Source organism: Natrix helvetica, assembly GCF_964273705.1.
Source record: "Natrix helvetica genome assembly, chromosome: 6".
In the NCBI taxonomy this organism is placed as follows: domain Eukaryota; kingdom Metazoa; phylum Chordata; class Lepidosauria; order Squamata; family Natricidae; genus Natrix; species Natrix helvetica.
Window position 1 is genome coordinate 40,254,086 of NC_138553.1, and position 72,089 is coordinate 40,326,174.

The following is a 72,089-nucleotide window of genomic DNA, read 5'->3' on the forward strand; positions in this document are numbered from 1 at the left end:
TTTATGGGTCTACTTTTCAGGATTTTGCATTGATCCAGATTTGAAGAAGAAACTGTGATATGGAATATATGAGCATGCACATACTGAACCAATAGGCACTGCCTTAAATCAATTCTATCACCCTCCCCGCAAGGACCATACACGAGCCCAGAAAAAGAGAGAGCTCTTTAAGGGATCACCAGCAGGTGCAACGTTTTCCATGCATGCTGTGAAACATATTTCCCACTTTTGAATCCAAATGACTGTATAGTCCTTATAGTAAAACAAATCCTTCAAATTTTAATGACAAAGAATTCAGAACTCAAGAGCTCAGGAAATAGGACATGGGGATTAGGGGAAGTTATCTGGACAGGATCCAGAAATGATATTATGGAAATATATTTCATCAGAGGGAAATGAAAACTACATACATAATGGTAATATTACTGAGAAAAAGTTAAACATATTCATCAGACTGTTTTACAGTTCACACATTGACTAATTCTTATTATAAACGTCATCAAAATCAGGACTTCTCAGAAGCTCAGTGAGATCATTGCTCCTCCAATATTCAGGGATCACAGCAAAGTTGTTAGCACTAATACTGCCATTAATTTTCCTGAAACATTTCATTGATTTTCATTTAATCTGACCCTTTGGATCAATACATTTTGAAAGAATTTATGCCTGGATTGTGTCCATTGTGATCCAACTGAAGGAATCACAATATTCTGTAACATGTATCATTGATTTATACTAATAATCATTTCACAATTTGCAAAGAACAAAAAACATAGCTCCTTTTATCATAATTGTGGTCGTATATTTATCCTTTATATAAATACATTAATCCTCAGGGTTAATGATTTTACTTTTAATGATTTTTGAAACAGATTATAAAGAGAACAATCCTTTTCTGATATTTACCCATGTAATAGGCTGTATTTCTAATATCCTGGTTATCTTCTCAACTTTCTCACCTCCTTATCTTTCCTACTACTCCCTCCTTCTGATATCTTATGATTTATCACTTGATTTTATTATCATGGTTGTATCTTATGATTTACAATCTATAACTTATCACTTTGTTGTTTGAATATACTGTACACTGAGAGCTTATGCACCAGACACAATTTTTGTGTGTGTGCAGTTATACTTGGCCAATAAAGAGTTTTGTTCTATTCTATTCTATTCCCTTGATGCATGTATGTGAAAGTATATAGCTTGTGGGGGAGGTATGGGTGCATACCATTTTTTATTTATACCATTTTTTTGGTATAAATAAAAATAATTTATTTAAAAGGGAATAAATAGTCCGATAATTATTGGTGTACAAAGAACAATTTTAAGGATGAATGAGCTTAGTTACATTGCAATAAATATTTGCTCATATATCATTATATAGAAATATCTCCTACTTTTACCAAACCTAAAGTTATTCATTTAGTGTCAGAATAACAGTTCGAGCCTTTTTGATTTTTAACATTATTATTGCTGGATTTCAAGATTCTGCAATAAATATATGGAAGAGCTGCAATTTGGGGTCGGGTGGGGTGGGTTTTTTTTTCTGGTAAAACATCCCTACTTTTTTTAAAAAAAGTATTTGCAGTTATATTATATTGATTATCATGATTATCTCTGTATAGATCACTGTCATAAGTATTTTATTAGTAGGAAATAAAAAATACACGTTTTTCCCCTAAACATTGCACAAAATTGTATGCATATTTTCAAACCTGAAAATATAAAGATTGATTGCCTTGGCACAACTCTTGTTCCTTTGTATCAAAATTCTAGATCTACCGTAGGTTTGTATTACTATGCACATAGGGGGCAATATTCACTCCATTTCTTTCTTCTGCTAATTTATTACTGGTGCGAATTACATACCTTGGAGTTTTGATTTACAACAATATTAACCCTACAAACCTCAGTCTAGACACTTGTGACATTTAATTCATCTTGTCATGATATAGCTGTGTAATGAACCTTGCACACCCACATATCCTAAGGTCTGGGTTATGTTTATCAGCCTTCTGCCGTGTAATTCATTTCATCTTTGTTGGGTTCCAACTCACAGAATGCTACAATTTGTAGTTCCAACATGCTAGGAAAAACTGATCCATGAGAATCTATGATGAACTGTGAGCCTCTATTCCACAAACTCTACCTGAAAAAGTCGAAGATGGGAGAGTAGGAAACTATAATCCCTCATAGCTAGACCAGTCCATGCAACCAGTCATAAATGCTACTGCTACTTTTATTATAAAATACTAGGAACAGAATCTTGCAAGTCTGAATGTCTCCCTCCACTTTATTTTGAAGAAAACTAAGGAGGGTCAAGTCTGAGATACTTTCTCAAATTACATTTCTGCCTCTTTTTATGTGATGGTTGTCTTGGTTGCAGCTCTTCCTCCTGCTCTTCAAGATTGTTTCTACAGTCCATTACAGAATCCAAAAACCTGGAGACTGGAAGCATGGGATTTCCTCTTCCCTGTGCTAATTCACAGGTGCATTTCAATAAGTCTGTAAATGTGGTCCCTGTCCCAGGATGATCTGCCTCAAAGAACCTCTTCAGAAAGAGAATACCTGGTTGCTGAGATACAATTCACCTATTTTTAGGGCTCAGACTGATACAGGAACAGATGGAAACACTTTTCAGAAACTCCCATTTGTCCCTCACATTTTAATTCACCAGATTCTCTCTGGAAGCGCTTATCCTAGAAGAACTGGTTGATATTTCATACTGGAAGCTAAGTTTCTGAAATTAACCAGACATTAGCCTCCCTGCATTGGACAACACAAACTCCTCCCATAGTAGCAGCACCGCCGGATTAGCCCAAATCCTTCTCCCAATCGGAAGGGAAGCCGTGCCAAAAAGAGAGAGAGCGAGAGAGAGCGCGCACCTCGGAGCTTACCTGAGCCCAGGCTCCAGGAAGCGGACGCCAGCAGCATCACGCACACCAATTGCATCTTCACCATTCTTGCCATCCACTCTCTCCCTTTTCTCTCTATACAGTGAAGTCCATATACAAAAAGGCAAAAGCTATCTGATTGAGAGAGAGTCGCGCAGAAAAAAAAAAGAGCTGCTGCCTTCAGCTGGTTTTTAAAGAACTGGACCCTAAAGGGAGCTCCGGATGTCCCCCAAGTATATAAGCAAGCGGGGAGGGGTGATGTCACGAAAGCGCAGCAGCAGCCGCTCTCTTTTAACCAAGCATCCTCCCGCCTGCTCCGTCCCCTCCTCTTCTTCGGAGCGAAACTGACGCGGTTCCCCCATTAGTTGCGCTGCGCTTCACACTTCCTGAAGCAGAAAGAAAGGGGCAAGGGACTGTGAGACAGACGGCGCCAAAAGGACAGTCTTATCAGTTGCGCCCGGTTTTAAAACCTTTGCCTCCAAATGGGAATGCGGGATTTGTTATTATCCCCCACCCCCACGCCTGCAGCCACACAACGCCGTATAGCAGGCAGTGTAGCTTGGTGATAGAAGTTGCGGTCCAGCACAATGGACGGATGTGTGGCTGGAAAAAAAGCTAGTATAAAGAATTTAATGAGAGTAAGTTAAATGTCACCTTTGTATTTGTGTGTCCGTCATAGGTCACCTGTATAAGTCACTTACTGTAGCTGTTTCTATGAGTCATATAAATCAGGAAAAGAATTTAACAAAACCATGACAAATATAGTATTTGTTTAACTAAAATAAATATTTTGCAATGTACTGTTATGTCATTCTTTCTTTACTTATTTCAACTTATGCAAGAGACCAGACCAAAATAGCATTCAGAAGAAATGCTGGGACTGCAATTCTTAAGAATTCACAGCCAGAGACCATGAGGTTCCTATACATTTGGAAACAATCAGATTAGGGAGGATAAACTTGGCACGGTGAAAATGATCTTCCTCCTCTTCCTCTTCCTCTTCCTCTTCCTCTTCCTCTTCCTCCTCCTCCTCCTCCTCCTCCTCCTCCTCCTCCTCCTCCTCCTCCTCCTCCTCCTCCTCCTCCTCCTCCTCCTCCTCCTCCTCCTCATTTTTGTCCCTAGAAACCCAACAATATTTTGCTGGTTGCTACTTACAGATATAACATATAACTTATTTTTATTTTCCAAGACTACATTCCAGTAAGCATTGACTAAAGTCATCCTAAACACTGTGTGTACCAAACACAGGATTTAATAATTCAGTTTATTTGTGGAAAGCTAGCTAAAGCTCAAGTGTATATCTTTGAAGATACAACTCCATGTCCTGGATGTATCACGTAGATGCTACAAGTGAATAATGCAGGTTGAATTCAGCTCCCACTCTGCTTTCTGAACAGAAATGTATCTTCCTCTTCATGCTGTTTAGATTCTTTGCTAATACCTTAATTGTTTTAAATCAGCTTTTAATTGTTTATACTTGATTTTAGATTGGAAGTGCCTCTGGATATTTGATGGGTTAAAAAAACTAGTTGATTCATGAAACAATAATTTGTTGAAGAGAGAAGCACACTTTACTTACAATGGTATACACATATACATTTATATACATTCATTATTCAAAACACATTTAGGTCTTCCTTTGGATATAGATTTGCCACACATGGCAATGCTGAGCAATCACACAAAGAATAGAATCAGTAGTTTTCTCTCAGAAATGGCATAACAATTGAAAGTTGGATGTTTTTGGTGCCCTAAAATGCATAAACATATAGATTGGTTTTAAGAACTGTGCTGTTTAAATTATTTGATGGGGAGAGAATATATGATGTCCCATTTTAAATATAGCCCCTGTGCACATCTTTGTACAGCATTTAATGGGATAGTCCCTCAGGCAAGGAATGAAATTTTTGTATGTTTTCAATAAGATTTAAAATTTGGTCTGCAAAACAGACAATAAAGAACTTTATATGTGTTCTTCTTAGCGAAGTAAGAAGAAATTCATAAAATCCAAACAGCTTCATTAAAAAAAGAACTTAATAGTTCATTAATAGTTGGTAGCCTGCAATGGTAACTAAACATACCTTTGGTAGACAGATACTATAATAAAGAAATGTTTCCTTACTTTTAAATAAAGTTTCTTCGTTTTCTATTTTTCTTCCATTAGGGGGCAGAATGGCAGTATGAGAAGAGTATCAGCTTCTTCACTAGAAATAGTTGTACCTACATGGGAAGCAAGAAGCAATGACTTCACTTTATGATAGATCTTTTTTTTTCTGTAACATGTACTGATGATGTTTTTCATTTCTATTTCTATATTTCTGATATACATGTTTTTAAATTCCATTCAGCTTTCATATATAAGTGATACATGAGAAACATTCATGATTTAAACTTCAGGAAAAAGATGACCAGAAAATATGATTTATTAAGATTAAATAGAATGATATTTTGTAATAGAATTTTCTTACCTCCCCACCTCAAAGAACCTGGAGACAGAACAGTGATTAAAGGTTCTTAAACTCAGTGGACTTTATCTCTGAATAGATTTGTAAGGATGGATTGTGTTGTAAAGGTATTATAGAGAATCGCATTATGTTAGAGATTATCTTCAAGAAGATCCGGCTAATCTTAAAGCAGGAAAAGAATCTGATTATCCTTTGAAGATAATATTATTTCTACAAAAGGCATAAAGAAAAGGGAGGGAATGATAGAAGATATCAAAACCACTGCAGACAACTTCTGTTGGATTAGGGATCGCAATTTATGTTCTGTGAGCTGCAAGAAGCCTTCAGGGATACTATATTGCCAAAAGGGATGGGGCCAAACCTGGCAAATGTTCCTTTGATTTTGAGTCTGGGGTTAAAGGTGGGAATGGCAGTATGGAAGCCTTGTGTTCCCATTACCATTCTTAAAACAGCTCTGAACACAATGCCCTGTAGAAAACATGGTGTTTTGTCAGGAATGAAGACAAAAGTGTCCCAGGATAATATTGCAGGATCCAATCTGGGTCAGTTACTCGTACTAGAAGTTTAGTCTTCCAAACTTTTGGACTCATGCTGGAGCCCATCCTCAGGGAACTTCTCTCTACCAGAATGGTATTTTGTCACCATGTTTTGTTGACATACTGTTGGGAATGTTTCAGAGCAGAGGTAGTATTCAGCCAGTTCTGACAGGTTCTGGAGAACTGGTAGCAGAAATTTTGAGTAGTACGGATAACCAGCAAATAGGCTGACCCTGCCTCCGCTGCCTCCCAGCTGATCTTCTTTTGTTGTCCTGAACAGGAGAACGGAGCTGGAAAGTAGGTTAGTGGGGTGGGGAGGGCATGCAGTTTTGCAGTAACCTTCCCTTGCCACACCCACCAAGCCATGCCAACAGAACCGGTAGTAAAAACATTTGAATCCCACCACTGTTTTAGAGGTACAGTTGTGGTGCTGGGAGAATACATCTCTTGACCCACAGGTTGCCATACTGTGGTCTGTTTGGTTTTTCCTCTAAAGAGGTGGGATGGCATCTTCATGTTCACATGCAAACAATCACATGCTTAGAAAGTTGCATGCATATGAGAAGTCCAATGAGAAAAAAAGATAAGATTGCAGCCATAAGGGGAGGCTCATGGTGTCACCCATCAATGGCCTATAAACTTCCTGTTCTTGTTCTTGTCAAATAAAATAGATAAGGTGATTGCTGCATAAAAGCCTCATCGAGAAATCCTATTGCTCTGATGACATGTTAAAGAGATAGTAAGGGCTAAAAGTGCCCTTGTTTGGAAGAAGAATAGCTAACAATCAAATGTAATTACAAGAAATGGTATCACACCACCTTAGCAAATATGTAACTACTTATTGCTGAAGCTTTCATGAGGTTTTCATGAGCAGCTCCAAGTAAAAGGCACTGAAATAGTCATGAGTGGTGACCAAGAACGAAGTGATTAGAAAAAGTTTTTTTTTAAAAAAATTCACACAAGATGGAGCTATATAAAAGCCCCATTTATCTAACTACAGCTGCCTGAGATTATTCATTGGTTCAGTATGATGGTTATTCATGATTTATCCCAAACAAAAAATGGAGAATACCTATTTCACTTGGTTTATGAACCCACAACCAGGGCTGTCTTAATGCATGAGTGGGCTTGATGCACACTTGCCCATGGGCCCCATGAGCATAGGGGCCCAATACTAAACTGTGTATGTTAATCCTTCAATGCACCTTGTATCATATAAATAGAGTGACACATTCATTATATTTTACTGCATTTTTAAATTAATAGGTAAAGGTAAAGGTTCCCCTTGCACATATGTGCTAGTTGTTCTTGACTCTAGGGGGTGGTGCTCATCTCCATTTCAAAGCCAAAGAGTCAGCACTGTCTAAAGACATCTCCGTGGTCATGTGGCTGGCATGATTAAATGCCAAAGGCACACAGAACACTGTTACCTTCCCACCAAAGGTGGTTCCTATTTTCCTACTTGCATTTTTACGTGCTTTCGAACTGCTAGGTTGGCAGAAGCTGGGACAAGTAACAGGAGCTCACTCTGTTATGCAGCGCTAGGGATTGGAACTGCCAAACTGCCGGCCTTTCTGATCGACAAGCTCAGTGTCTTAGCCACTGAGCCACTGCATCCCTTTTTAATTAATACCAACATGCAAATATATGTTTGATTTTCTCGAGCATTTACATTTTTATTCCTGTGAGTAGTTGTCGTAGGGGCCCAAATACACTGCTTTGCCCAGGGTCCATAATTTTGTTAAGACTGCCCTGTCTACAACCACATGCTAAGAAAAAGAATCAAATTCATAGGTGGTAAAACTAATATCACCAAAGAAGTTGCTGTGATACTATACAAGAATGATCTCAGGAATTGGGTGGAAAGCTACAGCGAGTCAAGAGAATAGTCAGACATGAGGCAGCTCAGCTTGCAAAAGGAATATGATCATGGTAAATATACCAGAAGGGACCCTCCCTAGGTTTCTTGGGCTGTAAAGGTGACAGGGGAGGAGACCTTCAAGTTAATGTAGCCTTACAGTAAAGTATAATAAAGTAGCTCATCAGTCATGCTTCCTGTCTGGACTACCTCATAAGGCTGACAGTAGTCTAGTTCCTCAGGATCAACAAGATAAAAGTCATCCCATATAATCTCAAAACGTGTAGTAGGCTCTCTTACTTCTATCAAACTTGTACACCTGGCATCCAATTCTGGGTAAATGAATGATTTGATCCTCAAAATACCAAATAAACTTCTTACAGAGCAAATTCTCTTCTGACCCATTCCCTAACTAAAAGAGTAGTTTGAAAAGACGCACCAAGCAGCAATTCCCAAATGTAATAAAAATAGGAAAATATTGCTGTTTTGATGCTCCTACTGTCATTGAGTTCCTGCTTCAGTTAAATTGGGTTTACTTATTTTTTTACCAGGATTGCTCTTTTTTCAGCTTGAATAGCTCTTCAGTAAACTAAGGATCTTCCCTGAATCAGTGCTATTTTAGTGAGGTATTGTATTCCAGGGACAGACCAAAGCCTTGGTTGAGGTGCCCACCAGGGCCTTGGATATCAAATGGAGCCATTCGATTTCTTGGGCACATTGACTAAATAGGTGATTGTCCCTGTAAAGGCTGCTGTGACTGTCAAGATCCATAGCAAACAGACAGCAATCTGAACATGAGAAGCTTAGATATTAAGTCCCACCACCCTGAGATAATATCTCATCTGTTCTGAGACAAAATCCATATTCTATCATCTTTACCAAGTAAAGCTTTTTTGTTTGTTTGTTTGTGCTTCCTGTAATATTCATTTGACCAGGTGTCAGATGGTATTTCCAGAACTGACAGAATGAATCCTTTACTTTTCAAAGAATCAGGTACCCCCTTTAAAGCATGTTAGATATTTTAAAAATTAAAGGAAGATGGAAGTTCTGAAGTGTGAGACATGTTAATTTAAGAATTAAACAAGAATGAATGACAGAATTTATTTCAACAAAATAAACCAAGCAAGGAATAACGTGGTAATTTGGTTAGATGGTTATTTTGTGAATCATTTTATTTATTATTTTACATAAGATCCTATATATAGGACACTAGTGATATTATGGATGGAAATACATGTATCAAAAGATGTAACTTACTGTGACATTTTTATATCATGTGATAATATAATTTACAGACTTATGATTATACCATTTTAAAAAGCTTTTTTCCCTCTGCTCTAATACATGTTAGGAGATTCACAGTTGAAGTTTAGACAAAATACAAATATGCAACTTTCTTCAGTCCAAATAATATTACATTATGTTCCATTCCATCCTGTATTCTGGCATAGAGACCAGGAAACTGAAATTTTTTTAGAGTTATAAGCAATTTTCCTCTTCAAGGCAACCTAACAAAACATTCCATTCCCATATTCTCCTATTGTAGGCTGGGTTGTGAGATATAATCTAAATCTACAGAGTCCATTTAATAAGGAACTTCAATGGGACTCTTGAAAGATCAATGCAAATGAATAAATTTAACACAAAATCAAGGCAATCGGTATGCTGCCTTGCAATATTTCTATTCATTTCCATCTTTGCTGTATAAAACAATCACAGAGAAAACACTATACATTAATGTTGAAATGTGATTAGTTATTTTTTTATCTAATATAAAATGGAATTATTTGCAACATCTAAAGATGCTTTACCTGAAAGCTGACCCAACTATTTAAAAATGCCCAATGTAATTTTTTGAAGAATAGGGTTATAGAGGAAAAAATAAATGATTAACAGTACAAGTCCAAACAGCAAATAAGCACCACTGAAACCAATGAATGCATTTCCAAGTAAACATGCTAAAGAATAAAAATGAATCATCATTTTGAAGTTGTATATGGAGGAAAGCCAAGTCTTGGAACTATTTCTACACCCATTACTGATTCAATGTCATTTGAATACAAACAGAGCAACCTGTAAAAACAAATGTATGGCACAACTATTAAGTACAAGCAACAGTCCTGGAATCAAATATCTGTGCATCTCACAGTTATTTGGTGGGAAGTATGAAATATATGAAATACCTGGTAGAGGTGATGAAACTGGAGCACCCAAAGTACCTTTGCCTGGGGATCCAAAATACCTGGCACTGCCTACAATGAGTAAGATTTGCTTTGGCAGGACAGTTTGAAGATCAGAGTATTAATGCCATGAATTAATTTTTTAAACTCCATGCAAATCCCAAGTGAATCATCAAGTAATTGATAATACTTGTTTATAAGTTGCTGAAAATCAAGGCTTGTTCGTTCAGTAATGTTTTTATAAAATTGTGATTTATTATTTCATTACTTGCAGTCAAGAAGAGTGATTAGTCATAGAATCCACATGTCACTTCTTGAACGTTTTTGATTAGATCTATTAACTGTAATTTTTAGCATGTACAATGCTATGTTTATTTAGAAGGATGGCCCACTAGGTTCATTGAGATTTAGGTCTAGATTAGTATGTATAGAATATTTGCCTTAAAATACAATAATTGTAACTAAAATGTATCAGTATTATTGAATTTCTTGTACCCTGATTGAAATAACCAATCTTAACCAGACTTGGGAAAATTTATATCCTTCAAATACTGATTACTGTATCACATAATAGCAAATTATAAAAAACATTATAAACAGTAACCATCATAAAACTAAATCTTTCCCTTTTAATTCAGGATATACTTTTCATTAAAAAAATGTATGCATAGGTTAAAACATATGACTTTTTTGCTGGTTATAAAATAATTACTGTGGAGCTGTAGAGCACAATGTCAAGTCCTCAACAGAATCCTTGCTGTATCATCTGTGCAAAATCAAGTGGTCTTCAGGCAAAGATTTCATTTTTTATTCACCCAAACGTTAGATCTTTCAGATAAACAAAACACACTAAGTTGTACTCTTGCCAAGATTTTATTTCCAGTTAATTTTGTCTCTTCACAGAATGACTTTGATTGATTCAGTGAATATAAAATCAATTAAATCAAAGTTATAGATGGGACAAGAGAAAGAGGTAAATAAAAAATTGTCTTAAAATGGAAATTTCATAACTCTTGCTCCATTGCATACTTCATTACAACTAGTAATGGACTACATTGAGGAATATTCATATTTTCATGACCTAAAAGGAATATAATAACAGGAAGAGGTAGATAAAACCAAAAGTCCACTTTTAGTAGACAACTTATACAAAATGTATTGGCTAGCCACGATATATGCAAATACATACATGCATTTCCAACATGGAATTTCCCTTCCAAATTTAACTGAAAAGTTTAAGTGAAAGGGTAATATATTTTTAACATCCAGACCAGTGGAGAAATTTAATATTTTTTTACTACCGGTTCTGTGGGTGTGGCTTGGTGAGCATGGCAGGGGAAGGATACTGCAAAGTCTCCATTCCCACCCAACTCCAAGGGAAAGATATTGCAAAATCTACATTCCCACCTCACTCTTGGGCCAGCCAGAAGTGATATTTGCTGGTTCTCTGAACTACTCAAAATTTCTGCTACCGGTTCTCCAGAAGCTGTCAGAACCTGCTGAATTTCACCCCTGATCCAGACTGCAAATGCCATAGATCTATATATTTTTGACAAGGATTTAAACATTCTATGATCACAATTATTGACACAGTGAGCAGGCATCGTGGGATATATCCTGTTTTGTGACTACCATCCTATATGTGAAAGTGAAATCCTACTGAACTCACCTTACAAAATTCAATAAACCTAATATGCTGGGTTAAATAATCTGGTTAGAAATTACAGCTTTTAGCCTCTTGCCATTAGCCAGGATGGTTTAGGCTCTGTTCCCTTCTTGTTAGAGGTGAAATAAAAAGCATCTTCAATAATGAACCCATTCTAATAGAGTTTCCATGGTACCAATGTTTTAGGCAAAAGGCACAATTTCTTCCATTCCTCCCATGATTTATGGGAATGTGCTCTGATTATGATTGTTGGCTATTAAATGCATATAACTATATTTTTATCTTAATTGTATTATGGTTTTAATTTTGTAAACCACCTGGAATAAAACTTCATGTCCAGAAAATATTACATCTTTAAGGTCAGTCATAATTGTTAGTTAGGACAGCTAACACCTGGCCTTAAACATTGCTCTATACCTTTAAAAATTTAATGAAAGCAGTATGTTCAGCTGGTTCTAGATATACACCTGGTGAACATTTTCCTGAAATATGCCTATTAGAAGTACATAAATACCATTTAAGTGAGGAAATGACATGTGCAGCCAGTTAATAAACAAGTGGAATGCTTCTGTTTCACCCAAACTCAATGATGACTGAATTACATTTTGCTTTGAATTATTGCTGCTGTTTCATGCAGTACCATTCTAAATATTCATTTAAAAATAGAATATAATAGAATTCCCTTACTGGCCATGTGTGATTGGATATACAATGAATTTGTCTTTGGTGCACTGGTCTCTGTGTACATAAGGAAAAATAAAATAGAATACATTCATCAAGAATCATAAGATACAAAACTTAGTGATAGTCATAGGTTACTAATAAGCAATCAGATTATACTAGGAAACAAATAAAACAATATACATTTTAAAGATACAAGCAACATTGTTATAATCATGAGTTAGAAGAGATAGATACTAGGAAAGAGATAGGTACTAGGAAGAAAGAGAAGAATAATAGTAATACAGTCAGTAGATAACAGTGTTGTGGGGTTTAGTTGTTTAGCAGAGTAATAGCATTTGGGAAAAAACTGTCCTTGTGTCTAGTTGTTCTGGTGTGCAATGCCCTATAGTACCGTGTATGTATGTATGTATGTATGTATGTATGTATGTATGTATGTATGTATGTATGTATGTATATGCTGGTTTTGTTGTATTCGGGTCTTTTCCCGTGTAAGATTGAGATTGTCTTTGCAATGTTTCGGCAGGATCTCACCTGCCATCTTCAAGCTTGGTCTCAAAATGGGAACGGAGCTGCCATCTTTCTGTAAATCTTGGTGGGAGGGGATGGGGTGCTGACTTTGTTTCAGTAAGTGGAGTGATTGGTTGTGTGGTTGTATCATGATTGGTAGAATGGTGCTGATTGGTGCTAGCTATATGTATATTGTTGTTTTGTATTGTAACGGCTTGGGTGGTGGGTGGTGTTCGTTTGTTGGCTAGGGCTGGTTTCCAGATGTTTGGTAGGCGGGAGGTATCATCACGTTTATTCATATTGTGGGGGTGTTTCTACGAAAATCTACGAATATATATATATATATATATATATATATATATATATATATATATATATATATATATAATACAGTTATGTATTTTACAATTTTGTATTTTACATATTGTATAATACAATATGTATATATAAAATACAGTTTTTTTCTAATCTGTTTACTTGAGTTTTTGTTCTGAGGAAGACTTGGTGTTTGTAGTGGACTGAATAGAAAAGAGTTATTTCAGAAGCATTTTGCAGCTGAACTTGTTTGAAGATGATAATGAATATGATCACTTATAAAAATAGAAATAAGGAAAAAAATAATTCTATTCATGTTTGAAAATTGGTAAGTACCATGGACAACATTCCATGTTTTAAAAGTTATCTCATAAATGAAACAGTCAATAAGCAGATATAACACAATACTTAAATGATATCAGTGATACCCAATCAGGGTTATGCAAGTTTCCTGTAGAATGGGCAGCAATATGAACACAGCGTCAGCTCTTATCAAAGAAACCAGAAAAAGATACCTCTGCTTTAAAGAAATGCTGCATTCACCACCCAACACATAGTGAAACAGCTCTTTTTTCTATCCAGATTCCATTTTTACCTCTTACAGTCAGCATTCTCTGGCCATTAATTATGCCAACTCCTAATTTTCTGTACTTGGGGTTTCTCTACCATATAATTATATATTATTTGCAAAAGGTCTCTGAGAAATCATAGGCTTAACTATCATATGCAGGGGGATGATCTGTTTCATGCACAGCGTCCATACTTGTTTCAGGACACTAGAAATGAGTTCCTGCCTCTAACAGTCTGTCTATCTAGATCGATCGATCTATCTATCATCTATCTATCTATCTATCTATCTATCTATCTATCTATCATCTATCTATCTATCTATCTATCTATCTATCTATCTATCTATCTATCTATCTATCTATCTATCATCTATCTATCTCTTTCCTGAATCAAATAGGCAGTGACATTCTTTCAGCCATATCATTCTGTAGCCTTTTGTAGCAATTCAGGTAAGCTCTATGACTATATTATTTTTTCTCTTGCCTTTTTTTCTCTCTTTGCAACCAACAATTGAATTTTCCTTGGCTCATGCTGAACCAGAATAGCTACTTATCTCAGCTGCCCGGTTGCCCTATTACCAAAATGGACAAGTCAGACAATTTCATCCTCTGTCATGTCCCACTCATCTTAGAAGTAGCCCCTGGGCAAATCCACTTTTGAAGTACACTTTTTTCCAGTTCTATCATCTGCAATGCTTCAGTTTGTTGCAGGCAATGCCATGGGGAGGTACAGTACCTGTCAGAATGCATTACAGAAAGAATTGAGTTATTTATGTCTGCATATATCTGGATTTTGATTCTAGACTTGTATGTGTACCATCCATTACAGATTATCTTGTATCATCCGTGTACAGTTTGCTCCAATAGCTACTTATCATCAGATTGTTCTGGTTTCCCAACATCTTATGTGGACCTTGTTAATCTGAGCAATGTCTGAGCTCGCATCACTCTCCTATTTCATGTTACTGTCATATTTGACATGTACAGGTGAAGCTTATATATTATTGTATATATGGATATTACTGTATTTTTCTGAGTATAAGACACACCTTTTTCCCTCAAAAAAGAAGGTGAAAATCTGGGTGTGTCTTATACACTGAATACCGTATTTTTGCCTCCTTAAACCCCGCCCCATTTGCAAAAATGGCAATGCAGAGCCCTTAGGGGGCTTCCAGAGTGCTACTGGGAACTGGGGAGGGCAAAAGAGCGAAAAACGGGCCAGGGTTTTGCCCCCCCCAGGAGCACTATGCAAGCCTCCTGAAGGCTATGCATGCCTCTTTTTTTGATGAAAAACAAGCCATTTTTGCTCATTTGGGGGGGGGGGGTGCCCCCATGAACACTCTACAAGCATGCCCTTTTTTGACAAAAAATGGGCCCATTTTCACGAAAAAGGTCTGTAGAGTGCAAAAACTTTTTTTTTTAATTGCTTCTTCGAAATTTTGGTGTGTCTTATACTCCGGTGTGTCTTATACTCCGAAAAATATGGTGTATTAGCTGTGATGTCTGCTCTTGCTAGTGGTGATGCTGGATTCTGCCCACCTACCAGGGTATGCTGAGCCAAACACAGACCAAAACAATTCAAGATCAGGTAATAAGTTTTTTGTTTTGGTAGCAACCAATCAATCTACAGCCATCTCCTTCAAAATAAAGACAATGAACTGGATGCTGTGTTTGATCGTGCACAATGGTGTTTGTTGATCCAAAATGTAAACCCTGTACCTGCAGGAATAAAACTAGGAAGATGATGATGATATGGATATTATGTTCCCACATTCTCTTAAAAAGCAAAGAAAGCCTGGAGTAGAGAAAGACTAAGTTGGGCACACAACAATCTTGCACAATTTGAATCAGTGCTTATCTGTTGTTGGAAGAAAATACAGTAACTTTACATGTTGGTTCTAAAAAGGACAAAACTACAAGTTTACCATTACCATTCCTCTATAGTGGGTAGCATTAAATATTTTCATCTCTGTGCAAATCTTGCTGCTCTGACCATATATTGAGATAATTCTGATATAGTTTGCTCTATAGCATGGATTTTTAAAATCAGATAAATGGGAGATCCATTGACAACTATATTGTTGATTTCATTTTGAATTCCTCTTGATAATTTTCAATATGTCTCATTTACCTGTATTTGCTATTTCTCTTCTATTGCTTTCCAACTGCAGTACACCAACCTCAAGTCAGCCTAAGTGTAACCCAGACATTTTCTGCTTGTTGGTGAACAGACCACTCTCCCCCTCTTGAGCAAGAAAAAGGGAAAAGCTACAATCCTTCCAGTTTTCTGTTTGGATGTGTTGAGTTGTTAGAAAAAGAAGAATATTTCATTGTAAAAAAGGCCAGACAAGTATTTATTAAATTGGGATATCAGGAGAATGACTTGAGCATAGCTAATGATCACCCTGCCAACAAAAGTGTGTATAGTCAAGGCTATGGTTTTCCCAGTTGCAATGTATGGCTTTGAAAGTTGGACCATAAGAAAGGCTAAGCACCAAAGAATTGAGGCCTTTGAACTATGGTGCTGGAGAAGACTCCTGCGAGACCCTTGAACTGCAAGGCAATCAAACTGGTCAGTCCTAGAGGAGATCAACCCTGACTGCTCTTTAGAAGGCCAGATCCTGAAAATGAAACTCAAATACTTTGGCAACCTAATGAGAAAGAAGGACTCACTGGAGAAGAGCCTAATGCTGGGAAAGATTGAGGGCAAAAGAAGAATAGGACAACAGAGAATGAGATAGCTGGATGGAGTCACTGAAAGAGTCGGCATGAGCTTAAATGGACTCCAGAGGATGGTAGAGGACAGGAAGGCCTGAAGGAACATTGTCCATGGGGTTGCGATGGGTAGGACACGACTTCCCACTTAACAACAACAAATGATACTTTGAACCTTTATATTATTATTTATTTTTGTAATAAGAGAAAGTGTCATATTGAAAAACTGCCTGTTGAAACAATCTGACCATAATATTTAAAGTCAGACAAAGAAAAAGGAAGGTTGGGTGGAGAAGAGGGGAGTTAATGTGTATTGGAAAAATTCCCAGCTGTGGAATGAAGTTTCTCTGCCAAGAAACACTGGCAAACATTTCAGGTGGTTAGGAAATATTTGTCACTATTGAATAGTGAGGAAATTCCCCATGATTGAACTCAGCTCCAGCTTAGCTGTATGAATAGAAAACTTTCTGTGGGTATATAAATTTGGACCACCTGATCAGTTGCCAAGTTTATAGGATTTACTGCTGCTTTTTCTCCTTGCTCTTTTTTCTCAGTTTCATTACCCAGCTCTGCTCTTTCTTCATATAGCTGCAGCTCGAGTACTTTAGTGACATGACATTAATTTGAAATAAGTTAACTTGAAGTATGCAGGGTATTTCTGGTACTAATAGGTGATCCATGGAGTAGATGTTAACATCATCCCATGCAGATTAATGGGGTTGCTTTAAAAACAAACAAACAAAGAAACAAAAACTTATGATCAAATGGCTTAGGAGACAACATCTACATTTCAACTGCCAAGTGCCTATTTTCTTTTTGCTTTAAGTGATCTTTTTATTTATATTAAATTAATTTCAGCAGAAAAGATAAAATGGGATTATTCTACATATTCAGCGCATTAGAAAATAAAGATATTCTTTTGTTTCCTTCTATTTTTCTCTTGCCCTGATTTTTTTAAAAAAAAAACCTTTTAAGATTTTCATTGTTAAAAATATCCTGCCAATTTTCCCCTGGGAGGTTTTCCATGACTGTGCTACTAAAATAAAGAAAATCCTAAACTGACCATTATAAGAACATCATCAGAGGAATTAGGATACCAAGCTCCTGATGATTCAAATAAGAATTATACTTAGCAAATGGAACCATTTTCATAAGAAGCAAAATAGTTAACTGAAAAGGGGGAAAATATAAACTTTTTAAATTCTCAGTTCTCTCAGTTCAGGAAAATCACTGCATCCCTCAGAAGAAAATGGAAGGAAGCCCCACACAACTCTTCTCTTCTCTCCAGTGGCACTGCAAACTGTCTATTCAGCTGGGGTTCTAGATTTCCCATCCTGCTGCCAATTCATCCAGAAATTATGTGGCATAAGGAGAACTGAGAGATCTGTTTGCATTCTTCTCTGTAACTGGCATGCCAAAACAGTAGTATGGTTGGTGATGGGATTCCTGGAATGGGAAGCAGCAGCAAGAGCAAAAGGAGCATTCTAGGGTAGAAACTGTGGTGGCACAGTGGTTAAGAAGTGTCTAATTGCCGGAAATAATTGAGAATTAAGTAGTGGTAGCACAGTGGTTAGAATGCAGTATTGCAGGCTAACTCTGCTTACTGCCAAGAGTTTGATCCTGACCAGTTCAAGGTTGATTCAGCCTTCCATCCTTCCAAGATCGGTAAAATGGGGACCTACATTGTTGGGGGCAAGATGCTGACTTGTAAGGTACCTAGAGAGTCTTATAAAGCACTACGAAGTAGTACAGTATATAAGTCTAAATGCCATTGGTATCCTACATGCCGGAAGTCTTAGAAATTCTGCTTCAAAGCATTGGATGTACCCTGTTTCCCTGAAAATAAGACCTCCCAGGATAAGAAGCCCAATTGGACTTTTGAGTGTATGCACTAAAATAAGCCCTCCCCCAAAAATAAACCCTCCCTGAAAATATTGCAATACAGCAACAGCCATGAGGTGACCACGCTCACCACCTCCTGTACCTTAAAAATAAGACCTCCCTGAAAATAAGGCCAAGTGCTTATTTCGGGGGTCAAAAGAAAATAAGACCCTGTCTTATTTGGGGGGGGGAAACACGATACTCAATGTACTCAAGTTATTTGACAGATAATAAATTTAAAAGTTCATATTTCAAGCTTGTGGATAGCATAATAATTTATAATGAGGCAGAAGGATTACAAGTTGAAATCCATGTACCCAAACTGGAAAATATATCAACATTTTAAAAAGAAGAAAAAAATTATCTTGAGTACTACAGGAAGATAGTATGGTATCACCAAGGAGCCTGGATATGCTCCCACTTTAAGTATACCCCATTGGTGGAACAGAATGTAAAGACTCCTACTGAGTTATGCTCTCATGGCATTCTGCCAATGGAATGGGCCCTAAAAGCAGCTTTGCACTCTAATCATATGGGTAAATAAACACAGGAAGGGTAAATAACTTGTAATTCATTGAGTCATGTATATAATTAACTTTCAAAGTCAAGACTTCTTCTACACCTTTCCCAGAGGGTCTACCTGATCTGTAACCTCTTAAACAACATGCATGTGTTCCCATTCATATTTCCTGCATTAAGTATAATGTCCATGATCCTACTATGTCCATTGAGTCCTGAAGTGTATCTCTTAATTAGTGAGTATGCAAAGCACCACAGATGTTTTCCAAATTGAAAGATTTATATTGCTACAAGATGTGCTCTTTCCTTCTGTCTCACAAAGTGCTAAAATATTTTAGTCGCCATCTTGGAAGTGAACATTTGGGTCCTTCATTCCATTGCTCTCCTGATTCCAGGAATCCAAATTATAGCACCCAAGATAGGAGACGGTCTAGCTTGTGTGTAAGCAGATCCAATGAAGCCTCTAGCTGTCTAGGTAAAAGTTCCTACTGTCAAGCTGTTCTTAACTGTTACAGAATTTAACATTCACTTGGAATTGACTTTCCAGTTAGATTAATTATTTGGCATCAAATATTCAAAGTATATATAACAGTGTTCTGTGCACCTTCGGCATTTAGTCATGCCGGCCACATGACCATGGAGATGTCTTCGGACAGTGCCCTCTAGAGTTAGGAATGAGTAACACATATGTGCGAGGGGAACCTTTACTTTTTTTGTTCAAAGCAAGAGTCAGGTCTTGAAATTACTCTGTGTAGTTTCCTTTCCCCTGAGTTGTTTGGAGGGTCCTATCCTATCATACCTCATCATATGTCTTTTCTTACCATGAATGTTCCAAGATCCTTCAGTGTCTCTTTATAGAATTCAACTTCTAGGTCCCTAATTACCTTGTTACTTTTCAGTACTTTAGGTGAGCAAATCAGACAAAAATGGAACAACTGCTTCCAATGACTCAAGAATTGTTTCTTCTGTTATTACCTAAAATTTCATTTGCTTTTTAAAAAATCTGTATCACACTGTTGTTTCACTTTGCATTAACTATTACCCCAAACAATTTTTTACAGTATCATTACCATGTTGGATATCCCTCATTCTCTATCTATGCGTTTGAACAATAGATGGGAAAAAATTGCCTGCTGATTTTTTATTTCATTGATCAGCATCATGTAAATTGTAGCACACAAAATAACTTCCCAACCATATGTATTTATTATGCCATAACAACTTATGTGAATACCTTAGAACCAATTTGGTACAGTGGTTAAGCCACCAGGCTAGAAACTAAGAGACTCTGACTTCTAGTCCTACTAAGGTCCAAAGCCAGCTAGGTGACCTTAGGCCGGTCTTTCTTTCAGCCTAGGAAAAAGCAGGCAATGGCAAACCACTTTGCCAAAAAACTAAGGCACCAGGAAGTCACTAGGAGTCAACAATGACATGAAGGATGTGTGCATCTATCATCCATCCATCCATCCATCCATCCATCCATTTATCTATTTATCATCCATAATCTCTCTCTCTCTCTTTCTCTCTTTCTCTCTCTCTCTCTCTCTCCCCAATCTAATCCTGTGAAAGCAAGATCAAAATTACCCAACCCAAGAAAATAAATTATGAATAATCATACAATAATTTAACATGCTAACAGTCTTCTAGATGTTATTTGCAAAATTATGGTCCATGAAACTGTCAGGAAGGCCCAGCCACTTTTTCCTGCTGTACAGAACAGTCCCTGGGGGGAAAAATTCTATTGACATGAGCAGTGGAAAATCTGTGATCTCATATCCTCTAGTTGGTTAGTGGGAAAAATATGATATTACATAAAAATCCAAATCACTAGAGCAAGGAATGATATTTCTCTGGTCACTATCCTAACTTCTCATAGTCCCCTCAGTCATTCTTCTAGAAGCATAGCCAGCTGCACAAACAGGCTGAAGAACAATTTTCATCTGTGAGCTGTCAGACTCCTGAATGTGAAATAACATCAGAACTAAGTAGTACGATGGACTTTCAGGTCCGTTCACATTGGTGTAATGGGACTGAGTGTTTGTTAATATGATTTATTGGGTTAGGGATATTTTTTTCCTTCTTTTTTGTCTTCACTCTGAGTTGTATTGTGTTGGGGGGTGCACTGAGGGAGCTCAACCAATCTCATTGTACATATGTTGTGCACTGAGAATAAATAATAATAATAATTATAAATTTGGTTTAATGGGAAAGTATACTCTGCAATATTACTTGGCTTTGGAATAAAATTCATTCATAATTTTGCTAATTTGAGGACAAGCAGGTTTTTCTCTCTCTGTTAGGACCTCTTTGATTGGTCTAGCATGCTGTGATATGCCATGAATTACTTCCCCATCATTCTTTTTTTTAAAATATACCACAATGACTGTGTTCACACGCATACTAAGTCATAAACCAGAGTTTATACATCAGTGATTTGCTTTACCCAAACAAACCTCAGTAAAACAAGTCACTGTGGTGTGTGAACTTAAACCATATTGCACACCAGCAACAGACTACAGGAGTCATGTCTGAGTCTGATGACATTTCACCCCTTTTCCCCTTCCCCGTCTATTTTCCCTTTTCCCTCTTTTTCTGATGGAGAATTCGGTGAAGCTCAAAAGTTTGCTAATCAGGTTGGATTTTCAATAAGTTCATCTGGACAAGAGGAACGCCACCTGAACTATGAGAGGCAAGGTCATCCTTGGCTCAGAAGGGATACACCCTAGGGTCTGTCTTCTGGTTAAGTTTTCCATGACCTTGCTGTACATCCGCAGGGAAGTTCTTTTCTGCCCACTGCAAGTCTTGAGTCTTTGCCAAGCTATGGGTGTTTTCATTAGTGAAGTCAGAAAGAGCATCTAATTAAAGTCCCCCTACCCACCCACTTCTTCCCTCCCCCTCCCTTTGTTCTTGCTTTCATTCCCTTCTCCCTGTCCTAAATGCCTCCTTCCAGCTCGCAGCTGGGCAGGGCTCCAAAAGAGCAGCAGCAACAACAAGAGGCAGGAGTTCAAAGTTAGCAACGGATTGCGCAACTTCTACGCCGGGTGACTATTAACAAGCTGGATCGGCGGCTGCGGCTGCGGCAGCAGAAAACGCGCAGGGAGACGGCTCATCCACTGCCCCCAGCCTAGTCCCCGAGTTTGATGTTCTCCTGCTGCTTTTGGGAATCACCATGTCTCCCTTTGGAAGGAATCTCTTAAAGACCCGCCACAAAAATAGGTAAGGCGAGAACTGAAACTCAGCTCCGGGTCCGAGCGCGCGGGTTTGTTTTCGTCGGAGGATCTGCTCGTTTCTTTTTCAGCCAAGTGTCAGCTTGACCAGTTTTATCCCAAATGTCCGCGTATTCCATAGGTTAACATACGTTTTTGGAAACAGATGCCCCTGAAATGGTTGTTCCGCTCCCCACTTTACCTCTGTTCCGCCATTGCCTGGTAGAAGTGAGTTTCTCCCAAAGGAATTTCAAAACTTTCCAAAGTTTCTCTCCTCCTACGCTAGCGCTTTTCAAAAGGGAAATAAAGCCGGGAGAAAAAAAAAAAAGCAGAGTATGAATCGGTCTATGTATCTAGCAGCACAATCGCCTTATTAACCTAGTCTGCGAACTGAGCCTTGGAAGAGATGGTTACTTCTAAAATGTCGTCTTGGATGAATGGATGATTGCCGAATATCCCAGGTTGGAACGAAAGTTCACAACAAACGTCAAAGAATCGCTTGTTGTTTTAAAATAGGGAGGGGAGGGGAATGGGGTGACTGTTGGTCCCGCTGCAAACGGCGAAGACTCGCAACATTAGGATTTTTTTTTAAAAAAAAACACTTGCAGGCTACCTAAACTTTTCCCAAAGTTTTCCTGAGCGCTCCCGGGAGGATGAGTCGTTTTCCAAAGAGCAGTTAAAGTTTAAGATGTCTAGGCTGTATGACATTGGGATGATACATGGCAAAGGAGCACCGATACTAGTGCCCTCATATTTCAGGGAGCTTCTCTTAGTTTTTTCTCGCCCATCTTCCACTGTCCCATCGTGCTTCTTTCTACCCGTCTCCCCACACACAACACCCCCCCTCAAAATTGCATATTGTGGAATTTTATAATTATTTTTAACTGCTGGTATGCTTTATATCTTGAAGTGTGTTGGAAGGAATACCATCCTGTGCAATTGAGAGTGATTCAACCCTAACACTGGCAAAAGGGGAGGGTGAGGTTAATTTGGAGATCTCTGTGTTATCTTAGTTCCTCTTCTGGTTTTTGTAATCCCAATTAGAGCATCTTTTCTGTTTTGATTCTGTTGAAAAGTATCCTTCATAATGAAAACTTTCCTGTTTTCCTTAGTTAATGTTTTCTGATCTTTCTCAGTACTTGTGTGTACCTGCCTGTATCTTCAGCATTGTGCTGGCATTCATAAATGGTAAGATGATATTGCTAGATATGTATATTCCAATGATACCAAGAGCTGTAGACCAAACAATATTTTGAGACATGTTTTCTGCTTTATTTTGAACCTTATACTGTCAATAATAATTGATTTAGGTTATAATTATGTCAAAAAAAATTACACAAGCATGAATCCACATAACTGCTGTGCACACTGGAAGTTACTTCTGAGTAGTAATTACAGCAGGGTCCAAAGACTTATACTTGGCTAGAATTATTTTGGGTTATTTGAAATGTGACTGGGACTAACCCTAACCCTGGTTTTTCCTGGGAAAGGAATTGTTATTAAAGCCCATTGAATCCGGCCTGGGTTTAATTTATTCTCCTTGATCATTTTTACTCCTTTAAACCAGCACAGTAATGAAGGGCATGAAGTAGGCAGAAAGATCCTTCAGTGAGCCACCATATTGTAATAAATTTGGCAAGAGTCTGCTCCTGCTACAACTCCATTTGTGGCCATTCAAGAGCTGCCAAGAGAGATGGAAAATTGGTTATTTTAAAGCTGGAATGGTAATCAGATCATCATTATCGTACTTTTGCTGCATCGTAACTTAATTTGGCTCTGAGTAGGATTTACCAATTCATTGTTGTTGGAATGTAGAGTATCACCCTGAAATGAAGCTTTTGGATTTCCTGATGCAGGGTAGTTCTAGGGCTTCAACACAAGTGATGCCCTGACAGTGCTACATCTGGAACATTACAGATGGTTTTTTTGGAAACTGAGAATCCTATGTTTCTAAGAGGGGGGGAGCTCAGCAAACTTTCATGAATTCAGAATAACATTTGTGAAACTGTCTTAAACATAAATTTGAAATGCTATATCAATGATTGATATATCAATGTATCAATTTTTTAAAAAGTATCTAGGAAGAAATGCATTAGCCAAATCATTATCTATGATTCTTGTTTACAAATCATCCTGCTGCGACAGGTTGGTGTATAGATTCCTTTTTTCCAGATGCCTCCAGTGAAGTCAAAGCATCTGTACTTTCTAATTGACTTAAACACATGTCTGAGATCATGTCAACATAAGCAGAAGCCTCCTAGATCAGTTCAGAGAGTTGTCTGCATCCATTCTGGGGGTTTCAGTACTCAATAGCTAAATGTTTCTGCGCAACATAGAAAGGGGGCACCTTTTCCTGGTCATATATTGAGCAGTGGGATTTATTGGATTATCATGAATATTAAATGCAATTATCAAGGATTATATAAACAGTTGTGATATTAAAATTGCTGAGCTCTAGTGTCATGGCATGCTCAATTACAGAATCACTTTTATTTTTTGGTGACATGTTTTAGAATTTGCATTATATAAGTATGGCTAGACTGTTATGTTTCTTTTATGGTAATAACCGGCAGCTGAGGACATATGAGGAATGAAAACTAAACACTGATCAAGGCGTTTTTATTTTTATTTTAAATTGAGTGATTTTAGCAGTGGAGATCAGTCTGGTTCTAAAACAATTGTGGATTTTCACATTTTGACTACACAATTTATGGGATACCTTAGCATTCTTTAGATAGTTTGTGAAGATATGAAGGCATGAATAGAGATGGGGTTTTTTGCAAAAGTTTTTTTTATTTTATTTTCATACAAGTAACCACATGTATACCATTACATCTTAACCAGCACTATTTTTTATTATCCAATATTATGTCAGTTCTTCTTACCATCAACCCATAACAACTACCATTTGCTCTTCTGCTTTCCATTGTTGAAAGAAATGTCCTTCTGGGTTCGGCTCCAAGTGGGGAAAAAGACACTGGAGACACGGAGGCTGCTTGGAAAGATGGTTTTAATGGTGGACAGGACCACATGGCTTGAGTCCTGAACAGAAAAGGTGATCACATGCTTCAATGTTGGTGGAGAAGAAGAGAAGAGGGGCTTGCTAGGCTTTTTATAACCTGTTCAGTCCCACCTCTCTGTTTCCTGTTCCTGTGTTAGAAATGTATTCTGATTGGTTTTCAGACTCACATGGGCCCATGCAGGGGCAACTCTCTAGGCTGAGTCCAGGTTTGGTTGAATTCTCAGATGCCATGTGGTCAGTTGAGTAAAGGCTTATATTATCATGCCTTCATTCCCATCCCCCTGGAGCTGAAGGGGAGAACTCTTTATTATGTAAAGGGACTGGCTTGGCCTTCTTAATGGCCCATTGACAAACTGGGTGGAGGCAGGAAGCTACAGGGAGCTACTCTCAATTTAAAACATGTTTCTTCCTTTTCACATCCAGGGAAATATAATATTCTGCCTTTTCAATATTTCCTAGGATATTTCATTTTTCTGGGAGAGGGCTGGGTGATAACTTCCTACAACATATACCATATTATGCCCTTTCTACTGCCATCCTGCCTCCTCTCCCTCTCTCCTCCTCTCCACCTCCTTTCTTCCCTCCACCACCCCTCTCTTCTCTACTTCCCCTTCCACTCCTTCTCTCTCCTACTCTTTTCCTCCCTTCTGCTTCCCTCTTTCCTAGCCCCTCTCTTCCTCCTTTCCTCTCTCTCTCTTCCACTCTCTCCATTTAACATAGATGGTGTATTTCAGAATCTGAGCAAAATCCATTTAATATTGATGGTATTAATAATTACATTCCAATAAACATCTTCCATATTAATAATTTTAACATATATCCTAAATGGAGATGTTTTTGGAAAGTAACATTACCACTTACTTGTTTTCTGGTAAGTGATAATGTTGCTTTCCCCAAAATCCCCAATCACGCCTTTGTATCACTATCTAAAGAATGTTAAGTTATCCCATAAATTGTGTAATCAAAATGTTGAAACAACCTATCATGATCATTATCCATTGCATCAAGCCAAATATTATGTTTTCACAGTTCACTTTCTCCAGAAGGATGCGGCATAGCCATCATGTCTTTGAAAAAGTATCCCTTATCTTGAATGTGATGCTTATTGCCTGGCTCTATGGGACGTGCAATAATTTAGAGTTATTCATAGATTATAGTCTTCTTTTTACTGGACTGATTTATTAAGAAGGTTGGATTTTTGAGAACGATGCCTTACTTGAGAGACTTGAAGTTGAAAGTTATGCTTATCTGACTCTCAATGCTACAACAGTAAAGTTTGTTTCAGATAAGGGAAGCAAATCATGTAGGAGATGAAATGTAATGCCAGCAATCAACTGTAGTTAGTTGTGTTTGTTTTCAACAGCACTTGAGGAAAAAGAGATAAGTTCAAAACAAACATGAAATATATGACTTGTCTTAGCACGAATGCCATATCACTCCCTTTATTAGCATGCTCAGCCACTGAATTCTGACATACATGTAAGTTATAGGAGGCCAGGATAAAAAGAAATAGTTAAGTTTGAACATGTACATCATGGAAACCCATGATGTACAGACATAAATCAACTTCTCATTTTCTGCTGAAATCTAAAGGAACAATCCTTCTGATGCTGCCAAATGAAGGTCTGTGCTTGCTCAATAGCCATTGAGCACTGAATGCCTGTGGTGGAAAAGAATTTTTAAAATGCTGTGGGGTGGGATCCAGAATGGATCTCAGAATGGAGCATGACTGACTGACTAGATCCCTGAATTAGAACACTCCACTGGGTGGGAGTGGGGGTGGGGAGAATGAGTCTGCTTCTTGCTTATTAATATGCATATCCAAGTATTAGAGCTGGACTGAGAGATGACAGGAAAATTTCTCTGAGTAGAGAGGTAGAGCAGACAGAGAATTTTGATCTCTTCTCTTACACATTGTTTTTAATATAAAAATGGCACTCAAAGAAAAGAGCAATTTTAAAAATGTTTTCCCATTAGCTAAATCTTAGTATGACTGGATTCCTGAGGATGAGACTGGCAAGTATTCTTTGTAATATCTGGAAGTGAACTAATTTAACCTTCAGGAAGATATTTTGCTGCATAGCTTTAATTATCTATTATTTGAAGAAGATAGGAAATGATTTCATTCCAGTAGAGAAAATTATATGCACTTGTGGAGAAGCTTACATAATCCAGAGAAAGAGTAAGAATCATCTTAATGATTCATGAATAAAATACTTCTATATAAATGAATCAAACTGTGAAACAGCATTTATTTTCTTATACCTGTGGTACCAAAAATAGGCCTTAAATGAAAATGTTTACACCTTTTACAGGCAACATAATCAGAGATAAATACTTAATAATAATTTTAAAAGGCTGATCACAAATGGAAAAGTCATTTCAAAGTTTTAAATGAGGAAGCAGTACATATGTCTTCTATAGAGAAACATGAATGTATCTCTTAAAAGTGTAAGATAAGTCAATTATGACTCTCTTATTTCAAAATGCTGTACTCTCTAAAATTGGAGATCACTGAAACCGTAGGCAGAATTTACTTGGCCTTGTTCATAAAGCAAATTAAATTTATTTGTGAATAATGTAACCCAAACAAATGTATTTCCATAAAAAAGAGGCAATAGCACATTTTTGAGGATACTTATAGAACAAAGATCCAAAAAGTGTTTTTGTTTTTGTTATTAACTCTTTAAAGATTATGTGTTATGGAAACTACACAGATCAAGAAATTTTTATTTTTAAATGTTATGTGTTAGAACGGCCTGTGAACAGTTAAACTACTGTAGATTTTTTAAAAGAGTGATAAATTGACTGGAACACTATGTTACGAATGCAATCAGTAAAACAAGATAAATTTTATTGAATAACACATTCTTTGTTTTTCATCAAAGGGAAGTCCTAACATGGATTTTTATATCAGTACAATATACAGTATGATTAAATTGTAGAAATCAGTGTAAATGCCTTAAATTGTCACAATGACCTGGAAAAATATTGCTTGTATAATGGCCAAAATGTGAGTTCAATTTTTGACTAGAAGGTCACTGATGAATTACTTATAAGTTTCCATTTCCTTTATGAAATATTCAGGAACGTTTGTCCATTAAGCATAATTAATAGGAATTGCAAGAACTTCTATTTGGTTTTTTTATGAAATTAAGGTGACCAACCGTCCTCCTTTAGGGAGGACAGTCCTTCTTTTGTAAGTTCTGTCCTCCCTTGAAAAGTGTCCTCCTACATGTCCTCCTTTTTGATATTTGAAGGCTAATCTGTTCCACGTTATGTGACGTATTTTATTAAACAGTTTTTAATGTTTTTTTTACTTCATCGCAAGTATATTGAACAGATATTGAATCTTGTGTTGAATTTTTATCTAAAGAAATGCTAGACATTAAAATAGACGACAATTGTCTCTGAAGAAATTAGAAGACTGAATGTATATTTAAATTCTGAAAATTTAATACAATGGGAAAATCAACATGTTGAAATTGATAAAAGATGGGTGGATATTTTCAGCCATTTCAAAAATGAACATATTCCATGTGAACATTTATTTATACTTGTTCAATTTACGTTGTGCTGCCCTGGAACTAATGCAGCAGTTGAAAGAGTTTTTTTCAATTGCCAATGATTTTTCGACAAGTGAGAAATTGAGATTGAATGTTGATACTCTAGCTGCAGCACTTGCCGTAAAATTCAATATGAAGGATATTTCTTGTTCAGATATTTCCAATATATTGTTAGAAGATGATACATTGACAAAAAATATTAATTCAATGGAAAAGTACTCATTTAAATAATAATTAACAGGCATGTAAGCATAATTACAATATAAAATGTTGCAAATGTTTTTATTATGCATATATCATATTTTAGTGTATTATTTCTTTTATTTATGATATATTTTTTCCAATTTATTTGTCCTCCTTTTCATTGTAAAAAAGTTGGTCACCTTAGCATTTTGGACAATAGAACGTGTTTTGTCCTCCTTTTCATTGTAAAAAAGTTGGTCACCTTAATGAAATGGATTGAAATTTAGTGCAGCTACTAAATAATATAATAGTATGTTAAGTGGTATCACATCACAAAATGAACAGATTTTTTTCATCTAACTGTTGTAATTTAATTATGATTAATATGAACTCCAGATCCAGTTTTGAGTGCACATCTAAATAAATTAGATTATGGTGTAGCTGGAACTAAGTTAAAAGAAGATATATTTCTCAAATGTTTGGGTTCGTAAATCCTATTCATAACTTCAGTATTGCATTGGATATGGGAGAAGGAGAATGAAAAACTCAGTGCCGTATTAAAAAAAAACTCATTGTAGTGAATCAGAAAAGAGAAATCTTTTATAGTGATGAACTATTCAATGGACTGCAAATGAGGTCCTCGATTTAGGACCACATAACCATTTTTGTTGGAGTTTATTTCTGTTGGTACAAAAGTACTTTATTTTGACAGTCAACAAGTAATACTTAAATATATATATATATATATTGTGCATTGCTTTTAAATAGTCAAGTGTACTGGTTTTGGTCCCCTTTGATGTCTGCAAGTTGCTTGATTTATGTGATTCTGCAGTATTATACTGTAGAAACAAAACAAATATCAATTTGTATATCAGCTGAAGATAGCTGTTTTGGGCAGCATTTCTAGTAATTTTATAAGGATCCCAGAAATGAACTAATATGGCAAAATAAGAGCTAATATTAATACCTGTTTTTAGATTCTGTTTAAGCTTTATTAGAAGAAATCAAATGAAAAAAAATAAGAAAATTATTAGTGTAAGATATTGCCTATTCAAATTTAAATTATTGTTAGAAGTCATTTTCAGGTTCCCATCAAAAGAAGCTATTGGGTAAACTGGTATATGCATTCTGGGGCCGTTCTCTGCAGACCCAATCTATCTGAGCTGCTTGAGAAGATTCATAAAGATACTTCAGTTAACTGTGGCATAGAACTTGTAACCACATTAATTTGAATATACTTATGCATTTAATATATATAAACTTCCCTCTTGACAAGAGGTCAGAGTTCATTACTGCTATTTTCTTCTGTGTGGTCTTAATGAACACATTGAGGTCTACTTCCTTTGTATTCTTTAGCATCTGGTAAGTGGACTGTAGGCCTTGGGAAATTTCATTCTGAATTTAAATTATTAGTCTATAAGAGCTACGAAATTTAAGATCTAGTGCATTGGATCATAATAATAAGATTGTAAATTATATATTGATGTATTGTAAGTCCTTTGTTAAAACAAACTAGACCAACTCAGAATTGGAATCCTTGTAGATGGTATGCCATAGAATGAAAACTCTACTTGAATGGGTCATCCATATAATACAAATAGCCTAAAGTTACACATTGTTGTTGTTGCTGTTAGTTGCAAAGTCATGTCCGACCCATTGTGACCCCATGGACAATGTTCCTCCAGGCCTTCCTGTCCTCTACCACCCTCTAAAGTCCATTTGAGCTCATGCTTACTGCTTCAGTGACTTCATCGAGCCACCTCATTCTCTGTGTTCCCTTCTTCTTTTGCCTTCTATTGTTTCCAGCATTAGGCTCTTCTCCAGTGGGTCCTTCCTTCTCATTAGGTGGCCAAAGTATTTGTGTTTCATCTTCAGGATCTGGCCTTTTAAAGAACAGTCAGGGTTGATCTCTTCTAGGATTGCTCAGTTTGATCACCTTGCAGTCCAAGGGACTTGCAGGAATCTTCTCCAGCACCATAGTTTAAAGGCTTCAATTCTTTGGCTCTCAGCCTTCCTTATAGTCCAACTTTCACAGCAGTACATTGCAACTGGGAAAACCATAGCCTTGACTATACGCACTTTTGTTGGCAGGGTGACGTCTCTGCTTTTTAGTATGTTTAGATTTGCCATGGCTTTCCTCCCTAGGAGCAAATGTCTTTTAATTTCTTGGCTGTAGTCCGTGTCTGCGGTGATCTTGGAGCCCAGGAAAATAAAATCTGTCACTACCTCCCTTTCTTCCCAATCCATTTGCCAGGAATTGAGAGGGCTGGATGCCATGATCTTAGTTTTCTTAATGTTGCATTTCAAGCCAACTTTTGCACTCTCCTCCTTTACCTGCATCAAGAGGCTCTTTAGTTCCTCTTCACTTTCTGCCATTAGAGTTTAATTAAACATTAAACTTCCACATTAAGAGGAGATAATAGGTATCCTTGGCTGATGGCTATAATTGATCCCAGAATTATGATTGTAAGTCATTCATTGTGGTAGTTAAGCGGGTCCCCATGTAACTGCACCCAATTTGATAATTTATTTTGTGGTGGTTGTTAAGCAAACAAAATGGTCATTCAGTGAACATAGTGGTCATTAAGGAAATCTGTCTTGTCCAATTGACTTTGTTGTTGTTGTTGGAAACTAAGTAAATGCTGAAAACTGGCAAAAATGTCAAACTGACAAAACTGGCAAAAATGGTCACATGACTGTAGGTGGCTGTAAATCAGGGGTCTCCAAACTTGGGAACTTTAAGACTTGTGGACTTCAACTCCCAGAATTCCCCAGCCAGCTGGCTGGGGAATTCTGGGAGTTGAAGTCCACAAGTCTTAAAGTTCCCAAGTTTGGACACCCCTGCTGTAAATGATCATAAAGGTGAGCCAGTTGCCAAGTACCCAATATGCATGACCATGTAGGGAGGTGTGGCCATTGAAACTTTAAAATCAGGTTGTAAGTAGCTTTGGGGGAGTGCGTCATAACCTTGGATGGTCGCTAAGAAGCCATTTGTGAGGTATGTGAAAAACGCTCCCCTGTATGTGAGTGATTCTCTGTACTACAGGGTGAATATTGAAAAACTGAATCAGTAGCAAATCAGACATCTGTGTGAATCTGTCCTAGTTTTTAAACATGGGATCACAGATTAAAAGACAGCAGCTCCTTTAGGCATTAAGTAGCTAAATATATTCAGAAAATTATTATTTACTCACATCGCAGGGGACAAAAGTTCCATGAACACGTAAGAATAATAAATACTTAAAGGTGTATTTTACAGACATTATCTTAACCATCATAATATGCAAACACTGTAATTACAAACATCATGCAAACATCAATTCCCACTGCTTCCTTATGAATTAGAGAGGCAACCATCAATTAATTTCAGGTTACCTTTTAAGGCTGTTTCATGTAGATAGGACACCAAGGATGGAATTCTGTGTTCATTGGCCATACATTAATTCACCAGGATTTATGAAATTTTTAAAGAAATAGTTGGAAACCAAAGTGTTGAACAAAGTTATGTACCAGTGGACAGCCATAGACATGGGAATTATAAATAGGAAACAAACAAGTGGGTTTATTCTATTCAGCTAGGATTCAAATTTAGATTCAGGGATTCCTGATTCACAGTTTTTTGTTGCTGGATAAACTATCTTAGATGCAGATTGCATTACCAGTCTAAGAGTCTAATTATGGTGTCAGAATAAATATTTAAGACATTACTCTTCATTCTTGAAAAAAAATATTAACTAAATTTAATTGACTGTTTCATTGAGGATAACTGATGTGGTACAGAAATACATCATGGGGAGTGGATACGTTAAGAGCTGGGTTTTAAAATAATCAAACAGGCATTTACAGCACTTGATAAATTGACTTGTACTGAAACTTTCAGAGCTTGCCAGGTAGGGCAATGGTTTCCAGCTCATATGTCAGGGGTGTCCAAACTTGGGAACTTTAAGCCAGGCTGGGGAATTCTGGGAGTTGAAGTCCACAAGCCTTAAAGTTCCCAAGTTTGGACACCCCTGTCATATGTTATAAAGGTTGGATACAGAGAGACAGACAAGAGCTGCAGTCGCGCAGTGGTTAGAATGCAGTACTGCAAGGCTACTTCTGCTGACTGCCGGCTGACGGCAATTTGGCAGTTTGAATCTCACCAGGCTCCAGGCTGACTCAGCCTTCCATCCTTCCAAGGTCGGTAAAATGAGGATCCAGATTGTTGAAGGCAATATGCTGAGTCTGTCAACTGTTTAGAGAGGGCTGTAAAGCACCGTGAACTGGTATATGAGTCTAAGTGCTTTTGCTATTGCAATTCTGTGAATATAGTTTGTTCTGGAAAAAGTTACCTCTTTAATTCAAAGAGATCCTCAGTAGATAATGGGGAGATACAAACACCTGACCACTTTTATACCTTGACAAAGAACTTTGATTTTGTTAATGCTTATAACTTTCTTCTCATGACCTTAGGAATGGGCTCTTAATGGTTACAAGTTATGTAGGAAATGACCAGGCTGAGCCTGAGGGAAGGGTCAAGGGTGTCATTAGTCTCAAGTCCCTTCATATCCACAAGAGATCTAAATTCAGCCCACCTTGAACTCCATTGACTCTTTTTATCTACCACCTATTTGCTTTTACCATTAGTAGTTCAGATTCTTGTAGAGAACATTTGCTTCCTGATTTTCCATGCTTGACATTATTATCAATAATTCTAATAATATCAAAGTATTATTATTTTGCATGTATACTGAGAGCTTATGTATGTGAAACAAATTTCTTGTGTGTCACACTTGGCCAATAAAGTATTTTATATTGATCACACATTAAAATGAGTCTATATCTCTTCTTTTGGCATTTTCTATATTTCCTAAAAGCGTACACAGGTGAACAGGGCAAGAGAAAGCAACTGCTCCTGTGTTCATTGTAGGTACCAAGAGAATAACTAGGGGGAAATGATTCAGCTTTTTCCACATCAAGCATACAAAGTATGAGAGGCGAGAATCAGAAGATTCCCAAGGAAGAGTTGGCTGCCACCTGATTTATAGACACTTTGTGGGCTTAAAAGGAGTTGCTTGGAGGAAAGGGATAGAACTACTTTTTGTTTTCATAGCCCACAACCTATTTTTCCTGAGAACTCGGGAGGGAAGGACAAGTCTGAAGAAGGTGACATACTGGAATGTATGGGTGACTTTTAGGAAATAGGAGAAGAGATGCTGATTAGGAAATAATCTGTCAAGTGGGGCAGGAGCCTGGAGTCACCTAATGGTCAGAGAAAAAAGAACTAAGAAAGGTCCTATCCTAATGGACCAAGCAGTTAAAGGTGAAGGGCAGGAAATTTTCAGTAGTGTATTCTGTTAAGTAGTTTTACAATAAAGTTAGTGTGGCTTAGTGGTGGGTTTCAAATTTTTTTAGAACCTCTTCTGTAGGTGTGGCCTGCTTTGTGGGAGTAGCATGCCGGCCATGTGACCAGGTAGGAGTGGCTTGCCAGCCATGTGACTGAATGGGAGTGGCTTGGCAGTCATGTGACTGGGTGGGTGTGGCCAACTTGTAAAATGTGGTGAAACTCACTTAACAATGCTCTTGCTTAGCAACCAAAATGTTGGCTCAGGAACTCTGGCATTGAAGCACGCAAGTCTTAAAGCTGTCAAGTTACAAGACCCTTACACCCCTAACCCTTTAGAAAAAACCCCAGGGGTATTCAAACTTGACAGCTTTAAGATTTGTGGACTTCAACTCCCAGAATTCCTCCTCTCACTCTTCATCTTGATGATGTGCGAACGGGTGGGGGGAGGGAGCTGGAACCGGTTCTAAACAGCACAGTAGATTTGTGGAACCTCTTCTATAGAAGAGGTTAGAACAGGCAGGAAACACCCCCCCCCCCTAAGTGTAGCTTTACAATGAAGTTGATTTAGCTCAACTAGTTGTGTTTTATACCAGATATAAAAGGAAAGCTGACAAAGGGAGAGGAGCTGGGTAATCCAGGATAAAAAAAGAGATGAATCTCAGCTGAAGTGGACATTGATCCAATTCTGTTCTGAACAAAAACTAGTCAGAAGGACTGCATAGGGATTTATTTTACACTGGTTTTCTCTTGCAGTTGAGTATCCCAGTTACTTTTTAGTCTTCTAGCTTTGAATTTTATATCTTTGTGATCTTGGGGACTTGATAGGTTCTTGTATCAGGTCCAATTGTTCGTGGCTCCTGGAAGAACTAAGACACCTTTGGCACTGTTGCCTTAGAGGGACTTAGGTTAAAGGGTGGAGGACTCATCCAGAGTGTTATAATTAGGTTCAGGAACTATTTTTAGATTGAGGAAAATTTAAAAGTTGATAAACTTTGTAAATGACGTTTTCCTTTCAAGAACAGTACTGAGACATTTTTGTTGCTGTGATTTTGTAACCATACCTGTATAATCCACAATTTTATGAACAATGTATAATTTCCTTAAAGCTTTTCACATATTCACTGTAATAGCTGCAACCTATTGATAGCTGTCAATGCTATTAGCTTTTTATTATTTCTACAACTTATTTCTACAATTTGCACATAGTCCAACTCCCAGAGACTCCAAATAGTTTGCAATTTAAAAAGTAAGAAAAAAATATGAAACATACAAGCTGTAAAATCAAAGGTAGGTCAAACACTCATATAATAAGCAAGATACCCATCTGACACAGGTTCAACCCCCATCCTGTCTCAAAGCCTGGGAATGTATCCAGGCTTTTAATATCTTCCTAAACATTATTGAGAGGGATCCAGTGGCTCAGTGGCTAAGACGCTGAGCTTGTCGATCAGAAAGATCGGCAGTTCGAATCCCTAGCGCCACACAACTGAGTGAGCTCCTGTTACTTGTCCCAGCTTCTGAATGACTAGCACGCATGTGCGAAGGGAATCTTTACCTTTACCTAAACATTATTAAGGTATGAGCCATAGATCTCTTTATGTTATGTTGTTTTCAAGTGTTTTTCTGACTTGCACAAAGCTTAGAAGACAAAACAGACAAATTAAACTTCAAAGTATTAATGCAGAAGAGTTGCCATATTAAATGAGGGAATTGATCAATACATGACTGAATGTCCGATATTAAGAGATCTGGGAAACATGACAAAAGGTAATACATAAATCTAATTAACAAATTCATCAAAAATGTCTGATAGAAAAATATCACTTTCTCTGTATAAGAAAGATAGGAGCATCTTTTTCCGCACAGATGGATATAAGGCGTAAGATATTATTCAGAAAGATCTTCAGTGTGAGATTGTGTCTATGTGTCTATGAGATTGTGTCTATTGTGACAGTTTTGCACTAATGGAATTTGTTGGCATAACTTGATATGCTAATATCATTCATAATTAGTGGAATATTAGAGCTGTGTTTCACCCCTTGCTATCTTTGTTCCATTTTGCTGATGTTGCCAAAGCCAAGATCTTTTCCAGTTATGTCAACCCTATGCAGTTATTCCGTGATTGTTCAAGTGAGATAAATTCAGATTTGCTTACCACAAATCAGACTAGAGTTATTTGTTGCTTTACTGGTATTTGTGTCTGCTTAATGAGATGCCAACTATATTAAGTTGAACAGCAATCCCTTAAATGCCTGTGAGCACTAAGAAGTTATTCTTTTCCCCCATAGTTATAGAGAAGGCAAGTGGAATATATGTTAAAAAGTACTTGACTGCTGTCTGATTCACACTTACTTGCACTGTCAGATGTTTCTTGTATACTTTAAAATTCATAGACAGGCTTTAAAGTTGTATATAAGAAAGAAGTTGTCAGCCTTGAACATTTTCCCACAAATCAACATGGTAGAAAGTTTTTTAAGAAGACAATTCATATAGCATTTCAAACAAGCGACATAACTCTGAAAATAAATGCACTGTTAATTGTTATGTATCATTATGTTTCTTGATGGTAAGCCACATCTCTTTTTCTCCTATGCTTATGATAATTACACATTAGGAATTTTCTACAAGGATGGGAAACAGTTTCCTGGTCAATCTTTTTTTTTTTTTTTAGGAATCACTATAAGGCTGTTGGAAGGTAATACAATTCCTCTTTGAAATCATTACTGAAATGTTAAAAATGCATCTTCCAAGTCAGTGGGATTTAATTCCAAGAAAACCTGGATGGAATACAGTAGCTACTCTGAGGTTACCTTGTTGAAAAAACTAAAAGTAGATTACAGGATAGTTGCCAAAAAAAAAAAAAAACCGCAAGAAAGAATGTAAGACTTGGGGGGAGGGGTGGAACCAAGTCAAAGTAATAAGATGCCTTGAAAAAATATCATCTACAAAGAATTGTATGTTATAGTGCCTAAAATAATTGAGTTTTCAGTAATCAGGCAAGATTTTGGAGACAGTCTCATCTCAGCAGATCCCAGTCTGGTAGTCTTAACATAATAACTGGTTAGGCCTAATTGCCTAGTGCTGTAATAGTTCAAGAGATGTAAAATAGCCATCTCCTGATGTTTAATGATTCACTGGGTGTGAAAAGAAGCTACACATGATTGCAGGTAATGATTTCAGCAGGACTGATAGTTTAGGACCCACTCTAAAAACCTGTAATGTAAATAAGTCTTCATTACAATTGTTAGAAAGTATGTGTCAATGAATATCCAAACATTTATTTGTTAGATTTTTATACCACCTTTCTTACTTTATAAGTAACTCAGGGTGGCAAACATATCTAATACTCTTTTCTCCTCCTATTTTCCTCACAACAATCCTGTGAGGTGAGTTGGACTGAGAGAAAGTGACTAGTCCAAGGTCACCCAGCTGGCTTTTGTGCCTGAGGCAGTACTAGAACAGTCTTCTGGCTTCTAGGACAGGACCTTAATTACTACACCAAACTGGCTCTCCACATTTTAAGAATACTAGCTCAAAAGGAGTTTCATAAGACAGGATTTTTGGGGTGTGTGAGTGGGGTAGAACAGTTTCTGATTCACTAATTGGTAAATCAATAAAAAGGAGCTATATCTCTAGCTCTACATTGCCATTTGATGGGTAGAATTGGGAACTGCATAAAAGGAGGTACTTATTTTCAGAAGATTGCAAACAGTCCTCAAACCAACATTTCCTATGTTTCCAGCTGCAGTATTTTTGTTAGACTACCTTCAGTTGTTCTCTTCTATGATTATGTTAATATGCTGGTTTTTATTTCATTACTTATGCACAGTATATATGTTAATCAACTCTTCCACAGAAAGTTTGTGTCATGTCTAACAATCATTTTTGTGATTAGAATCTTGAATCAAGAGTTTCTGGTGGTTAGGAATTTACGGTTTACTCCTGTTAGGGGAATTAAAACCAAAGAGCAATCATATTAAGTACTTAACAAGGTCTGCATACCTAACCATTCTGCACTGTAGGTATGTAACTAAAGAACATAATGGCATAAAAATGTAAGAGTGTAGGTGTAAGAGCTCCAGTAGCAAGAATAGACTCCTTGTGCTTTATTACAGCATAAACTAAATCTGCAACTAAATCTGATTTATGAGATGCATGGAATATTATAGATATAACAGATATATCCATTTGTAGGAAAAGTGGGAATAAAATGAAATGTAGGAGGTAGGTCACAATGAATGTATCGACAATTATATTCACAAAATAGCTGTGAGGTTTGATACCGACAGTTTTGTATTGATGAATTGATGAATACATATAGCAGTGAGTGCGGTGAGGTTTATGGCTGGTGAGGCACTGATGTCATCACAATCAGATTTACAAACATTAAAATCCTACAAATTATCTTATCTTAAGTGACTTAAGAAGTTTTTCACTTATGACCATTGCAGCATCCCCATGGTCATATGATCAAAATTCAGATGCTTGGCAACTGGTTCATATTTATGATGGTTGCAGTGTACTGGAGTCACATGATCACTTTGTGCAACCATCTGACATTTTGCAACCTTCTGACAGTAGACAAGCAAAGTCAATGGAGGAAGCCAGATTTACTTAACAACCGTGTTAGTAATTTAACACCTGCAGTGATTCACTTAACAACTGCAACACGAAAAGTCATAGAGTGGGGCAAAATTCACTTAACTGTCTTACTGTGCAAAATAAAATTTTAGGCTCAATTGTGGTCATAGGTTCAGGACTACCTGTCTCTTATTGAAACACGACAAATGATCATCATGAAGGGAGGACTGTAACATCTTTCATCATTTTGCAATTGCATAGGAAATGGCGAGAATTAATATTCTACTTCAGTTCTACTTGGAAATGAACAGCTATCAGTAATAAAGTTTAGCAGGGAATGGCATACACTATTGAAAACATATCGTCCCCTACAACCCTGGGTAGAAGTTTTGGAATGTATTTAAGGCAAGTTAAATATTAATAATTAATTTAATACTGTGGCCTGCACTGGATGTTTGCATAAGCCGTTGAATAAGGAACATTTCTAATACAGACGTATTTATGTTGACCTGCAAAAGTTGCTTCAAGTGAAGTTTTCTGCATATTTAATTTGGAATGAAGGAAGAGGAGGAGAGATGAAAGGCAAGGGGGGAGGAGGAATTCCTACTCTTTCCCCCAGTGTATCCCTCAGCAGCAGTATGCTTAAAGCCCTCAATGGCAGGTAGGGATGGGTAGAAATTAGAAAACAATGAAGAATAAACATGTTCCTCCTGGAGCTTGGCGGGGAGGGAGCAGGCATCCCTGTCTGTTACCAAAGGAACCTCAGGTGGTTAGAAGGGAATAAGCGTGGCCTTAGTTCAGGAGAAATGACTGGATTCTATTATTAGCCCACCTCGGATAATAAAAAGCGCTATTGCCATCCACGCTCCAGCAGGCAGGGGGGGCAACTTCCAACAAAACGCAGCAACCGGAGGAAAGCAGCAAGGGGAGAGGAAGCTCATCATCAAGTACTTTTATACACTTATTATCCCTTTTTAGGTTTTTACTACAGGGTTTATTTCTTCCCATTTTATCCCTTTCTAATCAGCACATTTTTTTACATTTTTGCCAAAAAGTCCATATGGACTTTCTACTCTTTTATGGAAGTATTTATTGTTTTATCCCTGACATTAGAGACACTTGTATGCACATCCGTTAATTATGTTGTGCCTGACAGTCACTACAAGATCAGCTGCAAGTATAAGCTTTTATTGTTAAATGTGTAAACTAAAGAAAAATGGATTTGAATGAATAGATATGTAGAATAAAAGTTATCATAAAATATTGTAAAAAAACAAAAATTAATTGAAATTATTTTTGCATGCACATTTTACAGGGGATCTTTTCAGGATATGGAGTCTGATAGCATTTTTCAGACTAACCAAATTTACTAGGGCTTTTGCTTGAATGAGCATGATTTATCTTTAAGGTGCTATCAGAGTCTTTTCCTCAGAGCAACTTCTTAACTAATAAGCTCAATTAGTACTATCTTTCTATCACACTTGATAGAATGCATGTAGATCCTCTGTAGATGCCATACATAAAATAAATAAAATTCTTTGATAAATGAAGTAAGAATATTACACCAATACACCAGTCTCAAATGGAACATGTTTGCAGTATATGGAGATTCATTTTGCACTTTAGTTTATTTCACTCAACATTTTTTTTTATTTAAATAATGTCTTTTATTGTTTTATTTTAAACTTTCTGGAGAATTTTAGCTTTAAGAGGTTTCTTTTAAAAAAATTCCTGCACAATCGAAAGGCATCAGAGTGGGTTGTTGGAGGAAACAAACAGAGGTAGGAAGGTAGTGAAAGTCACTTTGAAAATGCCTGAGAAGAAAACAATTATAACCATGGAGCCTTTGGTATTCTCTGAGCTAGGTAACATCCTAGTCTAGTAATGGAACATCTGCAAATAAACAATCAAGCTCAAAGAGCACCAAGGACATCATAGTTCAACCCTGAGCAACATATGTTCCTTTTTATTGACAGTTATAATTACCATCCAAAAAAGTCTGCAAAGCTAGCATTTGTGTTGTAATGCACACTGCCTAATTTGCTCTTTCTTTCCCCAGATGGCCATTTTCTGGGTGCAATTCGAAATGCTGGTTGTTATACATAAGGTCCTATGGTGCTTGGTATTTATAAGACTACCTGTTCTGTGTAAATCTGCTTATCTATTAAGAACTAACAGAACAAGCAAATCCAAGGTGTCTCCCCCTTGAGATTTTTAACAAAGAGGGATCCAGTATGATTCCTTTATGTTATGGCCCTCTTCCTCTGGAGTAGTTTACTTCATGCTAGACTTTGTAGCTATATAAATTGAAAGTGATTTCTCCCATGCAATTTATGCAGTATTGTCACTGCTTAGTTACCCTAAATATCATTTAAACTTGAGATTTCTTAACATTATCTTGCTTGTTCACAGGGATCCATAATGCATTTCACTCTAGATAATGGGTTCCCTTTCTCTTGCTTGCAACTCCCCTATCAATTTCTAAAGTGCACTTTAGAATCCTATTCCATGATATCAGGTTGATTGAATATTTGGACCAACTCCACAGATACATGCTTTGTGTGTGTATTCTTCTAAATGAACCTGGTTCGAGATAAGACATACTGAAATGGTAAAATACAAGCATGTGAAATTCTTAAATTGACTATCCAGATGATGAAACTAAAATGAAACATATCTCATTAAATGTCAGTGTTTTGTTCAAACTTGCTGTTTCCACAAGGGCTATTTATTCAGGCTGTAGTCCAAGCTCATTGTAAAGCGACTATAACTGCATCTTGTGAGCTCAGGTGACAGAAACCTGATTCTGTTGTGCACTGTACTTCTTATTTGTTCATTACTTGGTTGTCATAGAGTTCCAATAGATAATGATAAATAAGGCCACTTTATACCACATGTTTTTTCAATTGCTTGTTTGTGCTGTCAGTCATTTGGTTATTTTGAGAATGTGTTGACAATAGAGGGTTCACTAGCAACAGTGAACAGAAGAGACCTATGAAGTAAATCAAGAGTACTAAGAAATAACAGAGAAACAGAGTAAAGCAACTTAATTTAAAGAAAAGCTAATTTGTAAAATAATAATAATAATGAAGTTAGAGTGTACTGATTAAAAGCGTCAGAGCTAAATCGCTAAGAATGCTTTTAGTTCTTGGTTTTCAGAAAACTTATTCCCATGAGTGTGGCATCATGAATAAATGTATAATAAAGGTGGATTGGCTTGATATTTATCTTTTTTTTTGTAATTGTTGTCCCCCCCCCTTCAGATTTGGTTCAATTACACCATGTTATTCCTGTGGATAGGCTGATACTTAGATAGAGCCAGTTTGATATAGTCATTAAGGCACAGGCTAGAAAGCAGGAAACCCTGAGTTCTAGTCCCCCCCTTAGCCATGAAAGCCAGCTGGGTAATTTTGAGCCAGTCACATTCTCTCAGTCCAACTCATCTCACAGGATTGCTGTTGTGGGGAAAATAGAAGAAGGAAGGAGTACTAAGTAAGTTCCCTGCCTGGAGTTATTTACAAAAATAACAAAGGCAGAATACAAACAAACAAAGAAACAAACCATTTTATTTGCAAGTACAGGATTGCAGACACAATTGTAAAATTCCTATCTGATATCTTGCCTATAGTGGTGGGGTTGCTGGCAGTCAATGGGAAGAATTCTGGACTGGATGGAGAAATGATTATAGTGAGGATATCAGTTTCCTGTGTTTTAGTTTAATCAGGTGTTCTTCCTTCTTAAATTGGTCTCTGAGTTGAACATTCATCATGGCTTAGTCAAACGTAGAAAACTACAGGTTATGTGCCTTGTGTTGGATCCAAATAGCCATAGAAGATGTACTGATTCATTTAGCTAACATTTCCACATAAGAATCTTGAGGTGTGTGTGTGTGTGTGTGTGTGTGTGTGTGTGTGTGTGAGAGAGAGAGAGAGAGAGAGAGAGAGAGAGAGAGAGAGAGAGAGAGAGAGAGAGAGATGTCATATCCTTTTAAGCAATATCTCAATAGAATATAACGATTGAAGGCTATAAGCCAAAAAGAAGATGTATAAACAATAAATATATATGTTTACGTACAGTTTCATTAGATCTAGCAGTTGTTCTATTTTACTTCTACCGTGAAAGAGTTTTTGAAAAATTACAAAAGGAATGACCAGCATACCTAGGATTCAGTGTTCCATGAGCACAGAGCATGGAAAGCTTTGAATTTCAAATGAAATGCAGTTGTAACTTGAATACTCCTACCATGAAAGCTTTAACAAATACTTATTTGTTTACTGCTTAAAATATGCTAAAAATGGGAAAACTCTAAATGAAAACCTGGCATGAATACTCTTTTGATTTTTGCAAAAATTATAGAAATCTGTTCTTGGAAATTTGGTTTTAAATTGTAGCAAGTGTAATGCCTGATTAAGGATTACAGTAGAAAAGCATTGAAGTGGGACTCTGTATGGATACTTAGCAAAGATGCCTCCTTCTTTTCTCTCTCTCTCTCTCTCTCTCTCTCTCTCTCTCTCTCTCTCTCTCTCTCTCTCTCTCTCTCTTTCTTTCTCTCTCTCCCTCCCTCTCTCTTTCTCTGCCAAAATGAAAGATTTAACAGATTAACAGATGTGGAAGGGACCTGGTTGGTCATCTAGTGCAACCCCCTGCCCAAGCAGAAGATCCTACACTAGGGTTGCCAAATTCAAGGCCCAGGGGCCAGATCCATCCTACAGGGTGCTTAGATCTGACCCACAGGGCTGCTCTGGAAACAGCAAAGGACCGACCCATGGTGCCTCTGCCAGCAAAAATGGAGCTCGGGATGGCCGTGGCTGTTTTTGCTGGCAGAGGGTTGCAGGAGGCAAGAGCCCATTTTCACTGGCAGAGCACTTAGGCCACCACAGACATCCCTGACACGAATGATGTCAAGCTGGCCATGCCCATCCTGGCTATACTACCCTGGCTCCCCGAGGTCAAATTCAACCCTGATGTGGCCCTCAATGAAATTGAGTTTGACACCCCTGCTCTACAACATTTCTGACAGATGGCAGTCTGGTCTCTTCTTGAAAGCTTCCAGTGATGAAGCCTCCACAACTTCTGAAGGCAATTTCTGTTCCACTGGATTACTCTTATTGTCAGAAAATTTTCTCCTTATTTTCAGGTTGAATCTCTCTTTGTTCAGTTTCCATCCATTATTCCTTGTCTGGCCTTCAGGTGCTTTGGAAAATAGGTTGACCCCTCCTCTCTGTGGCAGCCCCTCAAATATTGGAACTCTGCTAACATGTCTCCCTGGTCCTTCTGTTCATTAGACTAGCCATGCCCAGTTCCTACAACCATTCATCATATGTTTTAGCCTTCAGTCCCCTAATCATCTTTGTTGCTCTTCTCTGCAAATTGCAAATTTCCAAATTGAATTCCACACTTGACATAAAAATAAAGCAAGCATATTTTCCTCCTTCTAGGTAAGAGGAAACAAAGGGAGAAGGAAAGATTGGAAAGAGAAAATACCAGAAAATTTAACCATAGTGGGAAGAGGGATCAGAAAACCCTAAACATGGGCATATAGAGCATTCTAGAGTGAATTTGGTTCATGACCAGTAAGTCCCAGACCTGAAGCTGATCAATTGAGTTCTTCTTCCCATTTGGCCTCTTTTCTGGACAGAAATCCTGGAGGGAGAAAAATATTTTCTTTGGTGATATGCAGCAGCTTTCTAGCTATAAGACTATTATATAGACATTTACATTCCAGGAATAATATAAGTTGACTGTACTTGATTTCAGAACACACTTTATTTATTTATTTGCATCATGATGGCAAAATAAATTGATAGCATAAATAAATAAATTTTACAATATTGTTTGCCTGCCTTACATGTAGAAAGATCTCAGTGGGATACAATAAGTCCTAAAACAAAAATATGATATCTGGTACATAGGGCCGGAATAAATTAGTTAAACTAAAGTAATACAATTAATAAAACTAAGCCCAAAAGGACCTTGGAACAACTTTTGTCTCTGAAAAACCAACAGGGCTGGGACAATATTCTACACGTTGAAGGCATTAATGAGAAGGCTTGTTTCTATGGTTAGGAGAGAGGCAGAGAGCTGTAATAAGCCCTTTCTCGATAAAAGAATCAGTAGAACAGTGTCAGATGGTAATGGAAACCGTTTATTTCTTCATAAGAACATATGCCATGAAGTATTTCCTTGACAATAAATATTAATTTTATCAACTTCTGAGTGGTAGAGCAAAAATGTTTATGATGTGAAATTGTTACTGACAAGCAGACATCAGAGTGATGAGTATTACCAGGATTATCTATAATTAAAGAATTACGATATAATTTGCCAGAGAGGACCATATACGAGTAGATCTTATTGATTTAACCTTATGAAATATGAGTTGACAAAGAACAGATACTTAGATTTTGCAGTTTCATGATACGGCTTGATACATTTGGTATTAACTGCCTAGAGATGAAGGAAATAGTAAATTTAGCTAAAAGTACTTACTGATTAGTACAATTGTCTATAACTCAGTGGGTGAATAAAATAATTTCTAAATCCCCTTTTACTTTCTCTGAATTATGACTCAGTGCAGGACTCTCAGTTCTAATACATATTTGGGTCATATTAGGATAGACAGGGGAGATCACTTGGCAATCTGTATAATACAGACTCCCATCATGAAGTTTTTGTACGTTTGCTTCTAAGGCAGGTTAGTTATTCAACGGAGGCACCTACATTTTGTAAACTGTGAGTTCAAGTGTTGTCCTGCTTTTCAGCACGTCTCACCTGTTTCTGCTGCTCTTCCCAGTATGAACAGTCTAGTGAACAGAACAGATGGATTTCTTCTAAGCTGCACATTATTCAGGATTGCAGAGTTTCTCAGCTATAAAGGTGAAGGGGTTTTCAATAGTTATGAATATCTGCAGTTACATCACCTTCATGCCAAATAGCTGTGCTATTGACTATCGTTGGTTAAGCATAGCAATTCCACTGCATTAATGCCCTGCTCACCCACTAAACTAGAGCAGAGAAATTGTGCTACGAAGTTTACAAGATAAAATGAGGACAATTATCATGATTCACCATTTAGAATTATTGTTTGAATTCAAGCCAAATTTATAAATCCCTATATTCTCTACCAATTACATTTGAAATTAATAAACAGAATAGCAGGCGTGGAAGAGACCTTGGAGGTCTTCTACGGTAGTCCAACCACTTCAAACAACTAATTGTCCAATCTCTTCATAAAAACCTCCTGTGTTGGAGCACCAACAGCTTCTGGAAGCAAATTGTTCCACTGATTAATTGTTCTCACTGTCAGATAATTCCTCCTTCGTTCTGGGTTACTTCTCTCCTTGATTAGTAATTATTGTTATGAATCTTAAAACATTGGTACAGGTATTATCAATGTTATAAAGCATGTATAACTATCAAGAAATGATAAAAGCCAAGTTTACCTCTTATTCTCTTCCTTCTATTTCCTCAGAACTTGTTAATGGTTATTGCTTTTGCCTTCTATTCAAATTAGACTTCTATTCAAATTAGTCAATTCTATCTTCTTAGGTGAGAAATAATACACATATACACAGGCTGTATATGAAACATTATTTCCGGTCCATATCATTTCCCCAGTCTTCATCTCTCAGCCCATTATGGATTAGTTTTTTTTTCAAAAAGAAAAAAAAATCCTGCCTAGGTAGTCATTAAGGTGAAAATCTAATTATTCCACATTAGAATTCTTAAACACCAATCTAGATATCCATAAGGTTGCTTTCTCTCCTCCAGATAGTTAACTATTTCTTCCATTATGCTGGTGTAATTTTTTACTTTGACAAGTTCAGAGATTAAAACAACCAATCTCCTTCTTACAATGTCAGACTTTATTAACTAAATATCCTTCTCCCTAGTGTCTGCCAGATTGCATAATTCAATGTATAATTGAAAACCATAATCATTTTAATATTGCCTCACTATTACCTCTCTCTCAGACAGAGACAGCCTCAGATAGTAATAAGCTTAGAACTATCCAGAACATCTGCGAAGTGTCACAAAGAGCATACATTTGTATAACTTATATTTTAAAATTCTGTTTCAATGGAAGCATCAGCAACGTATTATTCAGCTTTATGAAATGGACAATGTTGTTACTTCATAAAATTCTAGAGAGCCTGAGGGATATTGAAGAGAGTTGAAAAAAAGTAGTTGAAAATGAACAAGTTAAAATATTGTGGAGTTTCCAAACACAGACTGATAAAGTCAAATAACAGAATAACAGAGTTGGAAGAGAACTTGGAGGTTTTCTAGTCCAACCCCTTGCTCAAGCAGGAAGCCTTATACCATTTCAGACAAATGGTTGTCCAACATCTTCTTAAAAACCTCCAGTGTTTGAGCATCCACAACTTCTGGAGGGAAGTAGTCCTACTGGTTTATTGTTCTAACTGTCAGGAAATTTCTTTTTAGTTCTAGGTTGGGATCTCTCCTTGATTAGTTTCCATCCTTTCCTTCTTGTCCTGCCTTCATGTGCCTTGGAGAATAGGTTGATTCCCTCTTCTTTGTGGCAGCCCATTAGATATTGGGACACTGCTATCAAGTCTTGGCTTACACACCTGATACAATTGTGTTTAAAAACAAGAAAGTATGGATAACTGATATGTCAATACCAGGAGAGAATAGAATAGAAGACAGAATATTGGGGAAGATTTATAAATCAAAGTTGAGAGATAATGGCATAAACTTGCTATAGTGGTGCTAATGGGTATCAGCATGCTGGGTTCTATACCAAAATCTCTCGGACAGCACTTAGAAAATATGCCTTTGACAAACTTTCCACCTGTCAATTGCAAAAGTTCACACTGCTTGGATCCACACATATACTAATACGATACATTACAACATCCTAGGTTATTGGGAAGAATCTAATGTGCATGAATGCAACGTCAGCTAAAGAACTGACAGTTGTAACTTCACATTGTTGTGAACAGAAAATAATAATAATAATAATTTCTCTGCCACCTGCCCTCTAACAACCTCTGGATGGCTCACAATAATCAAACAAAATACTGCAATAAAATTGATAAAAGATGGCAAGTGCAGCAGTTCAAATGAAATGAAGTGAGGAGTCTCACTCTCCCACATCAATGAAAATCAGGCTCTTCATAGCTCTTCTGAATACCAACAAAGTGGGGGACATCTGGATCACTGGGAGAACCTCATTCCAGAGGGCAGGCACTGCTACAGGAGAAACACACTTCCAAAGTCTCATAGATGACATTGCTTAATCAAAGAACCTGGAACATGCCAACCTTGTAAGATTGTTTTTTTCAGGAAAATGCAATGGGAGAAGGCAGCCCCTCAAGATGACTTATATTATAATCTTTAAATGTTGCTTTCCATGCTAGTGGAGAAAGGACAAAAAGAAAAGAAAACCATATTCTGCATTGCAAGCTTCACACAACCTTCCTTTCACACATATGCTTTGACTGAAAAGAGATCCCATGCCAGTGATTTTAATTAAGATCCAAACATTCATTGTAGGCTGGGAAGTCTCTGACCAAATTCGCAGTCTGGAACATTCCTGTTGAACGTTAGATGTGTTTGATCATGCTATTTTTCAAGAAACTGTATTCCATTCCAATCCCCTTCAGTGTTCTATTTTTTTCCTCCAGCAGCCAGCATGCCAGTATATACACTGAACATGTTCAGTTCTCACTGAGTTGTCTTTTTTATAGATCTGTGAGTGCTCACTTCTCACATAAACGTTATTTATTCACTAAAAAGTGCTGTGATGTAGGGTATCTTTGGCAAATGCAATTACTGGATAAAACCTAGAAAGACGTGCCTGTGCAAGAGCCAATTTTGACATGGTGTATGGCTGCAAATACTGCAACTAATTCAAGCAGACTGCTTGATCCCATATTCTCATTTAATTAATATATCACGCAGAGGGGGAAGTAGGTAGCTGAAATAAGCCTTCCTAGTGATCTAAGGTGGTTTTCACCTTAATGAGTTTGCTTTTTACTACGTGATTACTCATTTCCTACAAATACATTTCCTTGCTTTTCCTGACTTCCCTGTTTTGCTTTTCATCTCTAAGTAGACATCTGTCAAACAATCATGTCTAACTTCTGTCTATACATTCCTGTCTTATGAATGCCCTTCATTTTCTGTACATTTCAGCAAATATATTTTCTAAATAGTTCAGAGTTTCTATGAAGGAGCCCACATAGTATGTAAATAGAAAAAAAGAAGAAGCCTATTTCAAAGCAAGCAAATAAAAACATACCGTATGCATAGACGAAAACACACAATTTAGGGAAATCACAGTGCAAAACATGACAAATGAAATGTAACTCAAAAGTAAAGATTCATTGCATTTTTTCCTTCTGATAAATTTATGTAAAGTATTTACACTTCGCCCAGTGGGAAACTGCACAGAGTTATTTCCTTGCTTGCTTGCTTCATTGATTTACTGATTCACCAATTCATTTGTTGATTGATTGATTTCATTTCATTTATACCTTGTATTTTTTCAATCAGCTCAAGGCAGTTTACATGTTGGTGCTCTTCCAGCATCTCATTTTCTTCCACAAAATATGGTGAAGTGGGTTGAGGGGGAGGGAGGGAAAAGTCACCTGGTGAATTCTGCAGAGACTTAAACCTGGGTTTATTCAGGCCAACTCCAATAATTATAATCAATTCCTAAAGCTGCCTCTGTGTTATATTCTGTGTAATTGGTACAGGGTACTATTCAGTCTTTGTAAGCTTTAGTGAAATGAAATTAAACTTGCAATACTGTCCTGTACAAGTATATGCAAAAACATATCTCACTAAGTTCCATGAGAATTACTGTAATGCATATAAGGCATATGATTAAAGATTGAGCATGCATAGCTTTTGTCACAGTTTATATCTATATTAAAAACGTAGGATAAATTAATTTGCTCCTGTGATTTTTGACCACATTTTCTAAATAATCTTCTAAGTTATTTTAAGATTCCAAAGCCTATCCATAGTTTTGAAGGTTTGCAGGAGGCATATTTTACATTATTATTATTATTATTATTATTATTATTATTATTATTATTATTATTATTATTATTATTAGTATCTGTCACATGTTAGCCAGAGATCACCAAGGTGGTTGGCTGCCTCTGTGAAAGGAATTTTTTGGGGTGGCATTATCTTTACCCGCAGGACGCCTGAATGCCGGTAGGTAATCGGGGGAGGCGCCTTCCTTGTCCCTACGCGGTTTCTTTGCTCACGGGAATCAAGCCACTGACCTCAGCGGTGCACAAGCCCAGAGTTTTACAATGTGAGCCACTACCGCCCCCTGGCATATTTTATAATTGAACAGAACAGAACAAAAAAAAGTTTTTTTTAAAGGAAGAACAAAGGCAAAGGAGCAAACCCACAAACATGTCTTGCATTTGTGAAACACTTCTCAAAGATGTCTGTGTGTATGAGTGAGTATATGTGTGTGTGTGCAAATATTTACATGATAGCTTCAATGCATGATGATCATATTTTATTACAATCTAGAGTTTACCCAAAGCTACAATTTGGCTTATAAAATATTTTTTGTTTCTTTAAATTCAGATCGTCTGTGAAAGAAATGGAATCCAGTGAAAAAGAAATCATAGTCTGGGTTTGCCAGGAAGAGAAGATTGTCAGTGGACTGACTAAACACACAACTTGCATGGAAGTAATTGAAGCTTTGCTGGAAGAACATCAAACAACATTGGCAGAGAAGAGATTTCTCTTTGGGGAATGTAAAGATTATTGCATTATAGAAAAATGGAGAGGTTCTGAGCGGGTTCTTCCACCTCTCACAAAAATGCTCAGACTCTGGAAAGCATGGGGAGAAGAGCAGCCTAATTTGCACTTTGTCTTGGTCAAGGCAGATGCTTTCCTTCCCTTGCCTTTGTGGAGGACATCTGAAGCCAAGATAGTTCCAAACCTAGAAATGCACTTGGATCTGAGTCCAGCAAATTATATGAAGATGTTGTCAGTGGACAAACAAAAGAAAATTCTTAGAAAAACCTTTAAGAAACTGGCCAAACTTAAACAGGAAGGAGTTCTGCAGGAGAGGGACAATATAGAGACACTAATCCATCTCATCCTTTCTCAAGACCATACTATTCACCAACAGATTAATAGAATGAAGGAACTAGATATGGAAATTGAAGAGTGTGAAGCCAAATTCCAGCTTGAAAGTGATGGGGAAAATTATGTCCAAGAGTCTTATTTAATGTCTTCTTGTAGCAGTTCTGAACAGCTAGTGGAAATGCCTCACCACCATCAGCAGGAAAGTTCAAATAAATATGATGGGATTTTACAAGTGGAAGAAGGACTAAGGCACCACAAGTTAATGATTGAAAAGCTCTCTGCTGAAATTGAACAAGAGGTTAAGGAAAGTGAAAAAAATGGAGACATACGCACAGAAGAAGCACCTAAAGGTGAAGGGGAAAACACTGATCTAGAAAGTGTTAAGAATGAGCTGGAGAGAAGTATGAAAGATGCTCTGAGGATTCATTCTCAGTTGAATTGCATAGAGCAGGAACTAAAATATCGGGACCTGATGCTTCAACGGAAGGAAAAAGAATATGAACTACTTGTAGAAGAGCTTAGTGGTTTGCATGCTAAAGATAAAAATGTATTCAGGTATCCAACCAGTGAAGAGGAAATGAAGGACAATAAAACTGGAACCTGTACAAAAAACTTTCCAGGAACAGACTTTCTTCAAAAAATGACAAATTTAGACCTAAATGATACAGACTCTGACACTGGAATCAGTTCTACTCACAGCCAAGACTCAGAGACAGCTGTAGGAGATACATTGCTTTGTCCACATAATTGAAAACACTTATTTTAACTGAGGCAAATGTAATATTTTCACCCTTTAAAAATTAAATAGGAATTGTGGCACCTTTCAAAATTGAATCAAGTTCTAATGGGATACATTTCCCTGAATATTTTTCATAGAAATAAATCAGGCAAATCATAGAGCCAAATCTTATAAATAGAAAGGAATATACAGTAAAATTATATTCCCTTTTTTCAAATAATATAGCAAATTCAACTGTTAATCATGTAGATACAGATTAACCAGACTTGGGAGAGATGGACATAAGTCCGTATAACAAGTTATCCTTTGTATGTATTATCAGTCCATAGAATTCTATAGAGAATATTGTCTTTTGTTTTTATATACTGATTCACTGCCAATTCAATGCAATAATAATGTCGTTATTTTGCGATCCAAAGTCTAATCTTTGAATGTCTGTGATATTTGTGGAAAATGTACAGCATTAGTACAGCAGAAGTCTTGTGCTGCCTTTATTAAATCATAGAACAAAGTTTAACAATTTGCTATTCCAGTCCAAGTTCTACAGTTGCATATAAGCAATGTTTTATCAAATTTTCAATAGATCATTTATCATGTTGCATATCTCTAAATAAGGTGCAGATTTTAAAGATCAGTTGTTTTCCTAAATATAAATGCAAGAGAATGAAGTAAATAAATTTTACAGTGCCATAATATAAATAAGAATCTGATAACTGTTTAAGCAGCATATGCTAGTTAAACAAGAACAAGTGAGGAACAAGTGCTTGATGTATTATAGATAAGGCCTACGAATATGCCCAGATTACAGCATATGAATGCTATTTATCTTGGACTAATATAGCGATCCAGTGAGAAAGGCCATCAATAAAAGGCCACTTTCTAGAATGGACAATGAAAGCATTATTTCTATGTTTTTTGTTTCTTTTACATTCTGACTTGATGTTTTACTTTTTGCAAACATCATCTACCCTATTGTTATTTTTAATGACTGGGAAAATTATCTTCTTTGGATTCCCACCCCCCATTAACCTCTGGACATTACGAAGATATTTCCCCTAAAATAAATATATACAGTATCCGTATATATACACGAGGCTGAATCATTTGGTATTATGCTGAATGCCTTCATGGGAATATTTTTGAATTCTGTTACCTGGATCTTGTTCCTACTGGAAACATAGATATTAGCCGTTATCATAGTTTTATAATAATTTATTAATATGATAAATATATACAGATAGTCCCTGATTTACAGCCATTCATTAAGTGATCAAAGTTAAAATGGCACAGAAAAAAGTGACTTATGTCTGGTCCTCACACTTATGAACCCTCAGCACCCCCATAGTCACATCGTCAAAATTAAGATGTTGGCAACCAACATGCATTCTGGGACCATTTGATCAATATTTGTGACCATCCCAGCTGGCTTCTAACAAGCAAACCAATAGGGGGAAACAGATTCACTTAATGACTGCATGATTCAATTAGCAATTGCAGTGATTTGCTTAACAATCATTGCAGAAAAATAGTAAACTTGGGCATGATTCACTTAAGAACTGCCTTGCTTAGCAATAAAAATCCTGGTCCCAATTGTGATCATAAGTCGAGGATACCATATGTATACATACGCACAAACTGTAATTTTCAAATGTTGAAAATATACTATATCATGTGATATAAAAAAGATAATTGTAATTATTCATATCCTTGACAATGTTACAAAACAGTTTGCTTAATTCTTTTAAATGCCATTATGTTGCGAATCAGAATTAAATTTATGTTGAATGGGCTTCAGTATTCCCTTCAGACTCAATTAAGTTTTACTTTTTACCTTCCATTCATCACTTCAATGTGTATATTCAAGTGTCCGTGGACAAAAAATCTCTGTTTATTGTATATTCAAGGCTTACTAATTTATGGGATGCAAGCAGTTAGGATTTCTTCCTGTACACACCCCTTCTAAAGCGGTAGGATTGACTGAAATGTAGGTGTACCGCCATGGCAGAGGTGGGTTGCTCCTGGTTCATCCTGGATCGGGTGAACCGGTAGTAGCAGCAGTGGGAGACTCTGCCCACCCGCCCAGACTCTTCAGTGCATGTGCAGAAGCATTGTGCACATGCACAAGCGAACCGATAGTAAAAAATTTGGAAACCCACCACTGCTCCACAGCTCCTATTCGTGTATTAATTTATTTTTCTTGGATAGTCCCATAGTTGAGTTAAATCTAACGTGCAATATTTATCAAATTTCCTTTTCTTATGATTTTTTTTTACAAAATAAGTAGTTGCATTACATTCTATAGCCCATATGGCTATTCATATGTTCTTTTTTTATTAAATTATAAATGTTGTGTGAAAAGTAATCCATAGAATCTATAGAAGACCAAGACCTACCTACCTTACAGTACTTATTTGAAAATCAGTAACAATTATATTTGCTTTGAAATTTTCCTGGAAATAGCAATAGTGGAGTTATGATGGCTGTGTTTGTGTCTCTGTGTGTGTTGTCCTTTGCCCACTATTGCATCTAGGTTTTTTTCAAAATGGGAGTGGGAGAAGCATAAGATCTAACAGATATCAAAAATCTAAAGGTTGAGGAAGATATTGTGTAGGAAATGTGTGGTTCAAGTTTCTTTCCTTACTTCTGCATAAAGTGGCTTCAGTTATAACCACAGTCCATTAAGATAAGCAAAGACCTAGCCCAATCCTTTATATATTTATTTTAAATTAAGTACTGTGAAATATGTTCAAGGTTTACTCCTGATGTAACTGTATTTTCATGTCAGTGGACCTTGTAGCCATTGACGTCCCTGTAGATTCATTTTGCACTACATTATGGTTTGTTTTAAAGAAGCCCTGACCCAGCATCCCTTTCACAACATTATAGTTTCAAAATGGTTGTACTTTGGTTTTGATATTTTAAAGGGAGAAATTGTGCCTTACAAGACTTAAGACACCCATTCCACTTGTAGCCTGTCAGGAATGTGCTGAAAATTTTATTCTACCCACTCATTTGATATTACATTATTGGCATCTATATGTAACTGTTTTTTTAAAAATTCTTGGTCAGAAGAAAATTACACAACAATGTTCCAAACAAAGCATGACAAGAGGATATACATCAGAATTAGACCTAATTAGGGTGGAAATCCAAACTGTATTGCACCCTTCTAAAACATGTGAAACATCAACTGACATTTTAGATATACTACTATATTATTCTATTCCATTTTCTTGAATACATTTTAATATTCTACATTATAATGGATGAATGGAAATTCAAAACTGTTTAGGATTGGGTGTACAATTTATTTAAAAGTTTGCGAACCAAATTCATTTTGGTTTGCAAAAAATAATTTGGAAGATCTTCTTGCTCTGAGGGGTAGAGTTAGAAAAAATGATTTAGTGTAGTATTTCACTAAATCTCAGCTTCAACCATCTAATTCTAATTGTTGTTCTGTCCCACTGAACTCAATAGGGCTTTACCCATTAATAAATTTCCTATTAGTTTTAGTGGTAATCACCAAGTAATTTTCATTGGGTTAAGGCCAATGGCTGAATCCTGGTCATAAATCATTTATTTGGAATTGTATTGTAGTATTTATGAAAACATTCCTTATTGAGTATCATATTTTGCCAGATTAAAAAATAATGTTCAAATTAAAATATTTATAACTGACAAATTAACTAACAACTACTGCTACTTCTACCAAGAATACTGTTGCAGAATTTAATTAATATTAATTTGTATGGAAATGACCCTGGGCAAAACTTAGAATTGTTCTCTGCGTGTTCCAAATAAAAAAACTCTATCAAATTAAGGTTCTTTCTGTGTTATATTATTCTGACAAGTGAATTACACAAACCCATGCAACTGTGTGACTACACCTCTTCCCCATCTAACTATGCCTTCATTCAGATATTCCACTCCACTTCCACTCCTCCCAGATTTTCTTGTCCCCATCAAAAATGAAATATTTGGGGCAACAAATATGTTCCATTCAACTGTCCTTGCTTTATTTGTTTGCTTCTTTAATTTGTTCCTTTCCTCAATTTACTTATGAAGGAATAGCAGAAGCCAGAATGCTTCACAGTTTCCTTTGGTTTTATCATCTTGACCTAGAAATGCACTTGCTGAAATCTGTCAGGTCATTCTGTTATTCCGTCAAGAATACTTTTTCTATCTGGTAATCTCCAGTACCTAAACTCATTGCAATATATGGAAATAGAGGGTTGGGGGCTGGGGGTGTTGTGTGGTTATGGTCTAATATAAGAATTCAAACAATTGGGATTTGTTTAACAAATCACAATTTAACAAGGAAATTTATTTTAAGTGATAAATTGGATACAATTGTGACAGCTGCAATTATTTGCTTTTTTTTTTTTTGCTTAAGTACGGCATTTGCCTTGAACTTGAATCAAATATTTAGAACCAGACCCAACGCTACCAGTATAGTAGCACTAGCAGAGGAATTATTACACCCACATATACTACATCTCAATTATATCTACTTTCCTTTAAAAGGACACAAAAGGAACCTAGCTAATGTTTAATTGTGACAAGGGACAATATTTGTTGGTTACTTGGCAGAAAAGTTCATTTCAGTGTACTTAGAACAAATGTCAAAAGCCCCAATAAAGGATTCCATGGAGATTAATATTGATACAATCCTTTTTAGCTTGTAAGATATTGATTGTTTTGCTGGTCCTGCTGCTAAAAAGAAATCAAATGTCAGCAGGGATGGAGATTCTTAATTCTTTTCAAGAACATATTTCCTTATTCACTCCACAAACTCGCCCATCTTGTATGCTGAAAGCACCAAATGTGTTCCCCACTCCTCCTTTGTTTAAAGCCTGGATTTAAACTCATGACAGAGTGAAAAGTATCATGAATACAAATTGAGCTTTTATTGTTATTCTAAATAAAAGCTGCAGTTGAGAAGTTCCTTTTAGCAAGAATTCTTAGATCTCAAACATCTCTCCCTGCATCAATGATAAAAATGCATGAGATTTCATGAAGTTCTATGAGATTTTGCTAGGTCTTAATTTTCAGAGGTTCAGTTCTCTTTTTTATGCATATATAATATTATTACATATACTATATTATTAATCTTGAAACCTGGCATAACAAATTCTTTTAATTTTCTTATTAATATTTCTATTCCCTTTAATAACTCTTCCAAAATCAAAACACGCCATCAGCAAAAGCCCCAAACTTTAAATTTCCCTTTTGATATCTACTCCTGCAATTCTCTTATCCTGCCTTTTTATTCAGTGTTTCAAGAACTAAAATAAATAGGTAACGAGATAGCAAACATGATTGTGTTCCTTTCAGTATCTCACGAAGTTCTGTTAGTTCTCCATTAATTATTATTTTTGCTATGAGGTATAATTGAGCTCATCCATTTAATTAAGAAATCTCCAAATTTTACAACTTCCAAAACTTTAAACAAGATAGTTCAGTTCAAATCATCAAAGGCCTTGGCTGCATATAAGAAAATTAGTGCAGCTTGTTTTCCATTATGTTGTTCCAAATATTTCAAAATGTCCAAGAAATCCATTAGATTTCTAATACTATCCCTTAACTATCTTTTAGATAAAATTCAAATTGGCCTTCATGAATACATTTTTGCAAAATTATTTTTTAACCAGTTTTAACAACTTATAGTCATTATTCAGTAATAATATTGGTTGGTATTTTCTTGCTAAAGTCAAATTCTATATTTTTTTAGTGTGAATGCAACATTAGCCTCTTTCCAGCAGTCCAACATACCCCCCCCCCCTTCTGTAAAACATAATTCATTATATTTTGTAAAGGCTGTAATAGCTCATCTTCAAAACATTTGCAGTAAGAAGCCAGTAAAACAACTGGTCCCAGAGCTTCAGTTCTCAAGATCACATAGTTAGCATCTATATCTTCTTCTAGTTTCTTCTATTAACCAAATTAACAGCTAAACTTCCCACAAGAGAATATTATTCAAATGAACAGAAATATACTGCAGCAAACCAGTGCACTAGACTAGACTAGAAAACTAGAAAAAGGAAAAAGATTGTCTGCTCAACATCTTCCAACAAAATGGATACCTACACAACTTTGTCAAAAAGTATATGATCACTCAATCCTACAGCACAACCAACAGATAATGCTACCAAACACCCTAAACATCTCAGAAACAACCAACAGATATTAAAACCACATCATTGTAGCACACAAACTAGCTAAAGGCATCTAAAATATCTTAACTAAACCAAAACACCAAGTAGGCCAAGAAAAATAAATGTCATCTATAATACAGTGTAATGACTAACAGTCACTAAGTAAGACACATGGGGAGAAGAGTAGCAGGGTACATCCATGAACACCAACTAGCAGTCATAAGTTAATTTCACCACACTTGGACAGACTCAACCATAGGGAATTCCTGGAAGATAAAGATTCAGACAAATCAGTTATCCATAGAGACAGAGAAAAAGCATATTTACATATCATTCAAAAGAGACAATAAAAGTTTAGGAGACAAAAATCCTTTATAGCAGCCAACACCCACATAAGCAGGGATTAACAACAGACAAACAATCATGCAGAAAATAATAATCAAGGAACTACCAAGGAGAAAACCACACACCCTTCAATATTGAAACAGTTTGGGAAGGATCACACATGCCGTAGCTGTACCAATTACCAGTAGTTATAACTGTGCAAGTGTGCAAACCATACCAGATGACAGATATCATGATTAATGGTTCGGAAAGATGTAAAGAGTCCAGTAGAACTAGCAGGGTGGCACTCCTCCATATAATTTTTTACACCAAAGTAACCCAAGTAGCCTCAGTGACTCCTCTGGGTGAAACTCTGGTTGAAATGGGTCCAAATAATGGGTTTCTTCCAGATTCATCTGAAGTTCTGAGACTTTTTTAAAATCACTTGACTCAGCAATGAAATAGTTGGGATTGAACAGTGATTAGAAAAATCTTCTAGATAAAGAAAATCTTATTCAATAAAGGTCTTATATCTCCATCTTTTAGGTCTACCGGGACATATTCTATCCATAAAAAGCACTGACCATCAGCCCTAGAAAAAGGCAATGGCAAATCACGTCTGAAAATGCTGCCAAGTGAACTGTGGGTACTAGGCAATTACCAGAAGACTGACTCAAATGCACACACATGGGCTCTCCTGTCTTTTCCTGTCCATTTTTATGGTAAATGTAATTGTCCTTCCCACTCATTTACTGAGTAGTGCAACCTAACTTTCTGTAAATATGTTTAAGCTAAGATTTACTCAGTATGTGTTACCCCTCTTTATTTCTAAACGCTCTGAATAGTAAGTAGAATGAAGAAAAAAACCAAGTTACTATCTGGCAATTTCTGTCAATTGTAGACATACATGGAGTTGCACCAGAGACTGAATTCTGCTTAACTGTACTATACTCAAGGTTAAGTACTCCTGCAGATGACAGGATGTGGCTAACATGAGAGCCACATTTTTGCCATGACTAGTGAAAGATGAAAAATTGGTTGAAAGCCAGTTACCAACTGTTGATCTGTAGATAGATGACTTCCTGGTTTCTTGGCAGTAGGAACAAATGAAACTGAGTAGATGCATAAATAATTAATGCAAATTATTTTCCTATTTTGTTTTGTATGTGATCCACCTATACAAGTATGTTTGGACGTGGGCTTTTCATCTTGCCCACAAAACATGGGAAAAATGTTTTACTATCTCACTAGTAAAATTTCTTATATCACATGACTTCTCTCATTCCAATTCTTCCTCCTATTCTTCAGGACATTTTTCTATATCTTCTTCCAATAGTTTCCACCATTCTCCCTCCCCCCCAACCCCCCCTCAAAGCTTCAGCAATATAACATTATATGGACCATTTTAATCTTATCCTAACCTTTAAGACTATCTGTGGTGCCAGAACAATACCCTTCCTTGTCTTATGAGAACTTTGTCCTATGGTAAAGTAAACTACCCCATAATCTCAGCTTCTTTTTATCAACTAACTAGCACAAAGAGTTTGCTTGAGTGTCTGTGTAGAAACTCAAACAGTTAGCAGTATGCCACTGCTGAAGGCAGACTGCCATGAACCACTATAGAAGAAGAGCTGGCCATTCACAAAAAGGCTGTGATAGTGATGTAACATGTAATTCATTTCCCAGAGAGCAAGCTGAAGAAAACTAAAAGCAAAATAATTTGGCAGTGAATCCATACCCAATATATGGCAAAAGTGAAATTTGCAATATTGAAATAGAAACCTACTACTTTAAACTTTTTTTTTTTGCTCCAAAATCAATTTCCCAAAAATGGTAAATAAATATAGTTCTAAATTCTTACAGTTTTGCAGAATTCCATTTAGGATGTGGAATCAAGAGAAATATTGATGGAACAAAATGGAATATCTTGGAACAAGATATCAAATATCTTGGAACAATATAAAAGCATTTTTATTCTACTTTGCATTTGACACGACATGATGTTGATCAAATGCTCACCAATATCTGTTTTGTATACTGCAATCTGTTTACATATTGTAAATATTCATCATCTGGAGACTCATGTCTAATAGCACTCGTATTACAGCAACAAAGAATTAATACCTCTACAAATAAAGAAGCTTTGGATTCAAAGCCACAATATTATTTATCTCAATATAGTACATGCTGATATATTATATTCATTATACATATTCAGAAGCTTTGAATAAATGTTAAGTGGAATAATATATCTTAATATCTTGTATAATCTTAAATTATAATATTATATAGTATTTGAGAAGATTTGGGCATCCTATAGCCCAATGATCTGTTTTGTCTTTTTTATTACTGCTGTTTTCTCAATCTCCTTTTCCATGTTTTTGTTCTGCTTGCACATTGGAGTCTTTGAACTGAATACCTAAGCTACAACTATAGCAAAGACATTTTAGCACGTGGAATCTCCAGATGAAAACAGAATAATGCCTAAACAATGTCAATTCCAAATAAGACATTTGAAATGTGAGAGGGTTTTTTCCTTTGAATGTTCATCACAGAGCTTTCTTTACCAAAGTGTAATATTACAATAAGTGCAAATATTCTTCCCTTTTCCTCTAAGAAAATGAAAAAAAAATCTTGTAACTTTTATGCTTGGCATTTGGCTTGCTTTCCCAGTTTATTTTGACAATCCTTTGGATTACTTTAATCTAAATTAGATTTCAAGAGATGATTCAGTAGCATTATGTCAAAATAAAGAGATGATTAGGGAGGAAGCAGTGATAAATACAGCAGCATTAGTCTCTAGCCAGGGTAGTAAGCAGTATAAAAGACAACATAGTTGTGCCACTGTGATATCTGGGCATAGAAGATAAGCCAGAAGCTTATAAGGCTGCATTCTTCACAGTGTAGCAGCTGGCCCAGCTCTCGCTGATACCAATGTTACACAAAGGGACAAAGCAACTATCATAGTTTCTACAGATTGAATCCAAGAAGCTTTATCAAAGCATTACTTGGAGCTGTCAGAACCAAAATGCTTACATCTGCTCCATAGTAATAAAGAGCTTTGGTAACTTGCAAAGACCTTTTTTTAGCTCTCAGAGATAGCTAATATCTGGCCTTTTTGATATTTGAGAATAGATACAATGAAAGCATAATCTTTTGTCATTTACTAGACAAAACAATACTGTATTTGCACAGCATACAAGTCTCCAGGTCTTCAACTTGACCTTAGAGAAAGAAATGAAGCTTAAAGACTTAACAAAGTTAGCAATAGATGATACCATATCCCAAAACAGCATTTTCAAAAAGCAGAAATGGGATTAGTAATTATCACACAGAGGTAGCAGAAAATCAAGCAATATTCTCAATCATCAAGAAAAAGATGGAGTAAATAAATTAGAGCAACTACATTTTCAGAACTGTGGTCATATCATGTAGATTACACTTTGTGACATTGTTGGGTTGGCGGTTTCACTAGGAGATTGACCAATAGGAATTGGATAACATGTGTACCTCTTTACCTTAGGTGCAAGACCCATAGAAATTTACATTGCCATGTGACTGTTAAGTGTGTAATACCAAAGTAAGCAATTGTTTTAAAGGTTTATAATCTGTTTGGTCCTGTCTTTGGTGTGGAACACTTGTCCAGAGTGGGGTGATCATTCTCATCTTCAGTACAAACTACCTGGTGTAAACAAAGACTGCTTACATTTGAGATGGTTTCATCCTCGGCAGGAGCAAGCAAAGTTTTCTAAGGATAAAATGCAATAAATTTATCCTCCCTAGTTTTGGGAAATCACGTGAGAAGAGGCAATTGGAAACAGATGTAATTGATTATGGTTTGGAGTCTATATAAGCTTGTCAGAAACTCCCTTGTGATGGGATTTTGATGCAGAGCAAGCCTGGAAAAATGCTGTGTAGTTGCCAGTTTTGAAGGGGTCTGCTCACTGTCATCTTTTTGGAAGTCCTAAGAGTTCCCACAAAGGCTGTAAAGTCTTTTTCACTACTCAGGGTTGTTATTTTACCTTGTAAATACTGCCAGGTTATTTTCTTATACTGTCTTGGAACAAAGCCTTAAATACTCAAGCTGTGTGGTCGTTGCTTCAAAATGCAAAAAAAAAAAAAAAAAAAATTGTAACCCTGTTGGTCTAGAGGAGAGAGCAATATAAAGGTAATTATTTTATGTAAGTTTGGTTTGCACAACTTCAGTTTATGTCTTTTGTGTCTAATTCTCTGTAAGCACAGAAAAGCGTAAAAAGATTTCTTTTAGCAAATAGCGTTGTAATAAAAAGCACATTTTATTCAAATGGAAGGATTCATTTTATCATCCATTAACTGGGCATTTAGGAAGCAAGAAATCCTTAGTATTATCTGTTTATTAAAATTAGAAAATAATTCCACATTTTTTTTTCCTGAAAGGTTATAAAGTATTGAGCAAAATGCATTCCATTGTCAACACTACTGTATATCAAAGAAATTTTTTATCTAAGCAATTTTATTCAGAGCTGCTCTGGTTGGGATTTAAGCTTAATTTTGCCTTAAGGTAACTCTTAAAGGCAGTGGCATTGCTAATCACCAGTTCCCAAGCAGAGATTGAATCCTATAATTCAGGGGTGTCCAAACTTGGCAACTTTAAGACTAGTTGCCAAGTTTGGACACCCCTGCTATAATTGAAGAATTACAGATTTCTTTGATAAGGAAAAAGATATTACTTAGCATATGGAAAATGAATATAAATGAGCCCCAAGTAAATTCTTTACTAGAATCAATTTATTATTGGTGAATAAATAAATGTATACCTTGGTTGAATTGCTATAGAAAGGTGTGCAATAATGTGAATGAATCAGTTAGCATTCACAGAAACAGGAAAAAATGTTCATGTCAGGCCTGCAGCCAGTTCCTTTTGGGATCTTTGGCCTGCCACACTAATATTCTATTCTACTATGCTGTTTCATTAGTGGGGAATAGTAAGGAGTAGAATGTGATGTTGTCAAAATACTTTGCCTTAGACTCTGATTTAATTTTGGATGTTGCTTGGAATTCTGACAGTTAACTTTTGAATATGGCAGAATGGACTTAAAAAATAATACACAGACATTCATACCTTTCTTGCTTGGCTGCTAAATGCATGAATAAATCTAGTGCTATAAAAAAGGTAAACCTATGTTAGTAGTGCCTAAAATATGATGCTTGTAGAGACAAAGTGTTTATTGGATGAAGACTCTATGTCAATATCCAACTTATTTTTAAAAAAATCAAAGACTGCCAATACTTTGAATAGTAATGAAGGGTTCATTTTAGAAGTTGGGTATGCTACTAAATGTAATAAGTGCCATGTAGCTGCCCATTTTTAGTATTACAAATAATGAACCAACAAAACATAGGAGCATAGATAGTGGACTACTTTCATTCATCTTTATTTATAAAAAAATTTTTTTCATAATGTTTTCCCTTCTATGGCCAATATCTATCATAAAACTGAAAACTAAACACCAAACAATAAGTGCATTTCGCTGTTCAAACACCTTTCATGCTATAAATATTTAAACCACTCATTTATTTATTTATTTATTTATTTATTTATTATTAGCGTTTATATACCGCCCCCTCTCCCGAAAGGGACTCGGGGCGGTGTACAGTCCGTATTAAAATACAACAGATTAAAACATAGAAATAACTACAGAAATACATGTATATGAGGAGGATAAAATATGCCAAACTGTACAGCTAAATAAATAAATCGATACAAAAGTTTAAAATATCAGGTTAAATTTAAAACACTATCCCTCTAAAAACCAGTGAGAATGTGTATGCCAGGAGGTAGACGTTATAAATTATGCCAAACCAGCCAGTCGGAACAGGTGTGTCTTCAGTTTCTGTCGGAAGGAGCGGAGGTCAGTAGTGGTTCTAATGTCGGGGGGGAGGTCATTCCAGAGGGTTGGGCCCATCACAGAGAAGGCCCTACTCCTCGGTGTCGCCCGTTGGCATTGCCTCGTGGATGGCACCAGGAGAAGGCCCTCCCTGTGAGAGCGGATTGGCCGCAGGGATGTATGTGGGAGGATGCGATCCCGCAGGTAACTAGGCCCTATGCCATGGAGCGCTTTAAAAATGGTGATCAGAACCTTGAAACGCACCCGAAAGACCACAGGTAGCCAGTGCAGCTCGCGCAGGAGAGGTGTTACGTGGGAGTACCTAGTACTCCCCATGACTACCCGCGCGGCTGCGTTCTGGACTAGCTGCAGTCTTCGGGCGCGTCCCAAGGGAAGCCCCATGTAGAGAGCGTTACAGTAGTCCAGGCGAGACGTCACCAGTGCGTGAGTGACTGTGCGTAGGGCATCACAGTCCAGAAGGGGGCGCAATTGGCGCACCAGGCGAACCTGGTGGAACGCCCCCCTTGCCACGGCTGCCACATGATCATCCATTGACAGCCGGGCATCTAGGAGGACGCCCAAATTGCGCGCCCGTTCCACAGGGGGCAATTGTTCGCCCCCTATGGCCAGTGATGGAATCAGCTGGCTGAACCGAGGTGCCGCTAGCCACAGCCACTCAGTCTTGGAGGGGTTGAGTTTGAGTCTGTTGTCCCCCATCCAGACCCCGACGGCTTCCAAACACCGGGACATCACTTCGACAGCCTCGTTGGGGTGGCTTGGGGTTGATAGCGTACAGATGGTACTCAATCCCAAAACCACAGATGATCTCACCCAGCGGCTTCACATATGCGTTGAACAAAAGGGGCGAGAGGACCGACCCCTGCGGCACCCCACAAGAGAGTGGCCTCGGGGTCGACCTCTGCCCCCCAGTCAACACATATTGCATCCGGCCGGAGAGGTAGGAGCCGAACCACCGTAAAACGGTGCCTCCGACTCCCATCCCATTTATCTGAGCTTCCATTAAAAGATTTACTAACTCATTCTATTCATTTATTCTTTTTTGTCTGGCTGATAAACTGTCAGCTAGCTACCAAATAGCCCCATTTGGGAACAAGCAACAGCAAAACAGTAAAGTATGGCATGCCATGGATATTTTCCAATAAATCACATAAAACGTTTGCTTATTTCAGAATCCCAGAAACAGTATCTGTGTAGAATGTAGAATAACAGAGTTGGAAGGGGCCTTGGAGGTCTTCTAGTCCAACCCCTGCTTATGCAGGAAACCCTACACCACCTCAGACAAATGGTTATCCAACATCATCTTAAAAACTTCCAGTGTTAGAGCATTCACAACTTCTGTACATCTTGGATAATAATATTGCTTTGAGAAATAATTTATAATACAAGATTGTAGCCCTTTTAATTTGATTAGGTTAAAATATTTGTCTTGGTGTAAATCTATTTTCCTTTTTTTCTTTTTTAATCATTATATGATATTCCATATTGAGTGTGAACTGTGTTAGTAAATCTTAATTGGGTCTACTTATCATAGTACTTAAACCTGTGTATTTCTTGATACTTGCATAAGCTGTGGAATAAATACTTCTAAGAGACAAACAGTGGACCTTGTGTGTGATTTTCTGAAATGTACATATGCTGTAAAAGACAGGAACTAAATATGAAGTAATAATCCCCCCCCATTCCTTAGAGATGCATAAATGGCTTATCTCTTGGATTTTTGTTCCAAGGTAAAAAGTGTGTGTTCATATTTTTGTAGATTTCTTCTGGCATTATTTAGCAACTTGTTTTAATGTTGGGAATTGACTGAATGTCTATTGTTCTGCCTGGTTGTTTTACACATCTCTTCAACACTCTGTGGTTTGCCTGAATGCCCATGATTCCACATCTACAAATGTGTCATTGGATCATTTCCCTTTGAGATTTATTTAGAGAATGTGAATACAGGGGGATAACAAATATTGGAGATATAATTGTATAGGGAAAGATAGGCCACTTACACATATTCAACCCTTTTGTCATCTCTGTAATTAAGGTAATGCATCCCCCATTGAGAATTTCCCCACTTTTTTTCCATCTTGGAAGAAAGGAAAATAATCCATCTTGACATTCATATCAAACTCTTCTGTTCATGGCATACATCACCATCAAACTCAAGTATCAAAGTCTGGGGGAATAAAAAGATCTTCTATCACTAAAAGTATCACAAATAACAAGTGCAAACAGCAGGAGAGCATGGATCCATGAAAGGCCATTCCACGGTGGCAGTGCCATCACAGAAAGGCTTCTCATTAGGGCAAAATATGTGGAACGGGTTCATACAAACCTCAGCTTCTCATTCCTGATAAAATAAGATAGAAGAGATTCTGGAATAACTGTGCAATGTTATTAAGGGAATTGTTCTTGGACCTCTTTTTATTTCTCTCTCTACCAATGCTATACAGAAATGTGCAAGTCTTGGGTAAGGCTAACTACTAGGATTTCATCACAGATTGTCTTTGCTCTTCCTAGCAATCTGGACATCATGTTTATCATAAGAAATAAGCCAAATTATATCATTTACTTGAACATTAGAAAGCTTTTATACCTTAGAAAGGAGTAAAAATATATAATGGTTTCACTTTCACAATGGTTCACATCACTGTGAATTTACTTAACTATTCTATTGAAATTATCAATGAAAAGGAATAGAAGGTGGTGAATGAGATATAATCATATAGATAAAGATCTCAGAAAAAAAATATTTCAAAATCACTATTATACTATATAAATGTAGTCATTTTACTTGGCAAGACAGAACTCAGGTGGGGAAAGTACCTGATAATGGATAACTTGCAGTTAATGGACTGCAAAGGAAAGTTAAATGAAGTAACCCCTGAAAAATATCTAGAAATAGATGATACAAAGCCCTTTTTCAATCATGTATGGTAGAAACAATTGGCTAGAGGGGCAGGAGGAGGAACAGATGTGTGAAATACTAAACTCTACTGTGATTTACAGTAAACTATTAAGATTGCATTAATTGTGTATGGCAGAGGTGTCCAAACTTGGGAAGCTTAAGACTTGTGGACTTCAACTTCCAGGATTCCCCAGCCAGCATGGCTGGCTGGGGAATTCTGGGAGTTGAAGTCCACAAGTCTTAAGCTTCCCAAGTTTGGACACCCCTGGTGTATGGTCATCAAAAATGCAATATGAGCAATCAAAATGCATTCTATCTTTACTGCATTTATGTCTCCTTTTTATGTTTTTATGGTTGTTCCACCTTGCCCTAATTTTACTTTCATAAAAACTGTAGGAAAGAGGTTGAACTGACCATAACCAGCCAAAATTCACCAAGCAAACCTCACTGCTGATACTTTAAACTACTTTCCCACAATTACTTCTAGTGCTTAGGCACTCCTTTTAGATTGTATAAGAACTATTTAGAATGGTTAATGCCCTTTCCCACATTATGGGACATCCATTGTGCTGCTATTTGCTGTTATGTTGGAATATTATCAGATAAGGCAATATAAATGTCTTCATTGAATAAATCGATAGAAGGGAGGCTAATAGGGGAGGAACAATTTTCACAATTAGATATTTCTAATTTTGATTACACATAACAGTTTGCTAAGTTTCTGAAGATGTAAAAAACAAGTTTCCTTCAAGAGGAGTTTGACTTGAGTTTGACTCTTGATGTCTTTGTAGATGTGTCTATGTAATTTTACTGGCCAAAATACAGACATGCTGCATAACTGCCTTCTTTTATGATTTGTAAAAAATTCTTAGTTTAACAGTGTTGAACTTACCAGTAATAGTTCCTAAAAATGACAAGCACAAATAAAAGCAGCTAGTGTTTAGTTTTCTTTCTTTCTTTCTTTCTTTTTGCAAGATATAGCACAATGAACAAGTTTGATGTAGTGTTTAAGGCCCAAGGCTAGAAACTACAAGCTCTAGTCCTGCCCTAGACACAAAGTCAGCTGGATGACATTGGACAAGTCTCTCTCAGTCCTAGGAAGGAGGCCATGGCAAACCACATCCAAAATATTGCCAAGAAAACCACAGGAACTAATCAAGGCAGCCTCTAGCAGTCAACACTGACTTTAAGGCACACACACACATACAAACACACACACACACACAAAAAGATCCAAGGTATAAATGATATATTTAAGTGAAGTGGGCTAGCTACTTGGAAATGTGCATGTTTCCAGAAAAAAATCCTAAAACCCATGTTTTGTTATGTAGGACTTCATAAACATTGTGATGTCCAAATAGCCCAATAGACATTTTCACCAGGAATGGTTTCTGGCCCCCTTCCAACAGGTGTCTCCAGGTTAGCAGTGCCCAACTCCTTTTCCCACGCGGCCCATCGTCTCTCTGTGTCTGTGAGCTTGTAGTTGGTCCCCACTTGTCTAGCCAGTAGGACTGCATCTGTCATTTTGGGGGCTGAATGAATCAAATTACTTCCCAGTGATCTGCTAGCTCTAGCTCACTGGTTCGGTCAGGTGAATGGCATAGGCTCCTCCCATTAGGGACCCATCGACCTGTTCGAACCGGATCATGTGGGCTAGTCTTTTTGCTCTGATCCCCAGTTTCAGGACTGTGGTTAGGTTGATCAAGCACCTCGTGCAGCCTGAGTCTACTAGGGCTTGAAAATCCCCTTGGTTTTCTGTTTTTGGGGCTGGGAGGCGAATTGGTTCACTCACCATTGGGTCATTTTCTCCCTTGTCCTTGCTGTCATATGATTTGAGCGACTGGTTGTCGTTGCCTAGGGTCCACCACTTTCGCCTGAAGGGGAAGGGGCCTCTGCAGCCTGGAGGGCTTTCCCGGATGTGTTGGTCATCCATTTAGGGCCTCGTTCTGGTCGTGCCCTGGGTGGTGGGTCTGGCCTTGGCTTTGGAGATGGGGTTGGGCATGCAGCAGCCATGTGGCCCATCCCCCGCATCTGTAGCATTTCAGCGGACTTCGAGGGAGGGCTGGTCTCAGGTCTTGCTGTGGTGCTGTGGTTCCCCATTGGCTGGGTGATTTCAGGTCAGGTTGACTTCTCTCTTTTGTGTCTGGTTGCTTTTTCATGTCGTTGGTGCACAGCCCACTGTTGACTTTTGTTGCTACTCGGAACCACTCAGAGAGTTGATTTGGGATGTTGCAGTATGCGGTTACCTGGACAATTTGCTTGTCCAGGCTTGTTCGGAAAAAATGCACCAGTAGCCCCTCTGGTAAAGGGGGTAGCCTTCCTATGACCATCCTAGATTCTCGGATGTGCTCTTTGATGGGGCGGCCCCTCTGCTTTAGATTGCTGAGTTCCTCTTCTGCCTGTGGGTCCTCCTCCACCTCCTCAAATCCGGCCTCTAGCAGTTGCAGGGAGTCATCTATATCTTGTAGTTGGGGGGCTCTCTTCTTGTGGAGGGCTGCTAACCATTCCCTTGCTTCTCCCTCTAGCCCCTCTGTGATGGTATTCACCATTGCCCTGCGGGATGGGTAGAGAAGCCCATAGTGTTCTAGGTGGACATCAGCTGAATCAAGGAATAGAGCTAGTTGGTCTGAGTCCCTGCCAAACTTTCCCCTGAATTGGGGTGGGTCATTCAGCCTTACTCTTCCAACCTCCTGTCGGCCTCTGAATGCTTGTGCCTGATATGGCTGGCCATCTTCCTCACCTCTAGTTCGGAGGGAGGGAGGGCTTTGCCTGCTATGGGCAGCCTGCCTGCTGTGTGGGAGAGGCACTGGTTGCAGTTTTGGGCTCCTTCTCCTTCTATTGGGTGGAGGAGGAGGGCTATGCTCCAGTCTGCGTCTCCTCCCCTCAACAGCATCATATGTCCCTCCTCTCTCTTTTGGGTAGCATGATGGCCCCTCATCAGCAAGGGTGGTCCGGTCAAAATCCTCCCTCTGTTGCTCTATTGCACTCTCCAGGGATTCCATCTGGAGCTTTTGGATCCTGGCTTGTGCCCAGTCCCACCTCCAGTCCACCCTTGCCAGCTTGCTTGAGACCCTTCCGTGTATCTGGGGACTAGGGTAAAGGAACTCTACTTTAGCTGCCTTAGGGACTAATTTCCACCAGTACTCATCCTCTCTTGCTTCTGCTGCTGGGAAAGGCATCACTGCTTGGCTGTCTGAAGCTTTGATGTCTGGAACTAGCTGCATACCTCCAGCTGCAATCAGTCTCTCACTCCAGCCATGGTTGCCTGATTTTCCCTCCAAGCACCCCAAATATTGGGGGAGTGCTTGGAGAGCCCAGGATTCAGGAAACCCAGAAATCTTGATAGATTTTAAAAGTCAGTTTCGGCTCTCTGTGAAGTTTCCAAAGGATGACCTAATTAATTTACGAGCCTCGAGACAAAGTTCAAAAGAAATCCATTCATTTATTAGGATCAACATTTTGGCATGTTCTTCTGTGGAGCCAAAACTGATTGCTGCTTAACTGTGTTTGAACTTTACCCCTGTATCCCCTCCCCTCTGTCTCTGTCATAAATCACATTCAACAACAAGGTGCTACTACAGACTTTTAACATGTCCATTTCACACACCAGCTGTAGGAATATGAGACCTGACTCTGGCCAAAGGTATGCTTCCTCCCTTTTTATGTCGACTTAATAGTAGTCATGGAAACGCTTTACAAGTTGACACCATGTTTCCCCAAAAATAAGACAGGGTCTTATTTTCTTTTGACCCCCAAAGTAAGCGCTTGACCTTATTTTTCAGGGAGGTCTTATTTTTGAGGTGTAGGTGGTGGCGAGTGTTGTCACCTTTTGGCTGCTGCTGTGTTGCAATATTTTCAGGGAGGGCTTATTTTTTGGGGAGAGCTTATTTTACCACATGCGCTCAAAAGCCCAATTGGGCTTATGATCAGGGGAGGTCTTATTTTAGGGGAAACAGGGTACAATCACATATCTCTTTCTTGTCCAATGTTTCATTAACTTGCACAGACATATGTAGAGTGGTTTGCCATATATTGTATAGTTTTAGTCTCAGAAAGTTGGTATCACATATATATATATGTTTTTTAAAAACCCATTAAATATATTTGCAAACTTCTCCTTGAAAAATTTCTCATACTATTTCTAGTAACAGAATATTAAATATATGTTCCTCAGTAACTTTACAAAGATAAATATAAGGATTAAAGATGAGGCTTATAATGATTTCAGCAGAATCAAAACAGTGCCTATTATAAGATTATATGGCAGAATTTCTGCTGAGCTGCAAACTAAACCATGAGCCTCCAAGCAGCAATGTCTTCCTTTCATTAAATTTTTCTAAGTCCCCAAAAGGCCTTCATGCAGCAGTCATTTGGTAAGAGCACCCTTGTCATCGTCTCAAAATTGCAGCTATGCCAGGCAGCCTAAAACATGTTTAGCTAGATATTCCAATAGTTGTAGTATACTACATCAGAACCACAAGCTCTCTGCTGCCATGAGAAACACGTCTCTGGGTTTTGTTTTGTTTTGTTTTTCAGTTGATTGATTGTATTCTGGGTGTTACTATGTTATTGTTTAAAATGTTTTATGACAAAACTGCTTTGCAACAAGGAATTATGTAAAATATTTTTGATAGGTAGTAGAGAGTCAGATTATTGTTTTGGTTCCAGTTGGCACTGGATCTGTTTTTAACTAGGACAGCCACCTCTAGCCGTATTTGCAGCCTCAGTCCTACCAACTATTTGCATACTCCTGAATTAGCATCCTGGGTAGCTGTTTGTTTGAAGAAGGCAATTTCCTCCTTTCTATTTCAAAAAGGCATCAACCTCCAGCATTCAGCCAAAAAAACCCAAAAAACAAAAAAACACAGATGCACTCCATCATGCAATACTCTGCTCACACGAGGCAAATTTGTGCCACTATTCCAGCATGTAAGCTTTGTTTGAACAGGCAAGCAAACAGATAACAGACAAAGGTCAGAAACTGGAGGGCACAATGGCGTATACCACAAAATCTCTCCAACAACTCTAAAATAGACTAGTTTTATAAAATACAACAAAAGATCATCAAATCTCCGGAACTGAAGTAAATCCAACCTACGTACCGGCCAGCTTCTGCACATGGAATGGGGGAGCTGTTATCACCTAGCTTATTTCATAATGAGTGCATCATATATAATGTAATTTAAACACTTGGCACTATTGTAATTAAAAATCACAGACAAGATTCCATCACAGATATGCAAGTCAGGTCTCTCCGTTCCTTTCATACTTTATTGGCATAATTGAAAAATATTCCATCAGATACAAATTCCCTTCAATCATAG

The 72,089-nt window shown here is 37.3% G+C and overlaps 2 protein-coding genes across 5 annotated transcripts in view; one reads left to right on the plus strand and one right to left on the minus strand.

Annotated features, from left to right (window-relative positions):
* NTS (neurotensin) overlaps window positions 1-3,270 on the minus strand; it is an 18,622-nt gene extending 15,352 nt beyond the window's left edge. The window contains exon 1 of one of the 4 annotated variants that reach the window (XM_081958781.1): window positions 2,886-3,270. In XM_081958781.1, the coding sequence (XP_081814907.1) occupies window positions 2,886-2,970 (85 nt within the window). In that variant the 5' untranslated portion in view covers window positions 2,971-3,270. The remainder of the gene's footprint in view (window positions 1-2,885) is intronic. The other 3 variants (XM_081958780.1, XM_081958783.1, XM_081958782.1) reach the window with 3 other exon arrangements.
* Window positions 3,271-21,838: 18,568 nt separating this feature from the next.
* On the plus strand, window positions 21,839-55,312 carry RASSF9 (Ras association domain family member 9). The gene is made up of 2 exons (XM_081956813.1): window positions 21,839-22,005; window positions 50,254-55,312. Exons 1-2 carry the CDS (start codon window positions 21,959-21,961, stop codon window positions 51,512-51,514), a joined length of 1,308 nt encoding a protein of 435 aa, XP_081812939.1. The 5' UTR covers window positions 21,839-21,958; the 3' UTR covers window positions 51,515-55,312.
* The last annotated feature ends 16,777 nt before the right edge of the window (window positions 55,313-72,089 follow it).

What these genes read in the sequence shown, in the direction of transcription:
- RASSF9 (XM_081956813.1), top strand. Translation starts at nt 21,959, where the DNA reads ATGTCTCCCTTTGGAAGGAATCTCTTAAAGACCCGCCACAAAAATAG. An exon ending in AAGACCCGCCACAAAAATAG is followed by an intron (nt 22,006 to 50,253) that starts GTAAGGCGAGAA and finishes CTTTAAATTCAG; the next exon opens with ATCGTCTGTGAAAGAAATGG.